Source organism: Pan troglodytes, chromosome 13, assembly GCF_028858775.2.
Source record: "Pan troglodytes isolate AG18354 chromosome 13, NHGRI_mPanTro3-v2.0_pri, whole genome shotgun sequence".
Classification (NCBI taxonomy): domain Eukaryota; kingdom Metazoa; phylum Chordata; class Mammalia; order Primates; family Hominidae; genus Pan; species Pan troglodytes.
In genome coordinates, this window is record NC_072411.2 from 133,148,822 (window position 1) to 133,219,758 (window position 70,937).

General features: G+C 48.6%; 1 protein-coding gene, 1 long non-coding RNA gene and 1 pseudogene across 12 annotated transcripts; 2 read left to right on the top strand and 1 right to left on the bottom strand.

Moving 5' to 3' along the window:
• Nucleotides 1-6,157: 6,157 nt before the first annotated feature.
• GPR55 (G protein-coupled receptor 55) lies at nt 6,158-60,307 on the bottom strand. 10 transcript variants are annotated; one of them, XM_063791774.1, is made up of 3 exons: nt 24,795-24,928; nt 23,927-24,111; nt 6,158-9,811 (listed from the first exon to the last, which is right to left on the bottom strand). In XM_063791774.1, the coding sequence occupies exon 3, from the start codon at nt 9,801-9,803 to the stop codon at nt 8,844-8,846; it is 960 nt and encodes a 319-aa protein (XP_063647844.1). In that variant the 5' UTR covers nt 9,804-9,811; nt 23,927-24,111; nt 24,795-24,928; the 3' UTR covers nt 6,158-8,843. The 10 variants fall into 10 exon arrangements, with proteins under 10 accessions (XP_063647844.1, XP_063647842.1, XP_063647843.1 ...); XM_063791772.1 differs by having other exon boundaries at nt 24,001-24,111; nt 24,795-24,917; XM_063791773.1 differs by having other exon boundaries at nt 6,158-9,937; nt 24,795-24,912.
• LOC134808074 (uncharacterized) lies at nt 43,715-57,146 on the top strand. 2 transcript variants are annotated; one of them, XR_010150253.1, is made up of 5 exons: nt 43,715-44,046; nt 51,016-51,136; nt 52,067-52,318; nt 56,003-56,167; nt 56,874-57,146. It is a non-coding gene; the product is annotated as an uncharacterized LOC134808074 (long non-coding RNA). The 2 variants fall into 2 exon arrangements; XR_010150254.1 differs by having other exon boundaries at nt 52,067-52,299.
• Nucleotides 56,489-56,914, top strand: LOC134808073 (cytochrome c oxidase assembly protein COX20, mitochondrial-like; annotated as a pseudogene).
• Nucleotides 60,308-70,937: the final 10,630 nt, after the last annotated feature.

Below are 70,937 nucleotides of genomic sequence, written 5' to 3' on the forward strand. Positions count from 1 at the left end.
ATGCACAGCAACCGGAAACACCCCCCAGCCCCATCCTGCCAAGGGAGTGCTCCTTCCCTTATGCCACCCACTCACCTGGTTTTGTTGGTTTCAGATGCAGTGCAGCCTTGGGAAGTCGGTGCTGGACCCCACCTGTGCAGCCTGTTTGCTGCAATTTCAGAGTCACTGGAGATACAGTATTTATAAAAGCATTTGTCTCTTGGTTTGAACTACAGCTTTGCTCCCAGTTTCAATGTATATAGTCCTTGGAGGAACAACCCTGGCCAAGAAGTTATACCAGAGGCAACTGACCCCTAAGAGCAGGTGATGAAGAGCAGGAGGAGAGAGATGGCTGCGAGCTGGAAGAAGGGTGGTAGTTTGCAATGGTGGGGACAGGGGATACCACAGGAGGGGATTAGGAATTGGGAAAAGGAATTCACAATCGTGTCAAAGGCAGAATCTGCTGGGAGTGGTTGGGCCTTGGAGATGCTTGATTGGGTGACAATTAGATGACCCCAAGTACTTTCATAAGAACTTTTATAACATAAGGTTAGGGAGCTGGGTGCAGTGGTTCACGCCCGTAGTCCCAGCATTTTGGGAGGCCAAGGTGGGAGGATCACTCAAGCCCAGGAGTTTGAGCCCAGCCTGGCCAACAGGGTGAAACTCCATCTCTATTAAAAATACAAAAAATTAGCCGGGCATGGTGGCAGGTGCCTGTAGTCCCAGCTATTCGGGAGGCTGAGGCAGGAGAATCACTTGAACCCGAGAGGCGGAGGTTGCCATGAGCTGAGATAGCACCACTGCTCTCCAACCTGGGCAACAGAGCAAGACTCTGTCTCAAAAACAAAACAAAAACAAAAACAAAACCATAAAGGTAGGTAAGGTCATCCTCTGATAGTGGAACTTACTACATAGATACATGCCAGGAGGCAGTAATAGTAATAAAATATCATATAAGACGATGATGGTGAAACTGGTATGACCTACTTCACCAACTTAGATTACAAAATGGTCAAATTTCTTTAATTGCTTAATTTATTTTTCCCTATGTGTCTTTTAGGCAGAAGACTTGCCCCCAAATTACTCAAAGACCCCAGGGACCTCCTTTGCTTCCACACCTGAGGGAGGAGAGCCAGGGTTCCATCAGCCCCTGCTGCTGTTTCTCCAAGCTGTCACAAGGTGTCACTGTTGCAGCTTGGTGTCTCAAGGAGGGACGCTGCTGCCCCAGACGCTGGGATGCCCTTGGTGGTTGAGGTTCAGGCTTAAGACTCTTCTTAGTTATCATGTCACACTCGGCCATCCCTTCCCAAAGCATAGCTCCTGGGGCAGGGCGGCTGGGTTTGAAGGGGTGTCCAGTATCAGCCACATTCCATGCTGGCCAGAACAGTGTTATCAGTTGAGATCCCCCTTAACACAAGGTGATTTATTTTGGGGGCCTCATTGCTTGCCCCTGCCACTGCTTCTTGGATTGCCCTACAACTCCTAGACAGGTATCCCTGACTTTGCATCTCTGAGATTGGGGACTGGGATATGGGTGTCTTTGCTTTCAGAGGGCCCTGGGGCTCTGCTTCCTATAGTGCGGCATACAAAGAGGGCCGGCCAGCTTCTCTAAGCCCCACAAACAAAGGTCCTGGGTCAGCCCAAACCCCAAGAGGAAGAGGATGGGACCCTGGGGGCTCACATTTGCATAACAAAGCGGGCACACAAATGATCCTTCACCAGAGGAAGAACACCTGTGCCCAGGTTCCTTATGTCTCTGCCTAACCCAGAAGTTCTCAACCTGGGGATCAGGAGTAGAATTCAGGGTTGTCATGAACTTGCTGGGGGAAAACATTACATGCTATTTTCACTAATCACTAACTGAAGGTAGCATTCCTTTCCATTACGCACGTAGACATCACACCACAGTACGATAGATGGTGTGGTTCCTGGGACTTGTCACCAATAGACATCACAGGTACTCTCATATCCCACTACAGTTGCTGCAGATAATTCAAAATAACTTCTCAGTTCATCATAAATTCAAAATTATGATAATCATTAAACCCATCACTAGATCTTGTTATCCAGTGCCTAAAGAAACGTATATATTGCTACGTTGGTGACTACATTTCCATATATCTGGTTTCCCCTCTAATTCCATGCATTTTTACTTGATGCATGTGAAACTGCCCTTCTGGGGAAGGTCCACAGGCTTCCTCCTGACTGCAGGAGGATCGATGGCACGAGATGAATTAAGACCCCATGGCCTGCTGGGCATTGTGGCTCACGCCTGTAATCCCAACATTTTGTGAGGCCAAGGCAGGTAGATTGCTTCAGCCCAGGAGTTCAAGACCAGCCCGGGCAACATGGCGAGACCCTGTCTTTACAAAAAATACAAAAATTAGCCAGGCATTGTGGTGTGCACCTACAGTCCCAGCTACTCAGGGGGTTGAAGCAGGAGGATCCTTTGAGCCCAGGAGGTTGAGGCTGCAGTGAGCTGTGATCATGCCACTGTACTCAGCCTGGGGGACAGGAGTGAGACTTTGTCTTAAAACGAAACAAACAAACGGAAAAACAAAACAAAAGACCTAGTGCCAGAGCTTTCATCATTCTCAGAGGCTGCCTAAAGCCCTACCTGAAAAGGATGCTAGGTTTGTGAGTCCAGAGGTCAGCCGGGGAAGGTGCAGGGCTATTGTGGTTCCCAAGAAGAGCCCAGACAAGCATTCTGCTGAAGGAGCCTCAGACATGAAGGTGCGAGAGCATTTAACGCGGAGGGCTTGGGGCCTGCAGGAGTGAGCTGCGTGCCCAAGTGTCATTCGGATGCCTCTGTTGAAAGGCCCAGTCCTCGATGGGCACCGTGGCTGTGACCAGTGTGGACTGAAACCCGGGGTTCTCTGCAAACAGTGCAGTCATCAAGGGATGCCCCAGCTAGGACCCGCGCAGGATCTTGGGGGCGGAAGGGATCCAGTGAAATGGAGCTGGAGCATCCTCCAGTAAACCTTGGTGAATTAGGGCAAGTTACGTTCAATTTGAAGAAATAAGAGAAGTGCGACTTCTACTCCAGGTTAGCGTAGAAGCCGTTTCTGTGAATTGAAGTGTCCCCCCCAAAATTCACATGCTGGAGCCCTAACCCCCAATGTAACAGTATTTGGAGACATGGCTTTTAGGTAAAATGAAGTAAGGGTGGGGCCTGATCCTGTAGGATTAATGTCCTTAGCAGAAGAGACACCAGAGAGTTTGTTTCCTCTCTCTCTGCCTCTTAGGACACAGTGAGGAGGTGGTCATCAGCAACCCAAGAAGAGTGGCCTCACCGGAAACTGACCCTGCCAGACCTCGATCTGAGACTTCCAGCCTCCAGAACTGTGGGACATAAATTCCTGTTGTTTGAGGTACTCAGTCTGCAGTATTTTATTATGGCAGCTCAGGTAGACTGACAACATACTTGCCATATATGGGTGTTTTTTGCAGTGTAAAGTCCCAGGGAAGAAATATCAATAGCTCACAGATCTCTTAACCATCAATTTCATCCCACTTTGTTCATATAATTGAAATAGTCCTGTCTTTGGGGTCATATACCCTTTAATAATACTCAGAGAATAATGACTTTGCTCCCCACACTCCATTGATATGGGAAGTCCTATTTTCTGTGGGTTCCCCCCTCCAGGCATCTCTGGGTCTCATGCTCTGCTGTAAAGCTCATACTGATTCCCCTTGGTGAAAGCTGTGCCCTGGCTGCGACTTGAAGTTGGTACTGAAGATTTAGGAAACTGAAGGAAATCCACAGCAAAGAGGCTGGTATCTACTGCCGAAGGGGGCCACACCCAGTGCCCAGTGCCCAGTGCCCAGCAACGCGTGGCCCATCTTGGGGAGGGAGAGGTCTCTCCACCTACCTAATGCTGTCTGGAGACCCATCCCCACAAACATGTCCCACCCTGAGCCGGTCCTCTGGAGCCCTCCTTAACCACTCCAGGCCCACTGGCCTCAAGGCTTCTCCACTGCCCTCAGGGAAACCCCTCCACCCACTCCCAGAACTGTGCTTTGGCTGGGGGCTCACACGGCGATCACTGGGTCATTGGACATCAGTTTTCCCCCAGTCAGGGTCATTCCGTCTGAAATGCACTAGGCACTGACTTGGGGAATCGGCTGTTTGGAAAATCTGGGTTTAGCCAGATCTAGTCAACTCTGGCACAACTTTCCTAAACTCTGTGTGGCCTCCACCGGCAAGCCGCTCCGAGACACCACTTGAACGAGAAACGCACACGTGTGTATGCATTCTCATCTGCACGACGCACAGCCCAAAGCCACCTACTGAGAAGAGAGGCTTTTTGGAGACATCTATCTGCACCCTAAGCAGCCTTTGCATAACTGTGCTGGCCCCGGTGGAGATGCAGGTCCCCCCTGCAGGCAGCGTCTTGGTTACACTCACTCAGGCGTGGGCCTCCGGAATAAAGCTGTCATCTGAAGCCTCAAAAGTGAACCAGTGCCGCGTCTGGCTTTGAAGTGACAGTGCTTCTGATCCTACCTCACGAGACTTCAAAGCACAAAGGGCCACGTTTCTGTCGTGACTCATGGTTGAGGCACCATGTGGCCTTTTCTGCAACAGCTTTGCAAGGAGGGCGTATCTTGCAGGCTCCTGGCCTGGGAGGGAGCGCTCAGGCCTGAAGTGGGGCAGAGGGACGTCTGTTTTGTCCTTCCACTTCAAGCTCCTGGAGTCCCTCTTGACCTGCTGTCCACACCCCCTCAAATGGCTGTTCGTGGCTCTGTGCCCTCGGCTCACTAGAGGAGCCAGCTCTGGGCGGAAGAAGCCAGTGGGGCCTGTGATGGTAGTTTCAGGGGAGTGCTCACCCAGAAAAGGCACCTATGGCATGTCTTTGAGTCCTCTGTCCCCCCGCAGTGGTAAGGTTGTCAAGTGGTCCCTGCCAGCCTTTATTTGGCCCTGGAAAGTCGCTGTCCACAGTACAACTGACCCTTGAGGACAGTTGAAGGGTGGTCTGGCGTGGGCATCACCACACAGCTCCTCCTGCTATGGGGATGTCCCCACCCCTGCCTCTTGACTGTTCTGCACGCCAGCCTCTCCTCACACCCACACAGTGGCTCTGCCCAATTTCTTTCCGCACTGGTCTATTAACTGAATCCTTTTTAACCTCTAGGAATCTCTACAACTGTTATCAGGCCTCAGTCATTTCAAGCACCTTTGCAATCTCCATCCCTTTGTGGTCACTTGCTACAAGGGTGTTATCTTACGCTTCCAGAGGTCTTTGGTATCCTGTGGCAATTACATAGTATTAGTATCATGACTTTCAGCTTCCGAGGGTCCCCAGAGAGGTAACTCAAGAGGAATATAGTTGACAAATGCACCTTGTGAACTGACATTCTCCAAGTCAAATCCTCCCTGGGGGCCAAGGGGAGGTGGTCACTATCCCTAGGGCACATGGCCTACATGGGGGGTGGCTCCTAGATTAGTAGGAGATGGTTAGATGGAGCAAAGATGTCCCCCTTTGCCCTCAGCACCCATGCCATGATCAGCTGCGCTCGGGATTGTGGGGAACTCAGTACAGAGAGTGGCCCAGGCCAGAGCCTAGCAGTGCACAGCTTCTGGGAGTTCTCCAAAGGCTAGCAAAATTCACTGTGAAGTGCGGAGAAGAACCTAGGAGAATCCACCCTTGGAAAGTCGGATTCCCACCACAGGAGGTCAGAGAAGGGAGGGAAGGGCCACCGAGGAGGACCTCTAGAGACTGGCCCTGTGTCTTCAGCCCCTCAGTTCTTCAGCCCCTCAGTCGGTCAGCAGGTTTCTCGTACTGGGCCCCCCACCCCTGTGTATGCGGAGGAGCCAGGGCCTGTAGAAGCAGCTGCAGTGTCACGGTGGCAGTGCAACAAGGTGGTGGTGGGACAAGGTGGCAAGGGCAGGGTGGGGTCGACTGCAGCCGAGTATGCGGGGTCTGTGCAGCCTGGCTGCTACCACAGAGAACCAAGCACCCGTGTGGATGTGGGGGAGCGGCAACTGGACCCCAAAGGGTCTGGCTCCTGGTCACCCGGACAAGCCCAGCTGTGCTCCTGAGCAGGGAGGGCCACTCCCTGCAGCCCCACACTTGGTGGCCAGGTGGCTGCTGAAGAGACCAAGATTGTTGGGTGACCTGGCAGGGGCCATGTGGGGCCTGCTCTTCTCCGGGGCCAGTAAGCTTAGTCTAAGACAGGGTCACAAGGCATCACATGAATCTATTTATTTGGCGAATCAGATTAATCAAGTCATTTTTTCCAGTGCTAACCGTCCACCCCTCCTGTGCTGCTGGGCCCCACTGCTGATTATGGGCCAGCTTGGGTTGCAGCTATGTGGGTCCAAACTCTCGGCCCTCCTGCCGAGCAGCCGTAGTGGCCTGCAGCATGGACCTGTGCCCGCTCCCGCAGACACGGGTCCCCACGGAGAAGAGGCCCTTCTTTCCACAGTGTTTTGGGATGGGTCAGGGGTCCCCAGGGCACACCCACAGGTCCATAGTTGTCACATCACACTGAGACTGCTGATACCCTCCAAGGACCTTCCTCTTACAGCCATGCAGCTCCTGGGTCCTGGCTCCCCTCCCCGTCCCTCCCTACATGATCAGTTCCTCTCAGCTGTCTAGAGCCCTTTCTGTCACCTGGAGAGAGTCATGCTGCACATAGATACGATTTTATGTTTGAACATCGCTGGGGATGATAGGTGGTTAGGTCCACCCACCCTTGTCTCTTAGGAAGCCCATCTGGCCTTGAGCACATTGGTAGACCCAAGTGCACATGACGGGCATCACTCAACTCCACCAGGCAGGCTCCCAACTCCTCGTGCAGAGAAAGAAGTGGGAGGAGGGTGGTCACTAAATCCACCACCCATGGACACTGAGCCGAACCAGCCCCAAATGCCCTGTTGCATGCGAAAGTCTGGCTTCCTCAGAGTATCACGGGTGGTGTCTCTGTCTAGGGTGGCCATTGGAGAGGGCAGCCTGCAGGCAAGGAGAGGAGTGTCTGGGGTTTGGGGCAGCCAGGCAGCCTTACCTCTGGGTCTGCAGAGCCTGACTCTGTGGCTGTGGTTCTTAGAGGCCCAGCTCAGGGGGCCTGAGCCTCCGATCCCTCTGGTCTGGTCTGGTCTGGTCTGGTCACTCCTCCACATCCACTTCCACCCCTTCATTGACGCTCTCTTCCTCACCCTTCCCTCCATCCACCTAGGAGGAGGTGTACAGGGTGCCACTTGAACACAGCAACAGCGGGAGCTACTCCTGAGAAGGCGACTCCTGTCCGTCCATGGCTCTTAGGCCAGCTGGGAAAGCTCTCAGGCAGGAAGCAGCTCAGCCAGGTTCCCCACCCACCCTGCACTCCCTGCAGGCTTCAAGCCTAGGGCCACTGCTCAGCTTCCCTTCCTTTTCCTCTTCCTCTTCCTCCTCCTCCTCCCCACAGGTCCAGGTTTATCCAAATGCTTCTCTTCTTCCCCTCAGGTCGCCACCCCTCCCAAGCCCTTCAGCCCCCACTGAGCCCAGATCCTACAAGTAGACCTCAGTTGCTTTTCCTCCTGAAGACCTTGCTCACATGAAGTCTCATCAGTTACTCCTCATCCCACTCGCTCTGTCATGCAAAACCACCCCACAATGGATCCTTCTCATCATTTCACTCTCCGGAGCAGCTGAGTCATTGGGAGGCTTCCGCTGTCACTTGCACTCCTCCTCCAGATCCGTTGAGAAGCCATCCAGGCGTGACTCAATTGTTTACAGTTTCCTGGGACCTGCAGGGACCCCCCTTGCCTTCTTTCTCAAGGCCACACCCTTGTGCCTAGCTGCCTCATCTCCCTCCCAGCTGCCAGGGAGGGACGGCTCCATGGGCAGTGCCACGGGTGCCAGCTGCCCAGCCAGGATGCAGGTGAGTAAGACAGCACCTCCTCCACCCTCCTATGGTGGAACCAAGGCAGGCCTGATTCTTTGCCATTGTTTTCAAGGAAGCTAGCTGTAATGAGCAACTTCCCAGTCTGTTTAAGATAGAAAGCAGGTCAGGGGTCTCCCCGCTCCCAGGCCGTCTCTCACTGTCTCTCTTCACCCTGGGCCAGCACCAACACTCCGTGCTGTGGACACCCTGATGGTGATGGGGGAGGGGCTGTGTGCTTCCAGCCCTGGGCCTGTCTTCTTCCTTCCCCAGGAGTGTCCTTTCCTCTCCCCCCTCATGGCTCTTGGATGTCATCAACACCCCACTCAGTCATTCTGCAGTCTTCTCACAGGCACGGAAAGGTGTGGCTGGCTTCCTTCACCTTTCTGAGGCTCACTGGAAACTTGGGGTGATCCATACTACTTGCCCAGCCCCAACACCACCCCTTCTTGCTGTCATCTCAGTGAGGCTTTTGGCAACACAGTTCCAGAAGGGACTGGAAAATGCAAGTCTGCTCTGTTCTGGGACACCCAAACTAAAAAGGGGCTTCACTCATCCCTACCACCCCACCTCTGCCCAAGACACTCTCCCCCATAACTGACTCTCTTGGCTCCCTCCTTTACCTCCTTTCTCTCTCTCTCTTTCTTTCCAGAACCTCCCAGTCGAACAGGAAAATGGGGAGAGTTGGAAACAGCCTTGTTGACATGGTCTCATTCTCTTTCTCAATTCTTCTGCTCTATAGTTTTTGGACTTAGAAATCAGTAATTCACCTGGTCTGTGGGTTCTTCAGAGATCCCTGGACACTGGGTGGTATAAGCTGTCTAGGCAGTGGAAAAAAGGTCTTTGGGGTATAATGAGCAAAACTGGCACTCAATGGGCATCAAAGGGAAGCACATCAGTGAAGATGGTGCGGATCATCCCACCACATCAAAACCCTGGAACGCGATGTCCGTTACCAGAATTCAGGGCCAGGGCTTTCTTCCCCTGAACAGGATGTCCTTCCGTTAGCCCCGGGAGATCGTGGTGTCCTGCAGGACCAGCTGGACCCTGGAAGGCCGGTGGGCCCTGATGTTCATGCGGAATTCTTTGATGACAAAGTAGTAGCAGAAAACATCCAGGCAGCAGTTGATGTTGGAGAAACACATGGACAATTGCAAGAAGAAGCTGATGCTCTGCTTGGCTCTGCACTCTACGATAAAGCCGTTTCTCACCAGGAACTGCAGGAAGAACCCCAGGTGGACTGGGAGGAAGGAGACCACGAAGACAGCCAGGCTGGCTGCGATGCTGTAGATGCAGGCTTTCTGCTGCACCCAGTCCTGGGTGTGGTCTCGGCGGCCCAGCAGGATGTGGATGCTCCTGGAGCAGCAGAAGCCCATGATGCCCATGGGAAGGAGGAAGCCAAACACCTCCAGCGGGAAGAAGACCTTGGCGCTCCAGGTATCATCAGACATGTTGTGGAAGCACATGTATTTTTCCACTTTCCCATGGAAACTATAGATAGGGATGCTCCCGGTCCACACCAGGACCCAGATGGTACAGCAGATCCCAAAGATCTTCCTGGGGGACCGGAGGTGGCTCACCAGGAGTGGGTACCGGATGGCCAAGAACCGGTCCATGCTGATGAAGCAGATGGTGAAGACGCTTCCGTACATGCTGACGAAGTAAAGGCACTCCACCAGGGTGCACAGTGACGGGAAGGGGGACTGTACCTGGGACAGGACCATCTTGAACGGGAGGGAGAGCACCAGCAGCAGGTCAAAGACCGCCAGGTTGATCATGTAGATGGAGGTGGCAGCATAATCGGGCCACCTGTTCTTAAGGAAGGTGCTGAAGCCATGGATGGCCAGCAGGTTGAGGAGCAGGCCCAGGACGAAGGTGGGGATGTGGACTGCAAACTGCAGGGTTTTCATCAGCTCGTTGACGCCGTCAAACAGGCAGTCCCCACTGGTGTTTTGCTGACTCATGTTTCTTCCTACAACACCAACAGATTAGACAGGGCTCCTTTCACTCTCTGGAAGTGATGGATTCAAATGACTTTGTCAAGAATCACAAACACCTCCCCAGCATCACACAGCAATTCATGCCCATTGAATCACAACTAGAACACAGAAAAGAAAAATTACCTTTAATCCTGCTGCCCAGATGCAACCACTGTTACTTTTTGTGTATATCATTCCAGACTCGCTTTCTCACTCTCTTTCTACCATACACACATTTTTCTTTGACAAATATAGAACCTGCTGTGCATGGACATCTGTCTTTTAAATCAGAACTCCTTTTGTTGAAAGAAGTAACAGCACATACCCAGACCCAAACAGGCTGAAGCAAAGAGACAGTTTCACATAATGGAAAACATGAAAACTAGGGTAGGGCTGACTTCAGGAGCAGCTGGATCAGGGATTCAAATGCTGTTTCCAGGACTCAGCTCCTTTTGTCTCCTTTGTCCTCCTCCCACCCACTTTCCTGATGGTTGGACACAGTCAACCTGCAACCAGGGATGATTGACACCAGAGCGTTGCATTCCCCTGGACACAGTAGCTGGTTAGTTCATTGGTTCAGGGACAGATATTTGACTCTCCAAGAAGCCATGATAATCAACACAACTTTTGCTTGGGTTTCCAGGCAGAGGGTTGGAGTCCCTTGTCAGGGATTCATAGTTGCCAAGATATAAGGTCTGCAGCTGCCGCAGCCTCTTGTACCCCAAAGAGAAAACCAGACAGAAAATGGAGAGATATGGGAGAAATGGCATTCCCAGAGGGAATGGAGCGGGGCCCTGAGGTCTCCACAGGGCAAGGAAAGGCCTTTTGTCAGGCAGAAAATTAGAAGTGGCCTCAGGGACGGGAGGACCAAGGCTGCAGGTGTGGTTGCACAGGGGTGTGGTCCGAGCCTGGTCAATTTGGGGTGAGGGGGTGAGTGCCATTGTGGGGTTCTGCATCAAAGTATGTAGCCCTGGAGCAGGACAAAACCAAGTGTTCAATCCAGGCATCCAGAACCAGGTTGCTAGAAGGGCTCAAATACGACCCAACTTCCACCCTCTCCCCACTTGCCCACCTCTGCCCACCTCCCTGCTCCCTCCTTTCTCACCCACTCTTCCCTCTCCCCACATGTGAGGCCATGCTGCTGGTGTGCTTGACTTGGACTGGCCTTAGACATGGAATGTGCCACATTCACTAGAGCACAGGGGCATGGCATGGAAAGGACATTTATGCCTGGCATCTTCCTTAACCACTTCGGCAGAAAGCAGCTGGGTGAGGAAGTGTGGCCAGGTCCTGCCGTGAGACCCACCTTCCTGTGCCTCTCCCACCTTCCATGACTTCCTGGCTAGCAGGTGCTGAGATCCCAAGATATCGATGTATCAGGGAGGAGACATCAGCATGGACTCCCACCAGAGAATCCCATACTAGTGACCACTGCAGCTATTTATTTTTATTTTTATTTTTATTGTTTTTGAGATGGAGTCTCACTCTGTCACCCAGGCTGGAGTGCAGTGGCACAATCTTGGCTCACTGCAACCTCTGCCTCCCCAGTTCAAGCGATTCTCCTGCCTCAGTCTCCTTCATAGCTGGGATTACAGGCATGCACCACCACGCTCACCACCCCTGGCTAATTTTTTGTATTTTTAGTAGAGATCAGGTTTCACCATGTTGACCAGGCTGGTCTTGAACTCCTGACCTCAGGTGATCCACCCACCTTGGCCTCCCAAAGTGCTGGGATTACAGGCGGGAGGCCCCGCACCTGTTCCTAAAACTTCTGTTATTAATTAAAGTTTCTGTTATTATTTTTCATAGCTTTTTATTAATTTTAAAAGTATTCCATGCACTCAATAAGATATTCGAACAGAACAAAAGAACAAGCGTAGGAAAAGTCAGCCTCCTAAGGCCTCAACTGTCCTTTTCAAAGGCAGCATGGCTTACAGCTTCTTGCATATTCCTCCCAGACATTTTCTAAGTAGATACATATATGCAAATATATGCATGCATACATATACATGTATGACTTCTTTAAAATTTGGAAATAATATACCTAGAGCCCCTGTCCCTTGCTTTTTCACTCATCAATGTTTCTTGGACATTGGTCTATATCAGCATATATGAATGGCTTGTTTGCCTCCCATTGTGTAGGTATACCAAAACTCATTTAGCCAGTAGCTTATTCATAAACATTTAGGTTTCCAGTATTTTACCAGGAAACAATGAATTCCACAATAAGCATTCCTATGACTTATTTCTTTGCTGCGCAGCTATTGCTAACAGAATTCTCATTCTGCTATTGTTTCTCATCACTATTGGGCGCCCGTGGGAGGAAAAAATTGGGGTGTTTTTTAAGATCTTATATGTAATACCATTCCCAAGCCCTCTCTGATCTCTAATGAAAAAGAAAATCGATATATATAGATAGATGTTTATAGGTTCATATATATATCATCCATTGAGCACTACGCACTAAACATTTAACATACATTACTTGATTTGGTGGCTTTCCAAAGATTCTATGGTTTCCAATGTGTTAACTTTTCTCACAGATTTATGTAATGAGAGATCTAGGAAAAAGTACTTCCTCTTATTCAAAGCCTTGGTGTCCTGTGGTCTGTGGGGATGGTGCCTCCTAGGGGTGTGTAGGAGTAACTGGTCCTACTCAGGATGCTCAGAATCTGCAAGGTGGGGTGGCCGCCTCCTCACTAAACATGCTGAAATGGCCACAGGCCTAGCTCAAAAAATTACTGGAATAGCTTGGAACTCACAAGGTAAATTTCAAAAATGATGAGAAAAGCAGGTCAAAGCCCAGTTCAAGTCTAAATGTAAAATGTTGCAACACCAAAGAGGAAGATGGAATTGGCTTGGAGAAGTTGCCTTCAAGACCAGAAACAGCAGAAAACCAAGAACCACAAAGATAAGAATGAATACAAGTTTATGTTTAAAGAGATCCAATAAGATTTTGAAAAGGGAACTGAGGACATCTGTCTTTGTCTGGGTCACACTAACCAATTAAGAAAAAGGAGCCACCAATGACAAAAGCTCAACACTCAGAGGCCCTTACTGTCAGCTGTTACCGGCCGACTGCATGGATGAATCCACCGTATTGCTGGTGGTTCAAAGTGGCCAAGAAAAAAATCGGTGATGCTCAAAGTCCAACCCAAACCCAGACACAATGTGTGGCTGAATTGGGGGAACAAACGAATAACAACGGGAGGAAAGTGATCTGACAGAAAGCACACAACCTCAGGTGGTGGGATGAGTCTCCATTGACAGTAGCAGGTATATTCATAGACACAATTTGGCCATCAGTATTCCCCAGTAGGATTATACTAAAGGTCACATTTGAATTACCGACAGACTTCAAATGGAAGCTTCTCAGAGGGTAGTCTTTGAAGCCAGAGAAGGCACTCTATGGGCTGGCAAGAAGAAATTAGGTTGAAAAAATACTGCCGGCTAATGGCAGAGTGAACAGAGAATCTGAAAAATTAATCTGAATTCCCTCTGAAAGTCCAAGGAAACCATCTTTTTAGAGTCTTTTTCAAAAAAATCGGAAGCTTCACTGTAGTAAGATAAAAAGGCATCAATGCACTCCAAATGGCAGCAAGAGATGAAACAGTCATCCTTCTCAAAGAAGTTTGCTAATAAAAACCAGTCTACTTGTGGGTGGGGGAGGGGAACGGGGCAGGGGGGCAGCAACTAGCACCATTTGCTACTTGTGGGGTGTGGGGCCATTCCATTAGCAGCTCCTGTTCTGGCCAACCCAGGAGTCCACCCCAATCAAGCAATGGTACTGTAGTTGGCTGGGTGGGAGGCTGAGTCCCCTCAGGTCCCCTGAGAAGCAGATGCTAAGACAGTGCTAGACAACTCAGAGATTAAACAGGGGAAGTTCCCATGAAGGATAGTTGGGAGAGGGAGCAGGAGGAGGTGGGGTGAGCCTTCAGACCACCTGCAGGTCTGACTCTGTGGAAGGAGAGAGGGAAGGAACGACAAGGTGGGAAGGACTTCAGACAGCAGTGCAGGTTTCAGCCCTTCTTGGCCAAGCCATGGGGCATCTCTGAGCAAAGGTTGCCTGTTGGAGGAGCCCCACATCCGCAGAAATCGCCCCAGGCTAGTGCCTCTGCCCAGTTCAGGCACTGGCTAGGAGTAGCCCAAAGAGAGTGGCATCAGCATCAACATCACCATGGACCTGAAGCAGTAGAGCTGCACTGACTGTGGTCAGGGACCCTGGGAGTGGGTTCTCTGGAATTCCGGGGAGATCTCAGCAGCACCCCTGCATAGCTGCCAAGGAGCCATCCCAGTGCTGCCATTAATGTTGGGATCTGTGTCACAGGCAGCAGTGGAGATGTTCTCAGTTTCCACCCCAGCAGCACCATCTGTGGAGTGCTGCCTTTCTACCATCTGCAGCAGGGATGGGTGGGCGCCTTCGCCTCCTAGGGGACTGGAGTGGGGCAGTCCCAGCCTCCTCCAGAAGGAAATAGCATTGAGTGGGCAAAGGTCATGGGTCAAGCAAATAGCATCTGTGCATGGAGTGAAAGGACCCAAAACCATTGTGAGTCAGCAGCAGCACGGTGGCTGAGAGGTGGGGCTGAATTGAACCGTGGAGTAAATGAGACAATACAGGAGATGAAGCGCCATGTTTCATGCAAAAGCTATGGAGAGAGCCACTCCCAGAGGCCCTGTTGACACCTCTGAATGTCCCGCTGACATGTTTAAATGTCACCAAGATATAGCCTCACAAACATCCATGAATAAACAAACCAAGTTCCTTGGAAACCTCTGAAAAAATAACTAACACCAGAAGAGGTTTGAGGGAGAAGATCTGGGTGCAAGAATTTCGTATCCAACCAGGCGTTCTTCTGTAAAGAGTGCAGAAAGCAAGTCTCAGGTGGATGTGGCCTGTAGAAAAACAACCGCCCCAAAACTTTAGACCTCCAAGAGATCATCACTAAGAAGAGTGCAAGGATGAAAACATCAAGGTAGAAAAGCTTGGAACTGAGCATTGAATTGAAAGCAGGAAACTATGGAAAGAGACTTAAGTTATGATGAATATAGTTACAGATTTAAAATTAAAAGAAAAAAAAAACAGAAGAGATTATCCGGCTGGACTAGTGGCTCACACCTGTAATCCCAGCATTTTGGGAGGCCAAGGTTGAAGGATCACTCGAGCCCAGGAGTTTGAGACCAGCCTGGGCAACATAGTGAAACCTCATCTCTCCAAAAAAGAAAAAAAATTTTTTTTAGATTAGTAGGGTGTGGTGGCTCGTGCCTGTAGTCCCCAACTATTTGGCAGGCTGTGTGGGAGGATCACTTGAGCCCAGGAGTTTGAGACCCGCCTAGACAACATAGTGAAACCCCATCTCTACCAAAAAAAAAAACTTAATTAGTAGGGCGTGGTGGCTCGTGCCTGTGGTCCCCAACTATCTGGGCGGCTGTGTGGGAGGATCGCTTGAGCCCAGGAGTTTGAGGCTGCAGTGAGCCATGATCGTGCCGCTGCACTCCAGCCTGTGTAACAGAGTGAGACCCTCTCTCTAAGAAAAAAAAAAAAGAGATAATCTGTGTCCCTAGAAAGAGACAAGTTTTAATATTGTGGATAAATTAATAAAGCAGGAAGAATGTTCTTGTGTTGTAGGGGGTGGGGACAATGGAGGGTAATAGTAAGTGCCTGGGGTGAAGCAAAAGGCTCTATTGCTAATATTTCTATTCTGTTTTTTTTCACTTCAATAATTACAGAAATGTGTGTCAGATTCTTGAAAACCTTAAAAGCAACCACTATTAAAAATATGATGTCTACCTTCAAAATTACTACAGAAGATGAAAAGAAATAAAACCAACTACATAGCAAAGGAGTGAATATAATAGGAAAAGAAACAGCATAGAAATTACAGCAATAAGTGTGAAAAAATTCAACTTTTACTAATATTCTCAATTCAAAAATAAAATATAACTGTTTGCTCTTATGAAGGGTGCACTTAAATGACACAGAAATGTTCCACATAAAAGTTCTGTGACGATAGAACAGACAAATATAAACAAAAGAAAGACAGGGAGGTAATATTCATAACTAGCCTTGTAGAATTGCAGAACAAAATTGCTCATCAGGATTAAGAAGCTTATTTTTATAGAATAAAATAAAAACTCAATTGCGAGGGCAAATGTAGTAATCTTATACACCGAATGGTGGAAAAGTACATCAGGTACAATTCTTAGAATTCCAGGAGCCATTGGCAAAAACAAACTGCAGTGTCAGACTTTCATATACTGTAGATTAGAACAAAACAAATAGGCAAAATATAAACTAGGACATAGAATTATATAAATAATATGATTAATACAGTTTAATTAATAGCCCTTGGGCTTGGTTTTAAACAAATAGGTAATCCATTTTTTTTCTCAAGCAGCCAAAAAACACTTGCCAAAAATGAATTATCTACCTTACAAGAACAAAACCATCCATTAAAAAAATTCAGAAATTATTTTGGCTATACTCTCTGACCACATACACAAAGACCTAGAAAATAAAAATACAGCCTGGCCGGGCGCAGTGGCTTATGCCTGTAATCCCAGCACTTTGGGAGGCAAAGGAGGGAGGATCATTTGAGCCCAGGAGTTTGAGATCAACCTCACAACATAGTGAAACTTCTGTCTCTACAAATTTTTTTTTTTTTAAATTAGCTGGATGTGGTGGCTTGTGCCTATAGTCCCAGCTACTCAGAGGCAGAGGTTAAGGAAAGAGGATGGCTTGAGTCCAGGAGGTCGAGGCTGCAGTGGCCTGTGATCATGCTACTACCCTCTAGCCTGGGCAACAAAGTAAGACCCTGTTTATATAAATTCTGTCTCAAAATAATAACAAAAATAATAATGACTATTTAAAAATAAAGTGAGAACTACAAAACTAAATACATGTGAAGAATAGCAAGAACTTTTTGGATTGGTTGTTTTAAAAAAAAAAAAATTCACAGGATACAGCCAAAACTATTCTCAGAGATAAATACATTGCCCTAACTGCTTTAATTTTCTTTAAGGACATTAAATAAATGAATTAAGCACTTAACTTGAGCATTTAGGGAAAAAATGTCTTAGGGAAATCAGGAAAAAAGTATAAAGATAAAAGTGGAAACAAAGGAATTAGAAAAGAGAAAATATCAGAATCAACACATTTAATAGGTGGTTCCTTCAGAACAGAAGCAATAAACGAAGCAATACCTATATCTCTAACAACTATGATCAAGAAGAAAGGACTCACATGGTCATAACTAGAAATAAGAAAGAAGACATTAAGCTGAGTTAGAGAGGAGAGCAAAAATAGCAAGAAACTGCATTGTTACGTGTGTGTTGATCTGTTGAAAAACCTTGATGTAGTTGTTGATTTGGGGGCAAAAAATAATTTACCACAATCTATACAAGGTTTGACACAAGAAGAAATAGAATTATTGACTAGACCAATAACCATAAAAGAAACAGAATATTATCAAAGAATTACTCTTAAAATAGGCTGTAGCTTATTTCAAATTTTCAAGCAACAGATAATCCCCGTGCCCTATAAAGTATTTCAGAACATAGTATTAATGAATTTCTATTAAACTAACTTATCCAAATATCGAAACTCAGCACAAAAGAGACAGACTTGCTCAAATACAATTATGAATATATATGCAAACATCCTAATTAAAATATTACCAGGTGGAATTCAGTACATTAACATTATAAATCATCATGATGAATCAGATTCACTATAGAAATGTAAGATAGTTTCAGTGTTAGGAAATCAATTAATGTTTTGTATCACATCATTAGAGCAAAAATAAAAAGTCATCCAATTGTATAAATAGTTTTTCGAGTTATTTAACTAATGGAACAGGAAAGTACTTCTTACAAAGAGTAAATTGCTCACACCAATGACAACTTTGTATTTAATGGTAAAATAATAGGGACATTCTTGTTGAAATCAGACATTTACTAACCCAAAAATCTCAGACTATGCACTAACACATTTAACAGAAGCAAGAATAAATGAGGCATTCCACAAAAATCAATAATACAAAGGGAAGGCTTAGTTAAGAAATTATGTTAAGAATTATGTTAAGACTGTCAGTTAACAATTTGGGAGTAAAAACCAACTTAGAGTCTCATCTTACACGGTATCTCAAAAGAAATTCCAAATTCATCAAGGAATTACATTTCAAAACAATCAAATCATAGAAAAACTAGATGAAAATTTAATAAACAACTTATAAAATCACTAAAGGGAAAAGCTCTTTGTCAACTTAGCATAACTGAAAATCAAAGAAACAGAAAATAAACAGGACAGGTTTGACTGCACAAAAAAAATTCTTTTTGCTAAAAAGTCTTAACATCAAATAATATACTCGAAGAAACAAAACACAATCAATGTTAGACAAATGACGTTCTTTCTCTGCGAAGAGAATATTAAAATGAATAACATCAAGAACAACAATAGATGAACAAGCCAATGACATAGGCAGTTCCCAGAAGAGGATTTACAGAGAGATAACATTTTTGCTTATCAAATTCAACAAAGAATTTGGCAACGGTTCTGTGAAACCAGTCACCAATATGCTGGTAAGTGTACAAATTAGCACACAATTTTTGGGATTTGATAATTTCTATTACAAGCCATGAAAATGGTATGTCTTTAATCCAGTGATTCTGAGAATTCACCTTAAGTAAATTATATGAAAGAAGAAAAATTGTGTACAAAAATATGTCCACCTTGGCATTTTTTCTTCTTATTCTTCTTTGCCTCAATGTATTACCACATTACTTTTTTTCTAATAGTAAAAAATACATACACACATGTAAATGCCAACAAGAGGTTAATTTCACTACGGTAAATTTACTCAATGGAAAATTTTTCTGTCTGCCTGTTATGTTTATGCTGACTATGTTGAGTAAAAACCCCACAAACTATAGAATTAGACATTCAGAATGATTTCAACTGTGATTAAAATTACAAAAACCCACGCATAGAGGGGAAAAAAAAAACCTAAAAAAAGATTTCTACATCCCAACCAGTGGTTGCATTCTAGCAGTTGGAAGGTGGGTGATTTTTAAAATCTTTTATCTTTATCTCTGTCTTTTGTGTGTGTGTGTGTGTGTGTGTGTGTGTGTGCTTTTCTAATTAATTAATGATACTATGAAAACCTGAGATTAAAAAATAGATATGTATATAATGCTTGGTGGGGAAAAAGGAGACCAGTAAGGATAGCTTTCCATTTTTTCCTTCTGTATCAGAGAAACAACTTGTGGTCTGGGTTTGTGTTTGAGGCATGGCAGGGCGCAAGGTTTACACAAAATTAAAAGTTATGCATTGAATTCACCAAAGCTCAGCTGATGAGGCATGACCTTTCAGGGTCAGAGATGAGCATTTCAAGATGGGGCTGGGAACGAAGCATGAAGTGAGAGAGAGATGTGGGAGTGTCAAGTGAGACAGCAATCCCACCCAAATGATGGGAGAACAGCAACAAGAACCTGATTCATGATTTTTTTTAAAAAAATTGAAAAATAAACAAGTTTCCTCTGTTCACAGGTCAGCCATCACATCATAAAAATGTGTATTACATAAGCAGTAAAAGACGACATAAAAGAGACAAAATGCCAGCTTCATAGTGAAGAGTAGGTGAGGGTAAGAAAAGAGATTTAAAATATAATTCCCCCAAAGCTTGGCAAGCTATCAATAGCATCAAGAAGTTAAGAACTTAAATATTTTCCAAATTGAATATTTAGGTTAAATTACCTTGTCTATCTTAACGGGACAAAAGGAAGAGAAGATTCACAGTAGAAACTGAAAATTAAAAAACTATAATATCACAATATAGAAAACAGAGGGGCAACCTCACAGAGGTTTATGCAAATATTATAAACAATTGTTAATACTCCCTATATTAATCTATTAAAACCAACCATCAATTTAAAAAAAACAAAATTCAATCATCTTTTGTCAAGGAAAAACACTAAGAAAATGAAAAGACACAGAGTAAAATGATAGCATAATCTTTGGTTTATCAGGCACATTTTGTGCTAGAAAGGAAGGGAATAGGACAAAGTAATTTTTTTTTTTAGTAAAAAGAATTGAGAAAGTAACATGGAGACTCCACACGAGTGAAAGTTACAATAAATAATGAAAACTTAAAACACTCAATTTCTGTTCCAATTAGCACAGCAAACAAGTACATAATGGGACCATGCAGGAAATGCAAAAGAAATTTTAAAAAATGGAAATATAATGTAGCTGGAGCCCTTAGTGCCCCTCCTGTAGAATACCCATGATCAAAATAGACAGAAATTAGAGCTCTGAACAACCCAACTAATAAGGTAGACTAGGAGATCAGGGAGAAGTACGTCATAAATCAAGGGTCTATGCTCTCTTTAGAAGAATAGAAGTGTCTTTCACAAAATTTATCCCATTCCCAAGCACAGGCAATGGCAATTTTACACTCCTCATTCTCGGACCACAAAGAAAATAGCTGTTTGTTGGTCCTGACCACTTAGCTGCAGTGCCATATTAAAAATACAGGCATTTCTATGCATTCTCTTACACAGGCTCTTCACGTGTGAGTCAGAGACAAAATCAGACGTACATTGCTGAAATATTGTAAAGAAACAATATTTATACACAAAACACAAACGCAGTCACCACTTTAAGGAAAGTGGGAATTCCTAAGTGTTCTTTTAAACATGAAAGGGAGAAACGAGGTGAGCCAAGGCTACACTCAGAGATCCTGGAAGTGGAATGGGAGTGACCATGGCCAATGCACAGCTCTGATCACCCTAGGACCCGAGGCTGTCTGTCTGCAGGGGCTGAACTCGGAGGGGCTAGGGAACCACAGCATGGGAGAAGATGCAGAAAGGCCTAGAGATGCTCCTAATCCCTAGAGGGAAAGGCACAAGGTCATCCATCCTCCAGTGATCGTGACGTGTTCCACCATAAGACTTCACAGGGTCAGAAAAGGAATGGGTTCCAGGTGCTGCAGAAAGCAAACCTATCTCGCAGCCAGAGTGTCTGAGAGTAGACAAAGCAAAGCAGCCTCGTCATGTGGAGGGCTCTCTGTCACCAGAGGTATGCAAGCAAAGGCAGGGCTATGTGCTTATCCAGGGTGCTGTAGAGGGAATTCATGCACACAGCCGTGTCTTACTGAAGGGTGTTTTTGTTTGTTGATTTTTAACCCTGAAGTAGAATCTCCTTTCAATATAAGGCTGTTTTCCAATGTTTGGTGAAAAGGAGAGAAAGTATGTGACGTGTGGAAAGGGACTGGGGTGGAGCACAGAGGCCTTGCTTCTCCTCCTGGCTCCCTCTGCTTGGGGGGTTCCGTCTCATTTCTTCCATCCTCAAGGCCCTGCTCAGCCCCGTGCCCGGAGCCCTGGCCTCAATGTGCTGATTTGTTTGTTTGTTTGTTTAAGTTAGCATCTTGCTTTGTCACCCAGGCTGGAGTGCAGTGGCACAATTGAGGTTCACTGCAACCTCAACTTCCCAGGCTCAAGCAATCCTCCCACCTCAGCCCTCCGAGTAGCTGGGACTACAGGTATGCATCACCATACCCAACTAATTTTTTATTTTTTGATTTTAAAATTTATTTTTATTTATTTATTTTTGAGATGGAGTTTCACTCTTGTTGCCCAGGCTGGGGTGCAATGGTGTGATCTCGGCTCACTGCAACCTCTGCCTCCCAGGTTCAAGCAATTCTCCTGCCTCAGGCTCCTGAGTAGATGGGATTACAGGCATGTGCCACCACGCCCGGCTAATTTTGTATTTTTAGTAGATACAGCGTTTCTCTATGTTGGTCAGGCTGGTCTCGAACTCCCGACCTCAGGTGATCCACCTGCCTCCCAAAGTGCTGGGATTACAGGTGTGAGCCATCGCGCCTGGCCTAATTTTTTATTTTTTGTAGAGATAAGGTCTTACTGTGTTGCCCAGGCTGGCCTCAAATTTCTGGGATCAAGCAATCCTCTTGCCTCTGCCTCCCAAACTGCTGGGATTACAGGCGTGAGCCCGAGCACCCGGCCTGTGCTGGTTCTTAATTGCTGACTCTACACATTCTGCAGCTGGGATTCCTGCAACTGCCAGTGGTCCATGGTACCCTCATCCGCCCACACCCTGAAGGATCCAGTGTCCCACTTGCGGCAGCCCTGTGGCTTTGCCTGCACAGCTGAGACCTCGAAACCCAGCTATGTGGCTCCACACCAGACCTACCTTTCTTCCCTCTGTGGCCTGGACTTTCCAGAGAACACAAGCAACAAGAAGATCACAACCCTAAGGAGGGTTGCAACTGAGAAGGTGGCCCTTCCTGCAGCTGCCAGGCTGTCATCTGCACAGAGCATTGCAGCGTGAGCCACCTCAGAGATGGCAGGGCCAGAGCCTAAAAAAGCAGCATTGGCACAGCCGCAGGGATGGATTTGAGGAGCCCTGGAATACTCCCCCAAAAATGCCACAGTTAGAATACACAGCGTATCCACCAGTAACACCATAGTGTGAATAAAGTCATCCGCCTGTGCCTGAGCTGGGCTTCTGGGGGCCACGATAGAAGAAGGAACAGGACACAGAGGGGACAGAGCACATGACCACAATCTCCCCAATGCCTGAATGTTGCTGGAGCTTGGGCTGGGGGGTTGGAGTGGGGCTGGGAGAGGGGAGGGGCCGGCTTGGGGACGTGAAAGGTGGCCAGCAGTGTACTCAGTGATCTACGATGGGAACTCAGGACACTCCTAGGAGATTGCCCTAATTATGCCCATTTTACAGATAAGGACAGTAAGGCTTAGAGATGTTAAAGATTCTACCCAAGGTCCAAAAGGCCGTGAGGGACCAGCTGGAACTCATGTTCTGAGTCTCTCCTCCTCGCTTACCCTGGCCCCCATCAGCATCACAAGCAAGAGCATCTGGGATCCAGGAGCTGCCAAGCCCCCTCCTCACTTCTTTGCATGCTCATGCTCCTCTTTCCCCTTGGACTCTCTCCTCCACTGCTAAAAATCCCACCTCTTCCTTGAAATGCCCACTTCCCAGGTTCACCCACGTCATCTGATGTGGTTTTCCCAGTGCAGTCCTGAGTGGGTGCCTTGAAAAGTCCTCTGTGTATCCCAGGGGGAGCGTGTCCCTGCTGTCCTCCAGCAACCCCAGGACCAGGACCATGTCCCCTTCACCTTTATCACCGAGCCTCACATACAGTTTGTCGTTGGGAAGGTCTTATTGCATGAAAGAGGGGGTGAAGAAATGACGGAACAAATGGCCAGGTCTGCTGCAGCTCCACAGTGACTGGTGCTCCCTTTACAGCTGGGACAGCCGCTCAGAATCAAAGGCAAACCTTGCCTTCCGCAGAGCTGTGGGCAGCACTTTGCCCTGCCCTGTCCTCTCATTCCCACTGCCTCGGGCAGCACAAAGCCCAGGTGAAGCCAGGCCAGCCAGACATGTCCTGACTTTGTGTTCTCACTCTCAGGGAAGAATCTAGAATGTTCAGGGTTCTAAGTGCTGCTGTGTCTTCCCGCCCAGCCTCTCCAAGACACACTTGGCTAGGGTTAGAGAACAATGCAGCTATAATGCAGGATAGCAACCAGGGCTTTCCTCCCCATCATTTACTGCCCTTGAGCGCCCCGTGAGGAAGAAACCGTGTATTGCCTCATGCCCCAGAGAGGTAAACGGAGGCTAGAGAAATTACGCAGCTGGTGAGTGGGTGAGCCTGGGCTCCCAGGCTCCTTCTGGTCCCCAGTAAGCACTTGCTCAGGGCTGCAGGATGATCCCTGAGAGTGTGTCATCTCGGGCGCTTGGTGGTTTCCCAACAAGATTCTGGGGAATGGGCGGCGGGCTTGGTGGAGGGCGGTGGCACGTGAGCTACATGCCCCGGGAAGGCTCCCAGGCTGCCTATGGGGAGGTTTCCCGACCCGACATGATGCTGCAACCCTGACTCAGATCAGGAGGAAGTTGAGGGTTCGTAGAAAAATGTCACTCGTAATCGGGGACAAACCGGGTCTGCCTGCCGCTGCTGCTGTCACGGAGGCTGCCTAGAGGCTGCCGCTGCCCTGACACCTGGGACTGCTCGCTGAGTCGGGACAGGTGTGCACAAAGCCCAGGCCCACACAAGCCCCACTGATCTTAGGAGAGTTACCTGCAGTCCACAAGAGCAAGGTCAGGCTAGAGGCTCCATGCCTTCGTTTCTCTAAATGGCCCAGAGGCTGTTACCTGTTGGTGGTCTGGTGCAGCTGAGAGGGCTGAGAGATGTCATTTCTCCTCCAGGCCTGGCTGTCAGCCTGTTCTGGGGAGAGTCACTTCCCCTCTCTGGGTCTCGACTTCCTTGTGAGTGAAATAAAGGGGTGGGACCAGATGCTCTTTGAGCCGCTCCAGTGTCACCCTGTCTGGCCTAGGGGCTCTTGCTCTGGGGTCTACAGAGAGGCTGCGTGGAACTAGAGTGTGGACATGGGGAGCGGTTTCCAGGAGGAGGGTCTACACTCTCCCGCCCTCTTGGAAGATCTGCACGCCCCCCTCCCGCAGCTCCAAAAAACAAAACAAAAACCAAAAAGCCAAAAATCACACTGCATGTGTCAAGGCCTGGGAAGCCTCTGGAGGAGGAAGCCTCCTACGCACCCCAGACACCCTAACAGGGGTACCACACAGGAGCAGCCATTCTCAGCACCTGCCAAAGGCCGTCGTGGCTTCCAGCACTTCGGGGGTTTAGGATTTGAAACTGCTGCCCACAGAAAGGAAAGGAAGGTGGTGCTATTTAGTACTTGCAGGTTAGGACTTGCGTGCCTAGCATCGGAGGAGACCTCAGCCACTGCATGTGTGTCTGCAAGAATGGTCAGTGGGGCCCCACAGGTTCCCCAGCCTCGGCTTCTCTGTCCCAGGCCTGCACAGAGATTTGAGGCAGCCTTGGGCCTGTGGCTTCCTAGGGCCCTGCAAGCAGAGATTTCCCTGGCATCTCCCACCTTCAGGGCTGGGAGGGCTGAGACTCACCCGTGGGCCTGGGTGGCTCTTACCTGGGAGCCCTCAGAGATTCCAGCCCATCAGGAAAGGCTGGGCTGAAACTACCCCGGCAGATGCAGCTCTCATGCCCTGGAGGTGCTGGGAGGCCCTGTCGGAGGACCAAACACAAGCAATTTTTAAAAGCTATGCGTGCTGGGACTTTCAGGTGTCTACAGGAATAGAAACTACTCCTGGGTTTTTTGGGTGATTCATCCAACACATGGGTCCCCTCTGTAAATAACACCTTGCAAGTCACTGCAGGGGAACCACCTGGCCCTCTGGAGCTGGGTCTTCCCACTGTCTGGTGAAGAGGTTGACGGAATCATGACAACTTTTAAGCTCTCACCTGGGCTTGTGTGATGGGCAGTGCCAAGTCCACTGCCTGCTCCAGGCCGTGGAGCCCCAAGCTGGCCTGCATGCCAAGACAGGGCACAGGGCAGTCCTGCCCCCAGCGAGGCCCCCCTACTGGGCCACCAGCCCAATCTAAGCCAAAGGCTGGCTACTGGGCAAGGGGGGGCAGCCAGGCCCGCACCCTGGGTGCGGGAGGAGGGCAGGAGCCTGCTGGGACAGCAGCAGGGAGGAAACACACCGGTGTCTGGCACCCACCTCCATACCCAGAGCCTGCAATGTGAGGCCCCAGGAAGGCATCCACACTGAGTGGCCTGCAGGGAGCAGTGTCTCTGCTCAGCCCCTCCTCAAAGGGAGCCTTGTCTACTCCCATTCTGGCTACCTTCTTTTTTTTTTTTTTTTTTGATACAGAGTCTCGCTCTGTTGCCCAGGCTGGAGTGCGGTGGCACTATCTTGGCTCACTGCAACCTCCACTTCCCGGGTTCAAGTGATTCTCCTGCCTCAGCCTCCTGAGTAGCTGGGATTACAGGCTTGTGCCACCATGCCCGACTAACTTTTTTTGTATTTTTAGTAGAGACGAGGTTTCACCATGTTGGTCAGGCTGGTCTTGAACTCCTGACCTCGTGATTCACCCACCTCGGCCTCCCAAAGTGTTAGGATTACAGATGTGAGCCACCGCTCCCGGCCCTGACTACCTTCTTTTAAGAAATGAATATTTCTACTTTATTGCTGTTGCAATATTAAAATTTTTAAATTTTTAAATTTTTGAAAACATGCACGATTCAAATACATATGTAAACACATATAGGAAAATATCTGTCCCACTCCTAAATCCAGCTCTCACCTACCCCCCAGGGCACCACTGTTAAGTTTCTTCCAGAGTTTCTGTACCCGCCCATGTACACCTGAGCTCTTATTTTCTCCCTTTTCTGACGCAGAAGCTAGAGACCACACGAGCTGCTCTGCAGTAGAAGGCATTGTCCACCTCCCTCTCCTGTGGGTATCCCTTGGATACCTTGGGGGATATCCAAGCTATATGGGGGATCCCTTGCCAAGATACGTCTCCAGAGAGACTCAAAGGTTTGAGCTCCTAAGAGCGAGGCTAGGCAGGGACTCGCCCAAGGCCCTGTCCTAAGGCTCAGTCCTGTCCCTCGGGCTTTTCGCCTCCCCTTGCCACAGCCCTGGGGAGTCATAAATAGGAAGACCTTTCTCAGAAAATTTCCCTTAAGCCTCCTGAAACTTCTCCCCCTAGTCCTGCCCACCCTCTCACCATCCAGAATAACTTGGAGGTTTTGGGAGCCTGGGCAGGTCCCTGCCTGTCTTCCAGGCTGGGAGCCCCGAGTTGGGGGGTTTGGGGGCACACACCTTCGACTTCACCAGTGGGGCAGCTTCGGAGCTTCAGGAACCAGCTTCTTCTAGGGCAAGGAACAAGTGAATCTGACTGTGTTTATCAAAGAGCGGGTCCAGGATAGCTGGGCGCTCACCACATCCTCCCCTGACGCTGGTGAAATTTGCTCCTTCAGCAGCCAGAGGCCTGGCCCTGCCCTCGTGGGGCATCCCTTCCCTCCAAGGGGGGAAACCTGCCCACCAGGGGCTTTGCAGGGTGACCAGTTGGCCCAGAGCTGTGCAAGAAGTGCTCCCAAGCCTGCCCCAGAGAGCTGGTCAGGGAACAGGGGCAGGGACAAGAGCTGAACCCTAAGAGACACGGGGAGGGAGGAGGATGCTGGAGGAGGGCAGCCCAGGTGCAGGCACGGGCAGGAGGCGCACGGTGTTGGTGAGGGCCCGGGCACCCTCTGCACCAGGGTAAGGGGGGAATGGCAGGAGCCGAGGCTGGAAGCTGGCCAGGCAGGAACCAGGGGCACGGGCCGCCCCAGGGTCCCAGGGAACACACGCTTGGCACAGGGGCAGCATGTGACAGACCCACTGGGGCAGCAGGGGTTGGGTTGGGATGAGGGCACCAGCAGCAACAAGAAGGAATGAGGGCAGGAGTGGGGGCGTCAGAGTGTCTGAAAGAAGGATCCAGGGCATCTGAGGCAGCCGGACTCTGAAGATAGCCTCAGCAGGTCTCCGGCCGCCACTCCCCACAAAGCAGCTCTGTCAGCTTGGGCTGGTTGCCTAACCTCTCTGAGCCCATTTCCCCAGCCGCAAATTGGAGTTACACATCCATTCAATCAAAAAATGTTTGTGGATCATCTCCTAGGGACCAGGCAGTGGTGGTGAAGACAGATGACAGTACCTGCCTCAGAAAACGTTGTTTTAGGAGTTGGCATGGTAACAGGGGTAAGCGTACCCAGGTAGTGCCTGGTACTCAAGCGGTGACTGAGGCCCCCATTCCTCGTTGATTTATGCCTGCCTTTGTCTCCCCTACTGGGTCTATTTGAAGGAAAAGAAAAAAAAAGGAGTAACATTGATAATGGGACCCTCATGATCCAAGGAAAAGGGGTCCTAAAAATCAGAGAGAGGAAGGCAGGGGAACTCAGGAAGAAGAGGCAAAGAGAGGAAGATGAGCAGCACCTGCCCCCACCCTCTGCTCCAATCCTCCAGGTGCGGCCTGGAGACAGACTCAAAGGGTTGAGCTCCAAGAGCTGGGCTAGGCAGGGACTTGCCCCAGGCCCCATCCTATGGCTCCCCATCTGGCCTCTCCCCTCCCATTCTGCCGGGAACACTTCTGTTCCCAAGCCCCACTTCTTTATTTTATTTTATTTTTTGTAAAAATAGAGATGGGGTTTCGCCATGTTGCCCAGGCTGGTCTCGGACTCCTGGACTCAAGCGATCCCCCACCTCGGCCTCCCAAAGTGCTGGGATTACTGGTGTGAACCACTGCATCCGGCCACCAAGCCCCACTTAAACATTGAGCCCGGATGACTCCCGCACGGTCAGCTGGGTGCTATACCACACGAAGCCCGTTCCTGGAGCCTTTGCCAAGTCCCTGAGGACTGACACCCTGCCCCCTAGGTGCTCACAAAGACAGGAAGGTGCGTGCCCCCAAGCCCCCCAACTCGGGGCCCTGATAATCCCTCTTAGCAATTGAAGATGTCTCCTTGAAAGTGGGCCCATGGTGGCTGAGGTCAGTGACGCTTAATGTCAAGGCAGGAGGGAGTAAAACACGCAAGGGGGCAGCAACTGTCCAGAATGCAGCCTTCCCCTCCCATGTCACCCCACGTGCCCCTCTGTCACTCACTGGAAATGTAACGTCAAGGTTACAGGAGAAGGTTGCAGATGCTCAGATATCTGTGCCTTCTGTTCTTGTCATGATCCAGCCAATTCTTTTAGAGCCACCAAGCTTCTCCCTGCAGTCATCCTGCCCATGGCTGTTGATGGCCCTGATGGGGCTTGGAGCCCCCAGAATGTGCAGAAGTTGGACAAAGGTGGTCTTCAAATGCAATGGTTGTCTTATCACTGAAAGCCCACGGCATCCAGAGGAGGCCCTTTACTACGAAGTTTACAGAGAGCACAGGTCTCTGTACGTCCCAAGTTTCCCCTGCTGCCAAATGCAGGGGAGGAGAGAATTCTGGAAGCCCACCCTGTCCCATGGCTCCCCTGGCACATGGAGCCACTGAATGTCTTGTGAACATTAAACAAATGCTTCCAAGTGAACACCTCTGGCTCTGTCTCATCCAGGTCCTCCTGAGGCCCTCCTGAGGTTTGGCGCTCAAGGGAGCAGAGTCCTGGGCTAAACCCTGGCAACAGCTTCCCAGCATTCCCTCCACTCCCGCCGGGCAGCCAGGACCCCCCCACCCCGCCTCCCACCTGGGCCTTGGGGCCAGGAGTCAAGGAATGAGGGGATTCTGCTCACCTCTGAGTACCCCCTCTGGCCTCCCAGCAGCTCCCTGTCCAGGCCACCAGGTCACAGCTACTGAGCTACACTTGTTTATTTCTCAGGGACACGGGGATAGGAGTGTGAGCAGATGGTGGACCCTTTTGAAATACTTATTTTCTTTTATGTTTCCTGTTGCATAAAGTGTACTATTTCCTTTGCCCACATGCCCATCAGGAGCCTAATATTCTGTTTTACACGTTAGCTATTGAATTCCTATTCTTCTTACGTGTTGAGCCTTTTCTCCCTACTTCATCCCTTCCCACCTCCCCTACACACAGACATTTCTATCTTTGGGTTTTTTTTGTTTTGTTTTTCTTTTCTTTTTTAGACAGAGTCTCACTTAGGCTGGGGTGCAGTGGCATGATCTCAGCTCACTGCAACCTTCGTTTCCTGGGCTAAAGTGATCCTCCCACCTCAGCCTCTCAACTTCCCAGGACTACAGACACGTGCCACCACGCCTGGCTAATTTTTGTACTTTTGGTACAAAATACAAAGGCATTGAGAGGTTTTGCCATGTTTCCCAGGCTGGTCTCCAAGTCCTGAGCTCAAGCAATCCACCCACCTCAGCCTCCCAAAATGTTGGAATTACAGGCGTAAGCCACTGCGCCTGGCTCAGTTTTATCTTTGTTTTGCGGCATGGAAATTGTTAATTGTGTCGTTCGTCTCCATGAATTATCTTGTAGCACTTTAATAATGAACCTATCTTCACCCTTCTGTAGTTTGAGTAACTAGGACATTCATTTCCTTCCTGAAAGTCTTTTATTTAATTCTGATTTTTAAAAAGTATATATTGGGGTGGAAGGTAAAAAATCTTCTCCAATACTGAGGGGCTGACAGGTGAAGGCTATGGGGAGGTCCCCACCTGCCCTACCTACCCGCCACTCCCCCAGGAACTGTGCCAGCACTCACACCCTATTCTCCTGCAAAACCCTTTGTCCTGAGACCCTTACCCCACATGCAGAGCTACCACCTCTGCTCTTTAATGCCATCAAATATCTTCCAGGGCACACCACACTCCAGTACCTGGCTCAGTCTTCATCTCCACCCCAAGTCCTCCCGACTCTTCAAGGAGACGTCATTGCCAATGGTGACAGCTCCCTCCAACACTGACCCTGCCTGTCCTGAGGACCACGCCGAGGGCAGTACACTTTACAAATTAAGTCTGTTCATTCTCCAAACACCCTGGGAGGTGCAAACGATCAACAGCCTTGTTGACAGAGGAAGAAATTGAAGCACAGAGGGCTGGAGCCCTGTGCCCAAATGTGCACCACGAGCTTGATGCAGAGCTGGGGTTGGGCCTAGGAGATGGCACCTAGAGAGGCCGATTTCTACCTGTCCCACCTTGCTGAACCCTCACCAACCCCATGAGGCAGGACCCACAGGCACCCCCACTTTACAGGGTGGAAATGGAGGCATTGAGAGGTTTTGGCAACTCGCCTGATAAGCCCACTTGTTAAGATGCTGAGCAGGAACACGGTGCACCTGCTGCTGCCACAGGCCCCGACCGCTGCACCCACGAGGGCCCCACTTCACAGTCTGGCCTCACGGTGCGACCTCCTGCTGCTCTCACCCCTGCCCATTAGCCCCATCCCCATGAGAGCATGTGGGGCCCCTCTGCTCCCCTTCCTTCCACACCCTGAGTGGTGCCCCACTCCACTGCCCGGGCCACCCCTGGCCCAGTCCATTCGCCTGCTTGCCCACTCCACCCCAGCCCCTTTAGCCCATGGACAATGCTCCTGGAACCAAAGGGAACCATCCAAATGGCAGTCTCAGGGCACAAGCACCCCTCACCCCTTCCCTGGTGCTAGGGCAGCCCCACCCCAGCCCGGTCCCGTCGAGGCCACTCCACACCTCAAGGCCCCACCTCCAGCTCCTCACCATCCCCAGACAGCCTGGCCTCCAACTTCACAGAAAAAAATCTCGGTTCTGAGGCGTGAAGCTCCAGCTCCTTGTCCTACAAACCAGCCGCGGTCTGCACCCAACCAAGTGACAAAGGTGTCTCTGCTGCTTCGAGAAACACCTCCACGCCACCAGCCCGCCGACCTTCTCTGGGCGCCTGCCCGTCAGGTGGTTGCAGCTGTTTGTGGGAGGCATCCAGAGGGCAGGAAACATGTTAGAGGAATTCACAAGATTAAAAACTCATTCCCTACATAATTGGTGCTGAAGGCAGAAAATTACCACCAGCTGGATGGATATTATTTCTATCATCTAAGGTGACTAGAAGTCTTAATTTGTGCATTATATCATTTTAAAATTACAGAGATTTCTGTAAAGGTCCATTGCATTCTGTTACATAATGCACATAACGTTACATGAAGGGGAAGCTACTGTGGAAGGCAAGTCTTCAGTGTTCATTACGATAGTTGGATCTACACCACTTCTAAATGAAGACAGCATGGGTGTGAATGTTTATATGATAAAGGTCCATAAAGCTCCGAACAGAAGGACATGTTCATTACAAGGACAGTCTCCACGTGGGGCTCGAAACTGGCCAGGCCCTGCCTCTTCCAGCTGCCCAGCTGTGTCTGCATGAGCCCCAATCCCTTGCTTCGTGTCTGGCCATCATCCTAAACCAGGCCTCTCTCCCACTCTTGCAACACCTCCTCGCCTCCTGTGACAAAGCACATCCTGTTCTAGCCCAAGCTCTGCCTGGGACTGCCTCCATCAGGGCCTCAGTCTCCACATCCCTGTAGCTGTGCTGCAGGCAGGACTGCTGCTCTCTCTCTCTCTTGCATGCGCTCGCTCTCTCTAATTCTCTACATGTGAGGTCACAAGGACAAATCCTAAGGGAACAGAAGCCGGACTGAACTCTGACTTCAGAGCCCCAGGATCGTGCTCTCACGCTGATCATTGGCAACGATGAAGGGAAAATGGGTCTGCTTTTACCTGGCTGCTTCCGGCCCACTCCTTTCCCTGCCCCTTCCTGCCTCTTCCCCCTTCCCTGCTACCCTCCATCACTGCCTTCTGGTCCTGGGCTCTGTCGCCGCCTGTGGGCCTAGCCAAGCTCCCATCTCTCACTGGCTGCCCATTGACTTTTTGGAACCTGGAAGGCCTGCCGCCTTGCAGGCCCCTGAAGTCCCCTGCCCCGCCCAGCTCCCCACTTCCCTCCGCCCTCTCTGCCTGGCCTGCCTCTCTGCTCTTCACTCTTCCTGTGCTCTTGACTTCCCTTCTGGCCTTTCTCTGGCCTCCAGCCACCTGGGCAGACTGCTCCACTGCCCCATCTCCCTCCCATCCGTCCACCGCATCCTCCACCTGCCCTCCGTTGGCCCTTCCTGCAAACCGTCTCCTGGGGCCCTGATGTCCCTGCTAGGGGAAGTCAGGAACCTACCGAACACACGGGGCAGCCCATGGTGTGCAGCTGCTGGGCAGCCTGGCAGGCCCTCCAGGAAGCCCCCATCTCCAAGGGAGCTCTCAGCCACCTGGGGACTGGCCTGTGGCAGTGGGTGGCTGTCCCTCCTCAGGTTGGTCCACAGGCCAAAGAAACTAGAGCAACCTCCTTTCATGTCCACCGTCAGTCCCCTCAGGCTTTCAGAGCGGCCATAGAGGTGGTGGCTGGACTCGGGGGACTCAGGGCCTCTCTCCTTACAGGGCTTGCCTCTTATCCAGGAGCAGCAGCCCCTGCACCGGCAGCATTCCCCACTCCTGGAAGTCAGCGTCTCCAGGAGGCAGGGCGGGGGCTCCCTTGGCAGGGCAAAGGCTGCCTGGGTGGGGGCAGTGACAGCAGCGGGATGAAGCTCTGCTGTGGGGGTGGGGGATGCAGGATGCAGGGGATGTGTCCGGTAGGAGAGGCATTACCAGGTCTTCCCCAAGAGCTCAGCCTCTGAAGTTCTTGACTTCAGTTTCTGAGGCCACATCTGCAGTCACCCCAAAGCTTCCGGTGACCACCCCAGAGGTGCTGGGTCAGGCTGTGGTCACTTCCTGCCTCCCTCTCCTCGCCTCTATTGTCACCTGGGCTCAGGGTGCTTTCCTTGCCCACCTTTTCAACCCTCCTTTCCAGTGCTAATAGACTGGACTGTCCCCCAGGGGCACTGGCCTCGGTATATGGGCCGCTTATTTGGAGAGACCCCTCCCTGCACTGGCTGTTTCTCCACCTGCCCCTACAACACAAAAGGCTGACAGAATATGGTGATTTCTAACCCAGCCCTGGCTCTGGAATCACAAAACCTAGGTCTGCATCAGGGCCAGCACCTCTCTGCACCTCTCTCACCAAAAGCTGTGGAACGAGCACCGAGTACCGATTCCAGGTTTCTGGTCCCCGGCCTCTCTCCGACCCCAGCACAGCTGCTCTTTCTGCCCCTCAGGGATGGGGGTTAGTTCCCGGGACCAAATGTGAGATGACCACCTCTGTGAACAGCACGAGTGTCCACTGAAAGCCCCAACCCTGAGCTCTTGGTCCCAGGGGAAGGAGGACACAGGTCAGAAGAAGCAGGGACAGCCAGCCTGACCCAGCCCGAGTGCTTAGCAAAATGCTTAGAGCCCGGCCGCCTCCCTCCCCGGGGCCCACTCCATGCTGACTCCTGGTAACCTCTGGGCAGGAGTCAGCCTCCCCTGGGGAAGATTAGCATCCGGACGCCTCGGGTGGCCCTGTTTGCTATCTGGGGTGGGGTGAGGATGACCATCTGTTCTGGTTTGCCCAGAATGGATGGGACTCCTGGGGGGACTCTGGACCTTCAGTGTTAAACCCAGATCGTCCCTAAGAGTGAAGAGCTGTCACTGCAGGTCGGCAAGGGAGCTTTGGGGATTGAGCCCTCTCTTCAGTCGGGGTTTCCCACCCTGACTCCACCCACCAAGGAAGGGCATTGTCCTGTTGGGTTGGGCTTCCCCTACCCCCACCCAGGACCCCTGCATTCTGCTGACTGTGCCCAGGGTGCCCAGAGCCTCTCTGGCTGCCAGGACACACATGGGTTACCTCCTTCCTACCACCTGGACAAGTGACACACAGGCCCCTTCATGCCAGAGACACACGGGTCTCAGAGGAAACGCCTGGGGTGGGGGGCACTTTTCCTCTCCCTCAGAGATGGTGGCAGGACCCGCAGCCTCAGCACCATCGTGACCACATTTCCAAGAGAAGGCTCCTGGCGCTGCGGTCAGACAAAGGGGCGGTGTTTTAGTTCAGGCTGCCTGGAACACATCAGAAAAGGGGCCTCAGATTACACAGAGGCAGGCACGTCTTAGGAACTAGAGTGTGTGGTCCCAGCCCGGCAGCCACTCCCAGCCCCAGAGCAGCCTCCTGTCTGGATGAGGGGCCCAGGAAGCGAAGGCTGACGGGCTCCATGGACCTGTTTATTACCAAGAAGTCTTTCCTTCTGAAGCTCCTAGGGGGCCTTGAGTGAGTGACTTGCTTTGGCTGTAAAAGGGGTTTTGCCCAATTGATTGAGTCCTAGGGTCTCGCACAATTGTGCTGTGTGTTGTGGTCTTCCCTCAGGCTTTCACAGGCTCACAGCCAGAACTGTGCGCACCCATCCAGATGTCAACACACACACACAACACACCCAGAGATTCACATGTGCATGCCCTAGATGGATCATGGGGCAATTCTAAAGGAAATGCAGCCCTGGGCTCTGGGATTGGGCTGGGAGGAGAGGGGTTCCATTTTGGACCGGAGGGTACGGAATACCGACACAGGGGAATGGAGATACAGGTTCAGTGTCCTTTGTCAGAAACGCTTGGAAAAAGAAGTGTTTTGGATTTTGGATTTTTTTAGAGTTGGGAATATTTGCATTATACTGGCTGAGCATCCTAAAACCAAAATCTGAAGTGCTCCAATGAGCATTTTCCTTGAGTGCATGTTGGCGCACAAAAAGTTTTAGATTTGCAGTATTTTAGATTTTGGACTTTTGGACTTTGGATGCCCAGCTTGTATATACTGAGGAGTCATCAGTATCGGCATGATGGAGGAAGCTTGTGAGTTTGTAGAAAATAACATGCAGTGTGAGAAAATAAAGAGCGAACTGTGGGGAAGAGAATATTAAAGAGGTTGGCAGAGAGACTGGAATGCACAAAGGTGGAAAGGAGTTAGTCAGGGGTAGGAGAATTGCAAAAGCCAAAGGAAGATTCCAGACAAAGGCTGGCCAGTATGTGAAGGAGCCTTGAAGGTAAGCCAGTGGCCAGTACTGAATTTTGGCAGAGGAAACTAAGAACACTGGTATGGTTTGGCTGTGTCCCCACCCAAATCTCATCTTGAATTGTAGTTCTCATAATCCTCACATGTCATAGGAGGAACCTGGTAGGAGGTAATTGAATCATGGGGGCGGTTACCCTCATCCTGTTCTCATGATAGTGAGTGAGTTCTCATGAGATCTGATGGTTTTATAAGGGGCTTTCCTCACTTTGCTTGGCACTTCTCTTATGACGCCAGGTGAAGAAGGACATGTTTGCTTCCCCTTCCACCTGACTATAAGTTTCCTTAGGCCTCCCCAGCCATGCTGAACTGTGAGTCAATTAAACCTGTTTTCTTTATAAATTACCCAGTCTTGGGTATGTGTTTATTAGCAGCATGAGAATGGACCGATACAAACATCCTGTTGGACAGCAGCAATGTCCATAGAGGTTCTGCCTGCAGGAGTGGCTCAAAGGGGACCAAGGAGAGCATCCAATGTGTGGATTTAGGCTCATGAAAGGTAGTTGTCTATAAAACTCTTGAGGCCAGGATGATCCCCAGAGATAAGTCTGATGACAGTTGTCTTAACACAAAAATGAATTATTAGAATTTCCCTTGAGGTATTACTCAAGTTGTCAAAAGCTGACTAAGTTGTTTGGCTGGAGGCTAAGGGGAAAGTAATTTATATTTATGATTCTTCTTTTTATGCTTGTATACAAAGGAATAGAAGTCAGGACTCTTGATCTAACCTGAGCCAGATTTCCTATGTCAAATCCTGTTTCCCTAGTTTTCCTCTTACCTCCCTAGTCTCCTAAGTTTATTAATAAACTTTAAAACACAATAGCCTTCCTTGAATAAAATGATTCTGATTTTCAGTTGGGCTGTACAACTGGAAACATTAAGTAAAAATGTATTCTAGGCCAGGCACAGTGGCTCACACCTGTAATCCCAACGTTTTGGGAGGCTGAGGTGGGAGGATTGCTTGAGGCCAGGAGTTTGAGACCTACCTGGTCAACAACATAGTAAGACCCCGCCTCTACAAAATTTTTTTTAATTAGCCAGGTGTGGTGGTGCACACTTGTGGTCCTAGCTACTTGGGAGGCTGAGATGGAAGGATCACTTGAGTCCAGGAGTTAGAGGCTCCCATGAGTCGTGATTGTGCCAGTGTGCTCCAGTCTGGGCAAGAGAGTGAGGCATTGTCACTCTCAGAGATGATAAATTCCTTTTCAAAAAGCTTTAGGTCCCTGTTCTTTGTTTCTTAAGACCAACTTCCTTGTACTTCCTTGTCTCCTAGCTACCTGTTCTGTAAACAACCCTCCCCGCCTTTGCCGCACCCAGACAACTCCAGGTACGCCTTCCCGCCCAGTAACGGGCAGCCTCTACCTTCCCGCCTAATTGACCCTATTCAATTTTAAACCCTAGCCAATTGGGCTAGCTTAGATTATGCAGTCCAACCCCAGCCAATGGGGAAAAAACACAGCAGTAAGAACTAATTGCGTTAGGGATAAAAACCCTGCCCTACCCCACTTGGTGTGCTCTTGTGATTGTGACTGGCGCAAGTTGCACCCTTCTGCAGAAGTAAATTGCCTTGCCGAGAGAGCTTTTTGCTGGAGTGCTGATTCTTCTTTGTGCCACTGAGCATTTATTTCCAACAGTCACCAAAAAAGGTTATTATATGATAAATTGTGATTATTTGTTTTGTAGATTTGGGGTAAAAATGTAAACCATAGAAAAAAGTCTTGCCCTGGCTCATTCAAAAAGACAAGTAGTAGAGACCTCATCTAGAAGAATGTTTATGCTAATTTCTGCAAACTACAAAACACAGATGCTGCCACAACCACCAAACAGAATAGAGAAAATTTACTCAGTAGAACAAGGTATTTAAATCTAAAATTTGGGGCACAGTGGCTCATGCTTGTAATCCTCACATTTTGGGAGGCGGAGGCAGGAGGATTACTTGAGCTCAGGAGTTTGAGACCAGCCTAGGCAATATATTGAGACCCTCATCTCTACCAAAAAAATAAAATAAAATTAGCTGGGCATGGTGGTGTGCACCTGTGGTCCCAGCTACTTGGGCGGATCACTTAAGTACAGGAGATTGAGGCTGCAGTGAGCCGTGATCGCACCACTGTACTCCAGCCTGGGAGACAGAACAAGACCCCATCTCAAAAAAAAAAAAAAAAAAAAAAAAGGTTACACTCATTCTCATACTAATAATTGGGGGTTTGTGTAAAACATCACATAAAAAGAAGCTGGCCAAGCAAGGGCCCCCTTAACTGCCATTTGAGGAAGTGAGGCCATCAGGGTGGGCTTTATATGGAATCAGTTACCTTTAAAAGACGATGTAATACCTTTCACTCCTTCTAAACTATGTAAGAAATACAATCAAAGTTCTCTTTCTGTAACCAGATGACCAAAAAAAAAAAAAAAAAACAAAGAAAGAAAATGATTGAGCCATTCCTACAGAACCTGGTCTTTTACCGTGTTTTTCTGTGAGATGGTTTTAACAAATATTTTATATTGCTTAGAAAAATATTGGTATTTCCTGATGTCTCTTCACTTGAAGGAAAGACTGGGGCAGTTTGACTGGGGCTGGGGATGCTGGGATCAGAGAGTAAATGAAGATCCCAGGTGCTCATTTGGCTTAACTTCACCAGCTCCGGAAAATCCGAGGCTGTCCTGGAGGCTGGAGCAGCGGGCAGGGCAAGGCTGGAGGAGGCTCAAGGAGCCGGGGCCTCTTGTCCAGCCACTGGCAGAGGCACTGGGGCAGCCATGTGGGCTCCGTGGCATCTCGGGACCTTGCCTGATATGAAGGATGTCATTTAGGGCAGGAGACAAAAAGCCTCTAAACCTAATTATTTGTTCATGAGAGCCTCGAATCTAGCTGCATCTCTTCTGGGTCTCGGTAAACAACTCCAGGAGGGCCTGGCCTTTTAAAGAGCTCATTAAACATCGCCCCCAAGTAGCACTTCAAGAAGAAAGTCAACTGCAGCATGGCTCCCACCTCGCCGCCTGGGGCATGGAAGCATCTAGCACAGAGGGCTCCTGCCGTGTGGCCAGTTCTCGAGATAGAGACTGAAGAGGCCGACTAGCCAACAATGGGCACTCGCCACAACCTACCCTAGACTTCTCCTTTGTCCCTGCAGCCCTGGGGCCTAGGCTGAGCACAGAGAACCGAGAGCTCAGCTTTGCCCCCGGTGGGCAGAAGGGCTGTGGAGTTCTGGGGGGGCAGGGCTCTTTCCGGTGGCTCCGAGGAGCTGTGCCATTGATCTCCTTACTGGGGTGGGCATGGCACAGCTCTGCCCGCAGTCAACCCTGTCTGAGATGCTGGTGCCTGGGGGAGCTGGGAGATGTCACAGGCCATAGAAAGAAGGGAGGGTCTTCAAGGGTGGGGCAGTTTGGAGCCAGGGAATGACAAGCCCTAGATGCTTCCCAGGGAAGTTTCCAAACCAGAAGGGGTGACAGTGGTCTGGGGGTGTTCTTCTCGGAAGTGGCCCATTTTGTTGCCCTGAGAAGTTGGCATCTCCTGGGCTGCCCAGCTCCCTGGGCTGCAAGAGCTGGAATCTCATACCACTGGCTCCCTAGACATGCATGGGGGGGTCTTCAAGAGCACCTGAGCAGGAGGCCAGAGGAGTCACAGCCCCTAAGGAAAGGTGTCTGTGGGTCTCTGGCAATAACAGGGCCGTGTCCATGTAACACTGGAGAAGGGGGAGAGCCTGGCGTGCAGGCCAGTGCTTGCTCTAAAGGGAACAAGGAGCCCGGGTAGAACCAGGTGAGGAGATAGTGCGGAAGTTGAACGGCCAGCCGGCATCCCCGGGCACGATGGGTGGAGGAAGTCCTTGTTTGGGGAGGAAGCCAGTGCCACCATCGCTCCCCACCCAGGGGCAAGCAGGCTGCAGCGGGGAGAGCCAGCCACAGGCTGAAGAGACATCACACCCCTGGGAGACAGGGGTGTGTTGGGAGGGGGGACAGCTAATCCTCCCACCCCAGGCATCTCCTTGGCCTGCCACTGCCACCCCCAGTAGGCCCAAAGTGTCCTGCCAGGCACCAGAAAGAGCCAGTCCTCCCATCCCTGAGCTATGTGGCCCCCCTGGAGTCCTGCGATGCTGGGACCTGAAGGGTGGATGCAAATGGCTTGGGGCAGCTACAGCCTCCCAGGAGCAGGCGGGAGGCCCTTCAGCCTGCACCTGGACCGGGGCCCAGCAGCCAGATGGAGAAAGCGAGGAAGGGGGCTAACCGCTCATGGGGTCTCAGTGGGGGTGGCGCTTACACAGCCACCTCCCTCCTGGCACCCACCCTTGGCATTAAAATTCAGAGCTCAAGGCTGGGGTTTCCTGACAGGCTGCGTTCTCTTCATAATCATCTGCAGATTCAAGGCCATCAGTGGGAGGGGTCCAGGCTCCCCAGGCCCAAAACTGCTGTGAATTCTGAAGCAGCCCCCTGAAGATAGTGGAAGGTGTCTCCAGAGCATGAACTCGTCCGGCAGGAAGGCGCTTATCAAGACTGAGAAGTCTGCAGGGGCCGAAGACAGCGTCATTCTGGACCCTGACACACACCAGGCTGTGCTTAGGGAGGAGCCAGTCCACACCGTGCCTCCTTAGAGTGGGCAGCACCCTGTGCCCTGTTTGTGAGCTCTCAGGGGTCACTGGGCCAGGATTCGCAGCACCTGCCTCCCTGGGGGCCCATGCTGCTGCTGGGTGGCCGCCTCGCCCCAGCTGGGCAGGTCGAAGAGTATGAAAGTGCTGCCTGCGTTTCTGGCCAGTCCAGGCTTTCCTTGCCTGCCCTGGGTGGGAAACGGGAGTATCCCTGGCTGCACCGGGGGCTGCACCGGGGCCTGCAGGGAGGAATTAAGAAGGGGTTGGAGGCCAGGCATGGTGGCTCATGCCTGTAATCGCAACAATTTGGGAGGCCAAGGCGGGTGGATTGCCTGAGCTCAGGAGTTCTAGACCAGCCTGGGCAATACGGTGAAACCCCATCTCTATTAAAATACAAAAAATTAGCCGGGCGTGGTGGCGTGCACTTGTAGTCCCAGCTACTCAGGAGTCTGAGGCAGGAGAATTGCTTGAACCCAGGAGGCAGAGGTTGCAGTGAGCCAAGATCGCGCCATTGCACTCCAGCCCGGGTGACAGAGCAAGACTCCATCTCCAGAAAAAAAAAAGGAAAGAAGGGGTTGGAGGGCCCGATGCCTGGGTGCCTCCAGGCTCAGAGAGAACCCTCTAGATGCTCTATCCAGCACCCCACAGGAGCCCACGGCCACTCCCAGGGAGGCTGCAGGAGTGCGGTGCTGACCTGGCTGGCTGCTGGTGGCCAGCGCAGCTGCCCTCTGAGTGCCCAGAGTCCACAGTGAGCAGGGCCCTTTGCTGGAAGAAAGACAAGCACCAGGAGTCCCCCAGACTGAGCATAGCATTTGAACCTGAACCCAGGGTAGTATCCTGGGGGGCCTGCCCCCTCTCCCAGACCCAGGACGCTCAACCTGGGCTCTCCCATGGCCACATGTGTTTCTGCCTCCTCTGCCATGGTGAGCTGTGTGCCCACCACTTCCCACACTCGGTCTCCTGGCCTTCCCTCCCTGGGACCACCACCTACCACCTCGTGACTTTCCTATTTGCGATGCTCTCACCAAGCAGAGCTGGACTGTGGCTGGAGGAAGCTCAGGGACAAATGAGGTCCCAGTCTCATCTCTGGCTCTGGGTCACATCCCCAGTGACTCCCTGTCCTTCAGGTCTCAGGTTGAATGTCACTCCCCCAGGGAGGCCTTCCCTGACCTCCAGCTCAACTCGGGGTCCCCTTTATCAGCTCATGTCATGCCTTCATCTTCCTCCAAAAGTTGTGCTTTTTAAATATCTTAAACATTAGAACATTTCAAGTATTTGTTTGATATCTATTTGCATCTTACATTGTAAGATCTAAGGGATCCTGTCTGCTCTCTTTAATAAATATTTGATGAGTTATTGACTGATCATTGAGAGATGGCCCTTTGTTCTCCAGCCCAGGGGTCCTGGACATTCTGGGATCCAGAGTACAGGGGAGCCTGATGCCCGGGGTAGTGGCCCCCTCTGAGCTACCCTCCCTGTGATGGGGGCTATACTGGGCCTTTTCTTTTCTGAGCAATTTCAGAAAACATTTTGAGATCAAAGTGAATGTGACACAGACCAGAAGGGGCAGGAAGGACACTGTCAGAACCAACAGAACAGCAAGAATATGTTCAGAGGGGCCACCCCCACACTCACACTTCGGGGCTGGGCAGACCCCTGAGAATACCAGAAGATCACAGAAAGGGGGCCCAGGACGGAGGCAAGGGCCTGCCTCCTTCTTCTGCCTCCTTCTCCTGCCTCAGCCGGGCCTCCTGGCCCTGCCTCCCTCAGGGAGTGTCCCCAGCAGAGCAGCTGAGAGAGAGAATTACTTAGTCCTCAGGGGCAGGAGTCCCAGACCAACCCCACAAGGGACCCAGCCACTGCCCTCCAGCCTCAATTCCCCACTCAGGCCCCCAGGACGGTTGGCAGGAAGGGCCAAGGGAGGGCGGGTGGAAGAGGCAGGTGCGGGGGTAGAGCGGCAGGGGGCAGTAGAGCATCTGCCCTGGTGGCTGGAGGCCAGAGAAAGGCCAAAAGGGAGGTCAATGGCACAGGAGGAGTGAAGAGCAGAGAGGGAGGCCAAGCCAAAAGAGCAGAGGGAGGGTGGGCCATGGGGGAAGGGACTTCAGGGGGCTGCAGGGTGGCAGGGTCCAAAGGCCAGGGGCAGCCAGTGAGAGATGGGAGCTTGGCTGTTTGAGAAGGGCCCGATGGGGAGGGTGGGCACCAGACCCAGAAGAAGGAACCCCCCACTCCCCACCCCCACCCCCAACCACAAGAATGGGGTAAGGGGGAAAATACATGGAAGGGGCAGGAGAAGGGGCAGGCTAGGGACAGCTGGGTGAAAGCAGACCCATTTTTCCTTCATCATTGCCAATGAACAGAGTGAGAGCACGACCCTGGGGCTCTGAAGTCAGAGTTCCATCCTGCTTCTGTTCCCCTAGGATTTGTCCTTTTGACCAGAAGAGAAGAGAAGAGACGAGAAGAGGAGAGGAGAGAGAAAAGAGAGAGAGAGGAGAGAAAGAGAGAGAGAGGAGAGAGAAAAGAGAGAGAGAGGAGAGAAAGAGAGAGAGAGGAGAGAGAGAGCGCTCTCTGTAGCACAACTGTGCCCATTGTAGAGAGGTGGAAAGTGAGGCCCCTCAGAGGCCGCCCCGGGCAGTGCTTGGACTAGAGCCAGGTCAAGGCCCATCTACATCCGGAGCCATCCCGTGTTAGCAGGACAGCATCCTGGCTGGCTCCCCGCCCCCAGACTGCCCGAGAGCTTGGCTGGCTATTGCCTTCCAGAGCAGCCCCTCCTTCCTGTGCACCTCCTCTCCTCTCCCACTAGCCAGCCCCTCCGTGGAGGGCCAAGAAGCCCAGCCAGCCCTGGGCATGGGTGCTAAGAGATGTCTGGGCTCAGGAATTTCCTGGCAGGAGCAGCAGTGCCCATGTTTGTCTCCGGGCATCCCCAGCCGGGGGGCCAAGCAAGAGAGGCAACAATGCCAGAGTAGGTCACAGAGCAAGAGCCTGGAGAGCTAAGAGTTATCCCCGTTCAGGGTCTGATGGAGTTTGGGTGTTGTCCCCTCTAAATCTCATGTTGAACTGTCATCCCCAGTGCTGGAGGCGGGGCCTGGTGGAGGGGGTTGGATCATGGGGGTAGATTTCCCATGAATGATCTTGCGCCCTCCCCTTGGTGCTGTCCTCTCAGCAGCGAGTTCCTTCTTGCGAGATCTGGCTGTTTGAAAGTGTGCGGCACCTCCCCACCCCTCCTCTGCTCCCACTCTGGCCATGTGAGATGCCGCTCCCTCTTCGCCTTCTGCCAAAATTGCAAGCAAGGTCTCATCAGAAGCAGGGCAGATGCCGGCACCACACTTCATATAAAGTCTACAGAACAGTGAGCCAATTAAACCTCTTTTCTTTATAAATTATCCAGCCTCAGGTATTTCTTTATAGCAACATAAGAATGGCCTAACACAGGGTCTGTCTTAGGCAGGGGCCCTCGGGGTGTCCCTCTTCTCCCTGGCCCTAGCCCAGGAGGAGGACCAGCAAGAGTAGTGAAGTGAGAAGCCTCTCCATGAAGATGCTTTCTGCCATTCATTACACACACAACAGCATCTTGGTCCCAGATGCTGGGTCCCAGAGAGGACCTCAAGGAGACTTCCCAGGAAATTACCCACCACTGGACATTGGACAGGGCAAAGCTGTGGTGTGGAAAGGGGCAAATCCACATCCCTCCAACGTGTGCCCACATGACTGTCCCCGGGGCTTCCATGAGCTTGATGACCCAGAAGCTATGGTCCTGCACACGTGAGTCTGTGACCTGACAGCTGTGCCTGCTTCACCAGCGTAGAGACTCGGATCCCCAGGCAAACCCCAGAAGTGTGGAAGGGAAGGGGAGAAAGCCTGTGGAGGGAGGTGGAGGAGCCGTGGTTTCCAGTAACCATCGCGGGTTAGTTCAGAGGGAAATGTCCACAACAGAGATGACTGTGACACCCGGCACAAGATTTAATTCTCAGAGTGAAAACGAGAATGCCGTGTCTCTGGGAGCCCCCGGAGAATGACTCAACAGTGACGTCCTACAGCATGATTTGCTTTAACTGCAGGTGAAGAGAATCTTTCAGGAGTGGAGAGAATATAACTGAATGCTGTGTCACAAATTTACTTTGATCTCATGTACCCCGTAAATACAGACACCTACTATGTACCAGAAAAATTAAAAATAAAAATAACAAATTCACATTCCGCTTGTTCATCCTGATTCTTCAGGCCTGGCCACTGTATCAAAGACAACAAGGAAGGCCCATTGCCTGCCCTCATGCTGGTTGTTCAGCCCTCCAAGAATCATTCTTGATGCCCTGCAAGTACCAGGCGCTGCGCTAGGCCCTGCAGATGCGACAACGAACGTAGATGCTGTCCCAGCCACCCATACTCGCTGCCGGGGGAAGAACCAGGTAAGGTTCCCGCACATCGCCCTCCATGAAGCAGGAGCAGGAGCCTCACTGTGGGGCTGGGAGCTGTCTTCCTTCCTCCCACCAGCCTCTAGGGGAAGGATTTGTGTCTGCTGGCCCTCCTCGGTAGTAACAAATTCTGGTGGTGGACAAAGCAGATAGAAGACTACAGAAGACAGACAAGCTAAGGTGATCTGCGCAAAAAGATGGCGGCGGGGGAGAGGAAAGGCAATTCACAGAATGAAGCGGGGACGTGGGTGGCGAGTGTGTGGTTGGGATTTGAGGTGGAAAGAGGCTGAGAGAGGACTGAGTTCCGGGAGGCAGCTGCCTCCTGCATGGAGGCCTTTCCAAGGGCAAGTGCTGGATAGAGGATTCCAATTATTTGCTGTGCATTGAGAATGCACTCCCAAACAATGACCCAGTTTTTCCAACAAATCAATGACATGAAAAGGAAAGGGGGAAAAAAAGGGGTGACTTGGAAAGAATGCAACCCGCGCCCTTATTTGAGCCCTGATTTGAACAAACCAGCCATAAAAAGACAGTTTTGACACAATGGAGGAATCTGAATATGGATTTCGTGGTGGACGATATTACAGATTCACTTTTTGTTGTTGTTGTTGTTTTTGAGACGGAGTCTCGCTCTGTCGCCCAGGCTGGAGTGCAGTGGCACTATCTCGGCTCACTGCAAGCTCCACCTCCCGGGTTCACGCCATTCTCCTTCCTCAGCCTCCCAAGTAGCTGGGACTACAGGCAGGTACCACCACACCTGGTTAATTTTTTGTATTTTTTGTAGAGACGGGGTTTCACCGTGTTAGCCAGGATGGTCTCGATCTCCTGACCTCGTGATCCGTCCGCCTCGCCTCCCAAAGTGCTGGGATTACAGGGGTGAGCCACCACGCCCGGTCTACAGATTGACTTTTAATTGTGTTAGCTAAGATAATGGCACGGTAGTTGCATTAAAAAGTGTCCTTTTTATTCACAATAACCAAGATAGGGAAAAAGCCTAAGTGTCCATCAGTGGATGAATGGATTAAAAACATATACACAATGAAATATTATTTAGCCATTAAAAAAGGGAGTCTTGTCATTTGTGACAACATAAATGAACCCAGAGGGCATCATGCTCAGTGAAATAAGCCAGACTCAGAAAGACACATACTGCATGACCTCACTTATATGTGGAATTTAAAGAAGTCAAAACTCACAGAAGCAGGAAATAGGATGGGGGTTGCCAGGGGCTGGAGGGCTAGGGAGGGTGTGGAAGGGGGAGATGTTGGTCAAAGGTGTTTCAGTTAAGAGGAATACGTTCTGGAGATCTATTGTATATAATAGCATGGTGACTGTAGTTAATAGTTCTGTATTGTAAACTTGGAAATTGCTACAAGAGTAAATTTGAAATGTTCTCACCACACACACAAAAAAGATAACTATGTGATTGATGGATGTGTTCATTAGCTTGATTTAATCATTTCCCAATGTATACGTATATCAAAATATCACACTGTTCATCATTCACATATCCAATTTTTGTCACGTGTACCTTAACAAAGCTGGGGACCGGAGAGTGTGGAGAAAAAAGTGTCCTCATCAGAAGAGATGCACCCTGTAGTATTAGGCCAAGATGCCACGAGGTCAGTGTAAGTGGTGGAGGGTAGAGATCAATGAACTAGAGATCAGTGAAATGACGCTGGCAGAAGCTGATGGTTGTGGAAGCAGGGTGTCCCAGTAGCATGGGACAAGTTCCCACTGCAGCCCACACCTGGACCAGGCCATAGCTGGGGCCAAGTTTCCACTCTGGCAGAGCTGGAAGAAAGCAGGCCCAGCCCATCAGACCTTTTAGGGACCTCCAGGGCCTAACCGGGGCAGGGGCCAGGGCAAGGCAGCTGTGGCTGGGGGTGCTCATGTGGTTCTTTAGGACTCCACTGGGGTTCTTTGAGACACACACCAAACTAGAGAGCAGAACATCTTAATCACATCATATTTTAGTGAACCCCGAAAAGTAAATAAGAATTGGCATAGGTTCATGCTGAACTAACCCTATTGCTCATTTCCTATGTTTGACTTCAGTGTATTCAACTTTCTGACAGCCCTGTCACATTGGCCACACCACAGACCCATGCCTTCCATTCCTTCATCATGCCCAAGCCAGAAAGAGCCATTAGCTGACAAATCGCTCCTTTCCACTATGGGTGTGGGAATCTGCCTGGCTGCCAACAACCCAGTTTGTGTATCAGTCTCCCCTTGGTCAGCACCACCAGAGTTTTGTTGGTTATGGGGCGATCTTACTGAGGTTGGTTAGGTGTGCTGCAGCAGCAAAGCTGGAGCCTGCCAGCTGCACCTTGGATGTGCACCAGCCAACTGGGCTCCAATGCAAAGGGCAAGAGCACGATGAAAGAGCACATTTGCAATCCTAGAAGATTGCATCTAAGTTGCAAGGTATAATTGGGACCCTGGTTACATTTTTAGCTCAGGGGAATAAAGCCCATCCCATACTCTCTACCCCAGTAGGGAGTGTCTGTTGGTCAACTTTATGACCTTTTTTTTTTTTTGAGACAGGGTCTCACTCTGTCTCTCAGGCTAGAGTGCAGTAGCCCAATCATAGCTTACTGCAGCCTTGACCTCCCAAGCTCAAGCAATCCTCGTGCCTCAGCCTCCCAAGTAGCTGGGACCACAGGGGCACACCACCATGCCAGGCTAATTTTTAACTTTTGTAGAGACTAGGTCTTACTATATTGCCCAGGATGGTCTCGAACTCCTGGGCTCAAGCAATCTTCCCACCTCAGCCTCCCAAAGTGCTGGGATTACAAGTGTCGACCACCACATCCAGCCTTTTAGTGCTATTTTTTAAAGTACCATTGTGTTCAACTTCAGCTGGTGCCCCCCCTCCAACTCCTAACATAGCCTGCACCCAGCTACAGCAAGGCTTCCTAAAATACAAATCTGGCCCTGTCCTACCTAAGCAGAAACTCTGCATCCTGCCTCACCAGGCCACGGTGGCTTTGGTGTCTGTCAAGCTCCCCATCAGTGGATGAAGCCTGCAGTGCCCGCCCGGCTCCTTTGTGACTTGGGTGTGGCCACTGACTTCAGTTCTCTCCAAGAGGTCTTGGGTGCTGCAGTTGCCACCGCCGCCCACCCCCTGGCCGCCCCCCCAGCTTCCTCCCTTGGTGAGGCAAAGCATAGCCCCTGTGCTTGGTCTGTGTCTCCCGCAGGCCTCTGACAACAGCTGCTTAGGAGAGCTTTCTCAGTCAGCACTGAAAGGGAACTTAGAACCAGCTGAGCTATCAGCCCCTCCAGGCCTGACTTCCCCACTCAGAGCCTCCCCCACTCCTTCCTTCCTCCCCATCTCCCCACCTCTGGGTCTGGGTGGCTGCTCTCCCCACACCTCCCAACCGCACTGACCTGGGGAAGCAAGACAAATTCGAGAGTCCTGATTTTTGTTTTCACTAATTGCAAAATAATAATAATAGTAATAAATAAATCAAAATAAACCAAAAAGAGAAGGAAAAATTCTCCCATAGTCCCTACCCTATATATGGAATAGAACCTACTTTCTCTCGTTGCCTTTGAGGCTTTGTTTCCAGGCAGAGCCAGCATGAGATTGGCAGGCATGGTGAAGAGTCAGTTATATAATTCGGATTTTTTCACTTAGAGCTGTAGATATTCCTTCCATGCTAGTGCAGAGTCTTCATCATTATCCTTTTAAACCACATACTATTCTATTAAATGTATATGCCAGCATTTATTTAACCATTCCCCAATTATAGGTCATTTAGGAAGTTTTTCCTTCCTTTGGGAATTACTGTTTTAAAATATATTCCCTGAGGGTTGGGCGAGGTGGCTGACGTCTGTAATCCCAGCACTTTGGGAGGCAGGGGCAGGAGGATTGCTTGAGCTCAGGAGTTTGAGACTAGCCTGGGAAACATTGGGAGACCCTATCTTTACAAAAAATAGCCCGGTTTGGTGGCATGCGCCTGTAATCCCAAGTCCTCGAGAGGCTGAGGTGGGAGGATAATCTGAGCCAGGGAGGTCAAGGCTGCAGTGAGCTGGGATGGTGCCACTGCACTCCAGCCTCGGCAACAGACTGAGACCCTGTCTCAAAAAATAAAATTAATAAATATAAAATATAGTCCCCAAAGAGGAATCACTACATCAACAGGCCCTAATGCTTTTATGGCTTTTGTTTTTTTGTTTGTTTGTTTGTTTGTTTGTTTTCTTTGAGACGGAGTTTTACTCATCCACCCAGGCTGGAGTGCAATGGCGCAATCTCAGCTCACTGCAACGTCTGTCTCCCGGGTTAAAGCGATTCTCTTGCCTCAGCCTCTCGAGTAGCTGGGATTACAGGCACCTGCCACCACACCCAGATAATTTTTGTATTTTTAGTAGAGACAGGGTTTCACCATGTTGACCAGGCTGGTTTCGAACTCCTGAACTTGCGATCTGCCCGCCTTGGCCTCCCAATGTGCTGGGATCACAGGCGTGAGCCACCGCGCCCATCCTGCTTTTAAAGTTCTTGATAGCTATTGTAAGATTGCCTTCCTGGGAAGAATGGGGTAGATTCCATCAATTCCCCGGCCTAGATCAGCACTTCTCAAAGTGTGGCTCAGGCACTCTGTGGGGAAGGGTGGTCTTGGGACACTTTCTGGGGATCCACAAGGTCAAAACTATTTTCATAATAATACTGAAATGTTGTTAGTATTTCCTTTTCCACTGTCTTCCTTTAGTGAGTGTACAGTGGAGTTTTCTGGAGGCTGTATGCTGTGTGATACCCCAATAGACTGAATAGAGATAGGAGAGGCCAACCATCTTTCATAAAGCCCAGCATCACAGAGATTTGTGGAAATGTAAAAATAATGCTTCTCTTCTCACTAAATTTATTTTTTTTTTTTTTTGAGACAAGAGTCTCGCTCTGTCACCCAGGCTGGAGTACAGTGGCGCAATCTCGGCTCACTACAACCTCCGCCTCCCGGGTTCAAGCAATTCTCTGCCTCAGCCTCCCAAATAGCTGGGATTACAGGCAACCACCACCACGCCTGGCTAATTTTTCTGTATTTTTAGTAGAGATGGGGTTTCACCATGCTGGCCAGGCTGAACGCCTGACATCGTGATCCACCCTCTCGGCCTCCCCAAGTGCTGGGATTACAGGCGTGAGCCATCACGCCCAGCCAGTTTCTTTGTTTTAATTTCTAACACAGGAAACACTGATAGATATCTACATAGATAAGAGTTTTTGAGATCCTTAACACTTTTTAAGAGTGTAAAGGGGTCCTGAAGCCACATGGTCTGGGAACCACTGGCCTGCACATGATGTGGCAGAATGCAGAGTGTGCTGGGCAGACCTTGTTCAGCCCATCGCCTACCTGCCTGTCTCCCAGGCATGGCACCCAAGACAAGATGCAGAGCAATTGACTTTTTTGTTTTTTTATCTCTTCTTGCCACTTTTATTTTCTTCTCATCTTCTCTTTCCCCTCTTTTTTGTTTTTCTCGTTTTGCTCTTCTTTCCCCCACTCCAGCCTCAGACCTCATAACGAGAGCTGCACAGATAAGGAAACCTTCTCTGCTTCATATAAGTCAAACATTTTTTCTCACATCTAAATAGAGATTCGCGACACTGGAAATAGGTTTTTCATTATTACTAATATCATTCACAAGAAGTGACATGTGTGGTGTTATGATAAGTACACACGTGTTGGCTTTTGTCCACAGTTTCTGGCTCGGAACCCCCATAGTCCTTGTTACAGTCTCGTGTTATGACAGTGGCTGTGTTAGGCCTCAGGAAACAGAATCTCTCTGGCCTTCTCCTGCTCTCCTTTCATCTGCCGCAAGGCAGGACTCGTATCTGTCCCCACCTTTCTGATTGTGGGTCTTAAGACTCTCCCCAGAGAGGGTTCTGTTCTACGCCCTGAGAGAACGAACGCTGACATCATGAAGCTTCCATAAAAACCCCAAGAGGACAGGGTTCAAAGAGCTTCCGGAGAGCTGAGCACAAGGAGGTTCCTGGAAGCTCCATGCCCCTTCCCCTATACCTTGCCCTGTGCATCTCTTCATCAGTGTCCTTTGTAATATCCTTTAGAATCAACTGGCTAATGTGTTTCCCTGAGTTCTGTGAGCCACTCCAGCAAATTGATCAAACCCAAAGAGGGCGTTGTGGGAACCCCAACTTGAAGTTGGTCGGTCAGAAGTTCCGAAGGGCCAGACTGGTCGGGGATAGTCTTGGGACTGAGCCCTCAACCTGTGGGCTGTAAGACTATCTCCAGGTAGACAGTGTTGGAATTGAACTGGAGGACACCCCACTGTTGTCCACGGCTTAGTGGGACAACCCCCCATACATCTGGTCCCAGAATTCTCCTTCTGTGTTGATGATTGTTGTCGTGGTGGTGTGAGAACAGAGGAAAAACATGGTTTGGGAGTGTTTCCCTGAAACAATATGCATATTTTTAAAATATACACACGTAATCAAAGAACAAAAAATGAAAATGAGGTTTTTTCATACCAACTTGGCAGAGATTTATTAGATGGCAATGCTTAGTGCTGGCAGATGTCTAGGGAAGAGGGCAGCCTATGTGGTTTCTAGAAGGAAACTTGGCAACACATACCAGGGGCCTTAAAAATAGCCTACCCTTTGACCCAGAGGAGTTCAAAAGCCTGACAGCTCCGCTTTGTACCATTCACAACTTGGAGTTGGCTGGGATCTTGACAACTGAGGGTAAGCAGGGATTTTTTTACCTTTCATTAGGCCCAGAGAAGGTACATTTGTGGGTTTTTTGTTGTTATTGGGTTTTTGTGTGTGTGTGTGTGTGTGAGACAGGGTCTTGCTCTGTTGCCCAAGCTTGAGGGCAATGGCACAATCATGGCTCACTGCAACCTTAACATCCTGGGCTCAGATGATCCTCTTACCTCAGCCTCCTGAGCAGCTGGGACTACAGGTACATACCACCAGGCCCGGCTAATTTTTTTTTTTTAATTTTTTTGCAGAGACGGGGGTCTCGCTATGTTGCCCAGGCTGGTCTCAAACTCCTGACTCAAACCATCCTCCTGCCTCAAACTCCCAAGTGCTGGGATTACAGGTGTGAGCCACCACATCCGGCAAGAGAAGGTACATTTGGAGAGGGAGGGGGGGTTACTAGACCTCAAAGATAGAGACGACATGGTCACCTGAGCTCTCATCAGGACATGTGGGCAAACCCTCCTGCAGGCAGCAGGCCAAGGCCTATAGGGACAGGGAAAGCCTGAGGGCGGGCACAGCTTGTGTGCCAGGAGCCACAATCCTGGTGAGCACTTTGGAATGCTCCCTCTATGCTAAAGTGCTCTCTTCTTATGCCCAAGCCTTCAGTAATAATATTGGATTAAAAGGTACTACCTGGTCTTAGCAGGTGTGATCCAGAAGTCAGCTGGAGCCTGGCCGTGCCTTGAACTCTACATGAGGTTGGCTCATTGTGAGCCCAGAGGGCTAAGGAAGGCCACAGCCCTCCGTGGGATGTCCTGTTGTGTGGTCTGGGGATGGCCAATGCCCTCCCAAGTTTTCTGCACATTCCCAGGGCAGGGCTGCTGACACCTCTACAGCCTCTGCTTTTCCCATGGTGCCACTTGTCAGTTACTTGTCTCCTCTTCCAGGAGTCCTATAGAGACCCCCTGCCCACAAGGTGTCATGGGCGTTTCTGAAGCTCAGGGACTGCAGAGAGACAGGGAGATTTCACATCACAGAAACACAAGCTTCCATCGGGCATCTGCACAGCTGAAATGGCCCACGGCCACCCTGTCCCCGGAGAACATCCTCAGGCCAGCCCCCACAGGAGCCAGCCTCTTGCAGGCAGGCTTCTCTCACCTTCTGCCTTCCTGGCCCTTCTTTCTCCCCTTCCTCTTTCCTTCCTTCCAGCAGCTGAAGCCTCTGCATGATGGCCCAGGTGCTGGCCGATGTCTGCGTCCTCTGCTCCGCCATTTGCCCTAACAGTTGCCAAGGTGTTTCCCCAGCTATCAGGACCTCTGCTGCCAGTTGTCACAGTGATAATGTTTTCCTCTGTTTCAGCTGGGCCTTGGGGAATCAGAGTGATGCTTGGGTCCATCCTTGGGTGCAGTGGCTCAGGAAGCATGCGCACCCCAGAAAAGCTAGTTCCCAGGTGGCCAGAAGGAAGGAAGGAGAGGTGGCTGGCTAAAGTGACCAGCAGCAACCAGGTGGAGGCGGTGGTTGTGTGGATCCTGGAGCATTGTTCGGGGCTTCTGAGGTGGGCAGAATAATCTCCCCCGTCCCAGTATGTCCAGGTACAAATCTCAAGAACTGGTGAGTATGTTAAATTACATGGCAAATTAAGGTTGTCAATGGAATTAAGGTTGCCAATTGTCCTGGATTATCCTGATAGGCCCAATGTAATCACAAGAGCTCTTGAAGGTAGAGAGTAGGGCAGAAGAGACAGAGGGATAGGATGTGAGAAGGACTCAACCCACTGTTACTGGGTTTGAAGATGGAAGAAGGGGCCATGAGCCAAGGGCTGCAGGAAGAACTGGCTCTGGAAGCTGGAAAGGCAGAGAAACAGGTTCTCCTCTAGAGCCTCCAGGAGGACACAGTCCTGCCAGCACCCTGATTTTAGCCCAGTGAGACTTGTGTTGGGCTTCTAACCTACAGAACTGTAAGATAATAAATTTGTGTTATTTTAAGCCACTTAATATATGGCAATGTGTTACAGCAGGAAGGGGAAATAAACACATCTTCCCAGACACTATCAGGGGACAAGAACCTGGTAAAACCCTGTACATCCTGTGTCCCTCAGCTGACTATAAGGAGGGCATTAAAGAGCAGGATCTCCTAGGAAACTGGAGAGGCTGGAAGCATCCAGGATACACATCTGTCCAGTGTGGATCTTCTTAAAAACCAGGAGCATGAGTAGGTGTGAGTCTGCACACGGCCAGGAGATGAAGGCTGGCAGTCCCCTCCACCTCCCCGGTCTCCTGGAACCACCTTCCTGGTGGGGGATTCCCAAGGCGAGTCCTCAGCCTGAGAGGCTCCAAGGTCTGATGAGCAGGCCTGTGGAGCAAGCTTATGTTAGCTGAGCTCATTCTGGAAACCACAGCTTCCCACTGGCTTCTGATCAACGGACCTTGTCTTGCCCAGGAAGCCAAATCATAACAGAGGGCTTCTGAGCAAGTTCCGAGATGCAAAGGTTTCACAGCCCTGGCTATGCAGCCCCGTAATCGTGCCCACAACAGCTGCCCCTGGCATCAGGTGGACCACGTGCATCCTTGCACCTGGTCTCCTTGCCCCTTCCCCTGACACAGTGTAGATGGCACTGCCAACACCCCATCCAAGCCAGAACTTTCTCTGTGTTTCCACAGTGACAGAGCCAAGCCCCTGCTCTGGGCTGGCTATCATTCTGTGTCCTGAAGAGGACTCGGCTTAACTCTCTTCTAGTTCATTTTCTGTTGGATTTAAAGCTTGGCTTTCAGACTTCAGTCTTAGTTCCCTCCTTTCCATGCCACTGGCCGAAGCCTCCCGGCCTTAAACTTTTTATTTTTAATTTTTGTGGGTAATAGTAGATGTATATATTTAAGGGGTACATGAGATTTTGATATAGGCATACAATGTGTAATAATCACATCAGGGTAAATGAGGTATCCATCAACTAAAGCATTCATCCTTTGTGTTACAAATAGTCCAGTTATACTCTTTTAGTTATTTTCAAATGTACAATTAAATTATTATTGATTATAGTCACCCTGTTGTGCTATCAAATACTAGATCTTATTTATTCTTTCTGTTTTTTTGTACCCACTAACCAAGGCCAATGATCATTACTTTAATAAATGCTTTCTTGAAGGTGTTAGTGTTTTTTAAGCATTCAATTTAGTTTGTGTTTGGAATTCAAAGTTAGCAAATATGGCTTCCATGCCACTTGCACTCTTTCAAAAAAGTCATGACAGACATCACTAATCAATTACTGTACTCTTTCTCCCTGAGCCTGGAGTGTCCCAGGAATCCTTAATATAGTCTTCTAAGCAATCCTCATCCAACAATTGGAATTGGCAAGTGAAAAGAAACTAACATGTCATCCCTTGATGCAATTACAGTTAGGGACAGAGTCATCTTTTGAATTCCTCCCACTATGTTTATCCCTTTACTATGTGACAGTAATCTGTCACCAAGAGCTAGCATCCCAACTCATATACCATTTCTGTGAAATTATGATCTCCATCTACTTTGAGTGGCAAAGAAAAGAATAATTCACAATCCACTGTTGAAATTTTGTCAGATAATACAAACAACAAATGTTGTTAGCTGTCTAATTATTTTGTGTTATTTCCTTAAGGAAATTTCTCCTCATTTTTACCCAGTAGAAAGGTCTTGACTTCCTATTTTCCATGTCTCCTTGATGTGACAGCATATCTGAGTCCTTGTTATGGGAACACGTGACAGTGTATCAGATGCTCTCAGGAAAGAAAGTGGCTTTCACACAGATTCCTTGCTCACCTTAACATAACTGTACAGAATTCCCACAACACAGACACAGGCTTTTCTCACCTTACATTCTCTCCAGCCTGTTAAGACAGTTCCAGTGACTAAATCTGGTAGCACATTAGCAGTATCACTACTCAAGGGCCTATTAAACATCAGCTCAATGGAAACTTCTTAGAATTGTAAAGCAAACCAAATACAATTCAAATGTAGAGAAGGATTACACTTAAATGGTAGACCGTAAAGGAGACTCATATGGGAAAACACAGCCAGAAAAGATTATGCCAGTGTCTTTTTGTTTTGTTTTGTTTTGTTTTGTTTTGTTTGAGACGGGGTCTCGTTCCATTGCCCAGGCTGGAGTGTGCCTGCAGTGGTGTGATCACGGCTCACTGCAGCCTTGACCTCCCGGGCTCAAGCAATCCTCCCACCTCAGTCCCCTGAGTAGCTGGGACTACAGGCGTGTGCCACCACATCTGGCTGATTTTAAATTGTTTTGTAGAGTCAGGGTCTCACTATATTGCCCAGGTTGGTCTCAAGCTCCTGGCCTCAAGTGATCCTCCCTCCTCAGCCTCCCAAAGTGCTGAGATTATAGGCATGAGCCACCATGCCCAACTACACCAGTGTCTTTAAACTAGAGGATTCCTAATTCTCCTTAGGAGAATCCCAATAGCTAGGACAGTGGGAGGTCTTGTTCTAACATTTACCTGAAAGCAGGATTTTATTCCCAAATTTATTTTATTTACTTTATTTATTTATTTATTTATTTGAGATAGAGTCTCACTCTGTTGCCCAGGCTGGAGTGCAGTGGTGAAATCTTAGCTCACTGCGACCTCTGCCTCCTGGGTTCAAGCAATTTTCCTGCCCCAGCCTCCCGAGTACCTGGGACTACAGACATGCACCACCACACCCAGCTAATTTTTTGTATTTTTAGTAGAGTTGGCAGTTTCACCATGTTGGCCAGGCTGGTCTCAAACTCCTGACCTCAAGTGATCCACCCGCCTCCAGCCTCCCAAAGTGCTGGGATTATAGGCATGAGCCACCACTCCTGGCCATCTTTTAATTTTTTTAAATATCAAACTTGCAGAAAAGTTGAAAATCAGTTAAACAAACACCCAATTACCCTTCACTAAATATATATACATTTTTGCTGAAGCGTTTGGAGTAAGTTGCAGACATATGCTCACTTCACCCCTAAATACTTCACCTGCAGTTCCTAAAAGAACATTCCTTACATAACCCAATACCATGATCACAATGAAGAAATTTAACATTTAACATGGATACAATAATATTATCTCATAATCTGTATTTTTAAAAAATCTTTATCTTGCATTTAATCAGGGTTCATGCATTGTATTTGACTGTTTAATACCTTTTCATCTAGAGCTGTCTCCCTACCTTTTTTCGTCTTTCATGACGTTGACATTCTTGGAGAGCCTAACGGACTATTCTGGAATCTCTATTTGCCTAATTACCGCCTCATGATGTAATTCAGATTAACCTTTTTTTTTTTTTCAGTTCTAAGATCCCCCTGTGGATGCCTGAAACTGCAGAGAGTACCAAGCCTGACTGCCGCCAATCAGAAGAAGTTTCTGTTCAGGTCTTCCACCCACGAATGTAATGCCTTTTTCGTCTTAACTAAGCACTTATCACGCACTGTGGTCATCACTTTTGCAGTTTGAGGTACAACAGCAAAACCAGCACACATTCTTTTTCTTTCTTTACAATTTCAGAATTAGAAATTTTATTCTGACCATAGATTTTTGGCAATCTCAGCAAACGATTTTGTTTCTTGAGAACTTTTGCCTTTTCGCTTAAAGGAAGCACTTGAGGTCTTCTCTTTGGCATATCCGAATTGCTGGCATCACTACGCTTGTGCTTTGGGGACATTATTTAGTAAAATAAGGGTTCCTTGAACACCGGCACTGCGATACCAGCCGGTGGTGTCTCCAGCATGGATACGCGGGACAGAGGGATGATTCGCCTCCTGAGCAGGATGGAGTGGGACAGCGAGAGATTTCACTGCGCTGCTCAGAACAGCGCGTGATTTAAAACTTGTGAATTTGCGGGGGACGGGGAGGGGCGCGGCTGGCCGGTCTTCCTTCTCCCGCGGCGCCGGCGGTGCTGGGCGGGTGGAGGCGGGGAGTCGTCCCCATGGCCGCCGCTCCGGAGCCCGGCGAGCCCGCGAAGGGGAAGCTCTTTAAGCTCCTAGGCATTTCAGGTGTTGAAAATATTCCCTGTGCCCGGGATTCAATATTGTATGGTTCATTAGGATCTGTTGTGGCTGGCTTTGGACTTTTTTTTTGTTAACTAGTAGAATTAGAAAATCATGTGATGTTGGAGTAGGAGGATTTATCTTGGTGACTTTGGGATGCTGGTTTCATTGTAGGTATAATTATGCAAAGCAAAGAATCCAGGAAAGAATTGCCAGAGAAGGAATTAAAAATAAGATATTATGTGAAAGTACCCATCTTGATCCTGAAAGAAAAGAAACCAAGGGCAACAGCAGCAATTGAACAATCTTGAGCATAGACAATCAGACTCCCTGAAGTCAGTGTGAACAAAGCTAAGCTCAACCACATAAAACATTCTATGTACAATAGGCTCTCAATCAAGTAAATAAAGTTTAAGTTGTAATAAATAAAGAAAGAAAGGAAGAAAATTTTTGAATTGTGTATTTGTGGAGTTTTAAATTTAACATTTTCAGGCTGTGGCTAAAACTCAGGATAGTGAAACCACACATAAGAGAGTACTACCGTTATCACATCAGCAGGCATATAATGTTAGTCTCATTATTTGTAAACCTAACTTTAAAAAAATTTTTTTAAATGTTTATGGGTACAATGTAGGTGTATATATTTATGGGATATATGAGATGTTTTGATACAGACATGCAATTGTAAAATCATGGAGAATGGGGTATCCATCCCCCTCAAGCATTTATCCTCTGTGTTACAAACATTCCAATTATACTCTTTTAGTTATTGTTAAATGTTCATTTCAGTTATTATTGACTATAGTCACCCTGTTGTGCTATCAAATAGTAGGTCTTATTCATTCTTTCTCTTTTTTGTACCCATTAACCATTCCTACCTCCCTCTGACAGTGCCCCCACCCCTGCAACCACCACCACTCCCCTTCCCACACTCTGGTAACCATCCTAACTGTCTACCTCCATGAGTTCAATTGTTTCCATTTTTAGATCCTACAAGTAAGTGAGAACATGCAATGTTTGTCTTTTATTTTATAAACCTAATTTCGATCATTTAGTTAAGGTGATGTCCAAAAGATCTCTCCACTGTAATTAACACATAATCTGCAAAATGGTAGTTTGGTAATGTGTAAATATCCCATACCCAAGGACCTCTCACCCTATGGCCTTAGCACCCATTGACCATATTTTCTGAATCAGTTATAACGAGGGTCTTTACGAAATAGTGATGATCTATTTCTATCATTCTTTCTGTCTTTATTAGCCGGCATTCTTCCATGAAGACAAGCTGAAATCTTGGTTTATAACTGTCATAAATCACATTTCAAGCAGCAGGAACTCTCCCACTGGAAATACAATGAGAAGCACAGTGTGCTGTGTGAGGTCACAGCAGTTCCAAAAATGGAAATCAGCGTAGCTTTGGTTCCTACTTTTCTTCCTCCTCCTCACGCTTTTTCTCCTCCAACTGCTCCATTTATCGAATACTTTGTTGCCAGTGTTGTGGTTTAAGGGCTTCAAACAGGCCAGGCACCTAGCTCATGCCTGTAATCCCAGCACTTTGGGAGGCCAAGGTGGGCGGATCACTTAAGCCCAGGAGTTGGAGACCAGCCTGGGCAACATGGTGAAACCCCGTCTTTAGAAGAAAAATTTAAAAATTAGCTGGGTGTAGTGGTGCATGCCTATAGTCCCAGCTACTCAGGAGGCTGAGACAAGAGGATCACCTGAGCCCAGGGAGGTCAAGGCTGCAGGGAGCTGTGATTGCACCACTGCACTCCAGCCTGGGCAACAGAGTGAAACCCTGTCTCAAAAAAAAAAAAGTTGCTTTACATACATAAAATCATTTAGTTATTCCCAGCAACCCTATGAGGTAGGTGATAGCAGGCCCATTTTTCAGATGAGGAAATTGAAGCACAGAGAAGCAGCTTGCCCAAGGACGTCCAGTGAGTGACAGACTTGGGGTTTGAACTCAGATGCATTTGACTTCAAAAGTCATGTTCCTGCCCAGCCACATTCCTAAAGCACTGCATTATTTTTTTTTTTGTATGCACAGAAAACAATCACAGCAACAGTAATTCTTGATTTTTGTTGATTGCTAAACAACCCTTCATCCTTCTCTCTGAGTATTAGCAATGCAAAAGGCCAGAAGAATTGCATCAAAATAGTGACTATGGTTTTATAGATCATTTTCATTTTTGTCTTTATACACTTACCTGTATTTCCCAAGTTATCTACAATGCACATGCATTGGTTTTGTGAGACAGATATATGAAGTGTTTTTAAAGAGAAATAGGGGTTTGGACATATATTTGACATAGATGTCAGACTCAGGAAAGCTCTCCCTGGGGGTTGCCCATCCCTATCAGAGCCTGGATCATAGAGCAGACCCACCAGTACATGCCTGGGCTTAGGTGCTGGCAAGAGGCAATTTAGAAATATATTTGACTTATTCTACACCAAACCAACTGGACTGGAAGAAAGAATATAATTCAACTGATGACCCGTTGTCCCAGAGCCTTAATCACAAACTGGCTTTGCACAAGACTCCGGGAAGCTGTCAAGGTCAGGGAAGGCTGAGCCTTGGACCTCAAGTTGCTTACAAAGTGAGCTCAAGACAAAGAAACATACAGGAAACAACTTTTTAGACTGACAAGATAAGAAATGTGCAGTACCAGTATAAGAGGACTGACCATCAGCCAGGAAGGTAAGATACAGAAGTTACTGAGGCTTCCAGTAATTTCTAAAAGGGAAGGCAGAATCATAGACCTGAAAGCCAGTACTCTGAGTTTTTATGATTCTGGGCCTCTGTAACTTTCCTGTGTCTTACTTTTGTTACTCAGATGTTTTCCTATAGTCTTTAGCAAGGAAAAAAAAAATACCTTGGGAAGGAGAAAAAGAGTTAGTAGGGAGATAAAATGCCAGTATAAAACCACGAATACTTCTGAAAGACAACAACAAAAAAAAATCACCATAAGACAGCTCTGACAGTAAAGAGCCTGGACGTCATTACTTCCATTTTTACAAGCAAAAAAGCTGAACAAACTGAAAAGCAATAACTTTTCTTAGATTGTGCAGAGAATGGTAGTCACAGGCAAAGCACCCACCCTAAAAATAGAAGAGACAGAGGAATACAGAGAACCACGACTTACCTTCCAGAAGCAGAAGCCACCCAGGAGCCGGCAACTTGTAGGAGCACTGACATGGTACCTGACGAATTGCTGGAGGCTGAGTGTTTGGGCTAGCTTAAGTGTCATAAACTCCTGGGGTCCCTGTAGTAGGGAAGCCCCACATTTTCCTGGGGTTACCTCCAGGAAGGTCGCCAGTTTCTCACTGTGAAGACAGGAGAAAAATCCCCAGGCTTCAGGCAACAGGAGAGGAAATGTAACCATTTAAAACCATGCCCAGCGGAAAAGTAACCATTTTGAAAGCCCAGAGCATTCTGTTCTCCTTAAGTGTTCTCATCAAAGGACACTGCCTTACCAGGGCCTTATCTGCCCTAGGGGAAGGGCAATGAGATAACTTCAGCCCCTCTCTAGCCTTCTAGTCTCCATCAGGGGAGAAAAAGAGAAAGGCCACAGCAGGGACTTGGCCCACTGAGATTTAATTGTAAGATTACACAATGCCTCTCCTCCCCAGTACCTTATGGTATTAGTTTGCTAGGGCTGCCATAAAATACCACACACTGGGTGGCTGAACCAACAAAGATGTATTGTCTCACAGTTCTGGAGCCTGGAAGTTGTCAGGGCTATGTCCCCTCTGAAGGTGCTGGGAAGGAGCCTTCCTTGCCTCCTAGTTTCTTGTGATTGCTGGCAATTCTCCGCATTCTTTGGCTTGGAGCTGCTTCATTCCAACCTCTGCCTCTACCATCACATGGCCTTCTCTCTGGAGGAGAGACAAAATTTGACCTCTACCTTACTAGGGCTTTCAGTAGGGCCTGAGAATTAAACAGATGTAGACAGATGAACAGGAGAAGTATACAAATGTATTTAATATAAGCTTTATGTGTCATGGGAGCCTTCATAAGAAAATTGTCTTAGTCCATTTTGTGCTGTTATAACAGAATACCACAGACCAGGTAATTTATAAAGAATAGAAATTTATTTCTCACAGTTCTGGCGCTTGGGAAGTTCAAGATCATGGCACCGGCAGGTTCGTTGTCTGGTAAGGGTCCAGACTCTGAGTTCAAGAGGGTGCTTTGAGTGGTGCGTCTTCCCGAGGGGATGAATGCTGGGTCCTCATGCGGTAGAAAAGCAGAGTAGGTGCTTTTTATAGCATCATTAATTCATTCACGAGAGTGGAGTTCTCATGACCTAAACACCTCCCAACACTGTTGCACTGGGAATTATGTTTCCGATATATGATTTTTGGGGACAACAGACATGAAGACCTTTCAAAAAAAGTAATCAGAGTTAAACATTTATATGCTGAGTTGGGCACAGAATAGTAAAACTGTGAAAATATGATAAGGCAAAGGGGCTTGTACTAGGGTGGTTAATTGGGTAGAAAAGTGACTAGGAAGATAAGGGTCAGGTTAACAAAGTTTGTTTGTGTAGATTTATCTCAGCTTCAACTTTTTGTTCTTGATGATAAGAACCTTACTTTCCTCCTGGTATAGGGAAGACATCTTCCATACTGAAGGTTTTATCTTCCTTCCAGGAGGATTTTACCTACCAGGAGGGTTTTGCCTTCCAAGAGGGTTTTATCTCCTGCTTTTAGGAAAAAAAATAGGGAGGGCCAGAGTAACTTCTTAAACCTGCTAGTTAAGTGCCTTTAGTGCAAAATAATCCTTGCATCAGAGTGACACATTTTGGGGTAAAATGTTCTGAATTCCTTCACCTCTGTGTCTTTGTCTCCATGCATCCTCCCCTCTTTTTATAAGACCATGTCATTGGATTTAAGGACCTCTCCAATCCAGCAAGACCTCATCTTAATTTAACTACTTCCATCTGCAAAGACCCTATTTCCAAATAAACTCATATTCTGAGTTTCCAGGTGAACAGGAATTTGGGGGGGACACCCACCCCACATCAACAGGCTCCAGCATAATAAAAGTAGACTATAACTGAAAGAGTTATTTAAGATATTTAAGTTATTTAAGAGTTCTTGGCTGGGCACAATGGCTCACACCTGTAATCCCAGCACTTTGGGAGGCTTAGGTGGGTGATCACTTGAGGTCAGGCACTCAAGACCAGCCTGTCCAACATGGTGAAACTCTGTCTCTACTAAAAATACAATAGTTATCTGGATATGTTTGTGGGCGCCTGTAATCCCAGCTACTCAGGAAAAGCAGAACTGCTTGACCCTGCGAGGCGGAAGTTCCAGTGAGCCAAGATGGCGCCACTGCCCTCCAGCCTGTGCAACAAGAGCAAAACTCCATCTCAAAAAAAATAAATAAGAGTTCTCAGGGAAAGCCAAAACAGAAGAGAAAAAAAACCACCTGAAACTAGAGGAAACTAAAGTTTCCGGCACCTACAGCTATAGGAAACATTAAACATGGCACAGCTACTAGTCAGATTAACATAAAACCTCACACAATAAAGCGGATTTACTTCAGGTCCTACTATCATATACATCATGCCCAGCTTTCAACCAAAATTTACAAGGCATACTAAAAGGCAGTTAAAAACTGTCAACCTAAATAACAGAGAGGCTCTCTAAAAGAAAAAGATATTTATTCAGGAATAGAGCATTGCAACGGGAATGTGTGTGCCACAGTAAACTGCATATTCAAGGAGGAAGAATGAGGATTATATTGTGCCCAGAATTGGTGGGTTCTTGGTCTCACTGACTTCAAGAATGAAGCCGGTGACCCTTGCAGTGAGGCATGTCCAGAGTTTGTTCCTTCCTTCTGATGTTCGGACGTGTTTGGAGTTTCTTCCTTCTGGTGGGTTCAGGGTCTCACTGGCCTCGGGAGTGAAGCTACAGACTCTAACAGTGAGTGTTACAGCTCATAAAGGCAGTACGGACCCAAAGACTGAGCAGCAACAAGATTTATTGCAAAGAGCAAAAGAACAAAGTTACCACAGTAGAGAGAGACACCCCACTGGTTACCACTGCTGGCTTGGGCAGCCTGCTTTTATTCCATTATCTGGCCCCACCCACATCCTGCTGATAGGTCCATTTTACAGAGAGCTGATTGGTCTGTTTTACAGAGAGCTGATTGGTCCGTTTTGACAGCGTGCTGATTGGTGCATTTATAATCCCTGAGTTAGACACAAAAGTTCTCCAAGTCCCCACTAGATTAGCTAGACACAGAGCACTGATTGGTGCATTTACAAACCTTGAGCTAGACACAGGATGCTGATTGGTGTATTTACAATCCCTTAGCTAGACATAAAGGTCCTCACTAGATTAGCTAAATACAGAACGCTGATGGGTGCATTTACAAACCCTGAGCTAGACACAGGGTGCTGATTGGTGTGTTTACAAACCTTGAGCTAGATACAGAGTGCTGATTGGTGTATTTACAATCCCTTAGCTAGACATAAAGGTTCTCCAAGTCCCCACTAAACCCAGGAGCCCAGCTGGCTTCACCTAGTGGATCCTGCATCAGGGCCGCAGGCGGAGTTGCCTGCCAGTCCTGCCGTGCACCCACACTCCTCAGCACCTTGGGCGGTGATGGGACCCGGAGCCACAGAGGCTTGGGCGGAGCAGGAGCCCACGGATGTGGGGAGGCTCGGGCACGGCAGGCTGCAGGTCCTGAGTCCTGCCCTGCGGGGAGGCAGCTGAGGACCCGCGAGAATTCGAGTGCAACGTGGGCGGGCCGGCACTGCTGGGGGACCCAGCGCACTCTCTGCGGCTAGTGGCCCAGGTGCTAAGCTCCTCACTGCCCAGGGCCAGCGGTGGCAGCAGGCCGCTCAGAGTGCAGGGCTGCCTAGCCCACGCCCACCCTGAACTCGTGCTGGTCTGCGAGCCCCCCGCGCAGCCCCGGTTCCCACCCGCGCCTCTCCCTCCACACCTCCCTGCAAGCAGAGGGAGCCGACTCTGGCCTCAGCCAGCCCAGAGAGGGACTCCCACACAGTGCAGCGGCAGGCTGTAAGGCAGTTCCATTGTGTGAACATTGTAGGGTTCCTACGATGGCGTAGCCTACTGCACACCTGGGCTATACGGGTTAGCCTGTTGCTCCTAGGCCACAAGCCTGTGCAGCATGTTTCTGTACTGAATACTGTAGGCAATCGCAACACAATGGTGTATCTAAACATAGAAAAATATCGTTCAAAATATGGTAGGAAAGATAAAAATATGGTACACTTGTGTAAGGCGCTTACCATGAATGGAGCTTGCAGGACTGGAGGTTGCTCTGGGTGAGTCAGTGAGTGGTTGGTGAGGGAATGGGAAGGCCTGGGACATTACCGACCACTGCTGTACACTTTGTAAACACTGTACATTTAGGGTACACCACATTTATGAAAAATTTGTTCTTTCCTCAAGAATAACGTAACCTTAGCTTACTGTACTTTTTTTCTTATTTTACAAACTTTTCAATTTTTAAAAACATTCGGACTTTTTTATAATAATACTTAGCATAGAACTCCAACATATAGAGCTGCACAAAATATTTTCTTTGTACCCTTATTCTATGAGCTTTTTTTTTTCTTTTTTTCTTCTTTTTTTTGAGATGGAGTCTCCTCTTGTCGCCCAGGCTGGAGGGCAATGGTGTGTCTCAGCTCACTGCAACCTCTGCCTCCTGGGTTCAAGCCATTCTCCTGCCTCAGCCCCCCAAGTAGCTGAGATTACAGGTATGCGCCACCACGCCCAGCTAATTTTTGTATTTTTAGTAGAGACGGGGTTTCACCATGTTGGCCAGGCTGGTCTCAAACTCCTGACCTCAGGTGATCTGCCCGCCTCGCCCTCCCAAAGTGCTGGGATTACAGGCGTGAGCCACTGCGCCTGGCCAAAAATAAAGTCTTTCTGTAAAGCCACCACAAGCAGTCAAAAGATAAATGCCAAACTGAAAGAAAAAAAAAACTTCTCACCACTTATATACAAGCAAATCAGTGAGAAAATGCTAACAACCCAATAGAAAGGGGGAAAGGAGGAGATGAACAGACAGACGGTTCACAAAAAAGGAAATACAGTGATTTTTAAACAATAGAAAATTGCTCAACCAATGTCACTCTTTCTTTTTCTTTTTTTCTTTCTTTCTTTTTCTTTCTTTCTTTCTTTCTGTCTTTCTCTTTCTTTCTCCTTCCTTCCTTCCTTTCTTTCTTTCTCTCTCTTTCTTTCGGCAGGGTCTTGATCTGTTGCCCAAGCTGAAGTGCTGTGGTGCCATCACAACTCACTGCAGCCTCTACTTCTTGAGAGGCTCAGGTGATCCTCCCGCCTCAGCCTCCTGAGTTGCTGGGACTAAAAGTGAGTGCCCCCATGCCCGGCTAATTTTTGTGTGTTTTGCAGAGACAGGGTTTCACCATGTTGCCCAGGCTGATCTCAAACTCCTGAGCTCAAGAAATCTGCCTGCCGTGGCCTTCCAAAGTGTTAGGATTACAGGCGTGAGCCACCATGCCCAGCCTCAGTGTCACTCTTAATAAGAAACATGCAGGATTAAAAGTACACTGAGGTACCAGTTTCATCTTATCAGATTGGCACCCATTCAAAAGCTTGACAGCACATGATGTGAGTAAAGTGGGAAATGGCACTCTCAAGCATCATTGGTGGAAATGTAAATGGGTACAATCCTAGTGGGGGAAATTTTGGTAATATTAATCAAGATTATAGCTGTGCAGGCCCTTTGACCCTACAGTTCTACACGAAGAATGCATCCTGGAGATATACTCACGTGTGGAATGACAAATCCACAGTTATTTACTGCAACATTGTTGATTACAAAAAGAGCAGAAACCACTCAATTGTCCATCATTAAGAGATTGGTTAAAAAACGATGGGACAGCCACGTAAAGGAATACCATGCAGCTGCAAGGAAGAAAAAGGAAATGCTTTATGACCAAATGTAGGACAAGCTCCAAAATATATTGTGGAAAGAAAGCACAGAGAAATGTGTATGGTACACTACTGTTTATGTAAAGAAAGAAAGAAACCAAGGCCTTATTTATCCTAATTTGCTTGTAGAGGTACTGTACGGACAATCTCTAAAAAAAAATCTTTGCAAGGACACATAAGAAGCTGGAAGCCCGGTTGCCTTCAGGGAAAAAGAAAACAGGAACCCTGAGGACAGAATGGGAGGGATACCTATTTTGAATGGTATACCTTTTTCAGGTCTTTTGGATTTTGTACTGTTGGGTCTGTGGTAGTTCTTTTGTTTGTTTTTGGGGCATTTCAGCAGTCTCCCAGGCTGGAGTGCCATGATGCAATTATGGCTCACTGTAGCCTCAACCTCCCAGGCTCAAGCAATCCTCCCACCTCAGCCTCCCAAGTAGCTGAGACTACAGGCCCATGCCACCCATCCTGGCTTTTTTTTTTTTTTTTTTTTTTAGAGACGGGGTCTCACTATGTTGCCCAGGCTGGTCTCAAACTCCTGGACTCAAGGGATCTGCCTGCCTCAGCCTCCCAAAGTGCTGAGGTTACGGGCGTGAGCCGCTGTGCCTGGCCTATGTTGGCTCTTTTCTCCTCTGCAATCTGGGGACGCAGGCCAGACCCTGAATGAGGCTGCAGCTGCTGCAGCGCTCTGACAAAAAGAGAAATCCTCACGGATGATGATGGTGGCCTTAGGGCACCTGTCAGCACAAAAGTGCTTTTCATAAGCACTAGTCATCTTCTCTGGTTTATAAGACAGGGAGTCGCAAGAGGGAGAAGATGGCTCCCATGGTGTGGGAGAGAGAAACTAAGTCAAATAGGCCCGCGGGCCCACCCACGCCCACTCACGTCCTGGAGAGCCTGCAGTGGCCCATGCTCTACCACCCAAGGGGTAAAGCTCAAACGCCTCTGCCCGGCATCCTGAGACCCAGCTCCCAAGCAGCTTTCTGGTGCTCCCTTCCTCTGTTCTTCAGGTGGGCTGCACGGAGCCTACACCACTTTTCAACTTAGCCTCAGCATTCAGGGAAGTCTGCTTTTCAGCTCCACCTTCTGCCTTGGGAAGGCCCGAGAGCCGACTGGCCACTTTGAGGCAGGAGACTAGGGTCTGGAGGCAGGAAACCTAAGGCTGATTCACGCTGACTTCCTAGAACCAAATTGAAAGGAAAACCCCAACTTTCCATACCTAAGTAGCAAAAGGACCAGGGACGACTCCCTTTGAAAAGCACCCACCCGTTTCTGCTGGAAAACTGAAAGTACCTCTGATTGGTTGCTTTCTGCAACCGATCAGATATTTGCATAGGAGTGTAACTTTGTAACTTCACTTCAGTCTCTGATGAGTTGCTTTCTGCAACCAATCAGATTGATTTCGGGCCACTACTTTATTTGCATGGGGTGAACACCATGTGGTCAATGGGAAACCTCTAGAGGGTATTCGGACCCCAGAAGATTCTGCAACTGGGCTCTTGAGTCCCTATGCTCGGGGCGCTCCCACCCTATGGAGTGTGCTTTCATTTTCAATAAATCTCTGCTTTTGTTGCTTCATTCTTTCCTTGCTTTGTTTGTGGGTTTTGTCCAACTCTTTGTTCAAAATGCCAAGAACCTGGACACCCTCCACTGGTAACAGCTTCACTGCCTTGAAGTCCATCAGGGACCAGGTGGCCACAGAAATAATCATGATATGGAGACTGCATATCATCTGGAGTTACTCCAGCAAGGCAGGCCGTTCCAATTCGGTGGTAAGGCTGCATATTCACTTTGAATTATAGTTGAGCATGTGAGATGTAACAAGGAGTGAGAAAATATTATGTGCTTTAGGTTTTGAAGTTCTATCAGTCCATTGAAGTATAAATGCACCATTATTATTGCTGGAGCAAAATGTGCCAATAATTAGTGATGATTGTGAAAGGTATTTATTTTATGTACCAAAACAGTTATTAAGAGCGTCTCAACAGATAAATAGGGAAGTAGATTGACGGTTAAGATAATGTGTTAACTAGATAACTTTAAGAAGAACAATAGCACCTCTAGTACCAGCTACTCAGGAGACTGAGGTGGGAGGTTTTCGTGAGCCCAGGAAGTCAAGGCTGCAGTGAGCCAAGGTTGCGCCACTGCACTCCAGCCTGGATGACAGAGAAAGTCCCTGTCTCGCAAAAAAAAAAAAAAAAGAAAAAAAAGAGCAATGTATCACCTATGATGCAACACAATATAAAGATTTAAATGAGACTGTTAAGTATGATGACAGACATTAGACTTTATGACATCTAATCCTTATAAAAATTATTTGGTGTACTTGCATTTGTAATATTAAGCTAAATAAACTTTAGGATGGCTATTTAATTCTTAGTTACACAATTCAGTTATATATTTGGACCATAAGTCATTCCAGTAAGAGCCCAGTTTGGGAATTATTTTGTCGTTGTTGTTGTTGTTTTTGCTTTTGTTGTTGTTTGAGACAGGGTCTTGCTCTGTCACCCAGGCTGCAGTGCAATGGCATGATCATGGCTCACTGCAGCTTTGACTTCCTGGGCTCAAGCGATCCTCCCATCTCAGCGTCCTGAGTAGCTGGGACTACAGGTGCACACCACCATGACTGGCTAATTTTAAAATTTTTTGTAGAGATGAGATCTCACTATGTTGCCCAGGCTGGTCTTGAACTCCTGGGCTCAAGCAATCCTCCCATCTCGGCCTTCCAAAATGTTGGGATTACAGTCATGAGCCACCATGCCCAGCCTGGGAATTCTTTATATCTCAAACTTTTACAAGGAAGAAAAGTTTCAAAATCATGTAAAAAAAATCCGTGATTATATCTGATAAGGAATTAATATCCGGAACATATACAGAACTCCTAAAACTTAAAAACAACAACAAAACAAACAACACAATACAAAAATGAACAAAGAACTTGAATAGATATGTCTCTAGAGAAGAATGGCTGGCCAGGCATGGTGGCTCATGCCTGTAGTCCTAACACTTTGAGAGGCCAAGGTGGGAGGATCACTTGCAGCCAGGAGTTCGAGACCAGCCTGAACAACATGGTGAAACCCCATCTCTATAAACAATTTGAAAATTTAAAAAATTAGCCCGGTGTGGTGGCACATACCTATACTTCCAGCTACTCAGGAGACTAGGCAGGAGGATCACTTGAGGCCAAGATTTTGAGGCTGCAGTGAGCTATGATGGCGCCATGCACTTCAGCACATCACTAATTAGAGAAATTCAGATCAAAACCACAATGAGATGCCACTTCATACCCACTAGAATGGCTATTATAAGAAAGAAAGAGAGGATATTGAAGAATTGGAATCCTTGTACTGATAGGAATGTAAAGTGGTGCTGCCACTACTGGAAACAGAATGGCATTTTCTCAAAAAATTCAAAATAGAGGCCAGGCGCGGTGGCTCACACCTGTAATCCCAGCACTCTGAGAGGCCGAGGTGTGTAGATCACGAGGTCAGGAGTTCAAGACCTGCCTGGCCAAGATGGTGAAACCCTAAAAATAAAATAATTATTTTTTATTAATTATTTAGTTAATTAATTAACTAAAAATACAAAAATTAGCTGGGCGCAGTGGCAGGCACCTATAATCCCAGCCACTCGGAAGGCTGAGGCAGGAGAATCGCTTAAACCTGGGAAACGGAGGTTGCAGTGAGCCAAGATCGCACCACTGCACTCCAGCCTGGGCAACAGAGTGAGACTCCATCTCAAAAATGATAATAATAAATAAAATAAAATAAAAAAAGAATTACCATATGATCCAGGCATTCCACTTTTGGGTGTACACTGGAAAGGACTGAAAGCAAAGCCACACACAGCTTTCTGTACACCCATGTTCATAGCAGCATTATTCACAATAGCCAAAAGGTAGGGGCAGCCCAAGTGCTGCTTCCATCAATGGATGAATGGATAACACATTGTGTTTATCCACTGATAAACTGCTGATATAGTTTTGGATCTGTGTCCCACTCAAATCTCCTGTCTAGTTATAACCCCCAGTGTTGGAGGCGGGACCTGGTGGGAGGTGATTGGATCATGAAGGCATAGTTCTCATAAATGGTTTAGCACCATCCCTTCTTGGTACTGTGTAATGAGTGAGTTCTCACAAGATCTGGTTGTTTAAAAAGTGTGTCGCACCTCCCCCCTCTCTCTCTTGCTCCTACTCCGGCCACATGATAAGTGCTGGCTTCCACTTTGTCTTCTGCAATGATTGTAAGTTTCCTGAGGCCTCCTGGAAGCCAAGCAGAAGGCCAGCATCATGTTTCCTGTACAGCCTGTGGAATCGAGAGCCAATGAAACCTCTTTTCTTTATAAATTACCCAGTCTCAGGTATTTCTTTTTTTATTCTTTTTTCCTTTTTTTGAGACAGGGTCTTGCTCTCTTGTCCAGGCTACAGAACAGTGGCATGACACAGCTCACTGCAGCCTCGACCTCTCAGGCTCAATCGATCCACCCACCTCAGCCACCTCAGTAGTTGGGACTACAGGTATGGGCCGCTTTGCCCAGCTAATTTTTTTTTTTTCTTTTTGAGACGGAGTGCGCTCTGTCGCCCAGGCTGGAGTGCAGTGGCGCAATCTGGGCTTGCTGCAATCTCCGCATCCCGGGTTCACGCCATTCTGCTGCCTCAGCCTTCCGAGTAACTGGGACTACAGGCGCCCACCACCACGCCCAGCTAATTTTTTGTATTTTTAGTAGAGACGGGGTTTCACCATGTTAGCCAGGATGGTCTCAATCCTCTGACCTCGTGACCCACCTGCCTTGGCCTCCCAAAGTGCTAGGACTACAGGCATGAGCCACTGCGCCCGGCCTATGCCCAGCTAATTTTTGTATTTTTTGTAGAGATGGGGTTTCACCATGTTGCACAGGCTGGTCTTGAGCTCCTGGACTTAAGTGATCCTCTCACCTTGGCCTCCCAAAGTGCTGTAATTACAGGCATGCACCATCATGACTGGCCCAGTATCAGGTATTTCTTTATAGCAATGCAAGAACAGACGAATACACACGCAGTGGAGTATTACTCAACATTACAAAGGAAGGAGATTCTGACCCATGCTCTCATATGGATGAAACTTGGAGACATTATACTAAGTCAAATAAGTCAATCACAAAAAGAAAAATACCGTATGATTCCACTTAAAGAGGTACCTAGGGTAGTCAAATGCATAGACATAGAAATTAGGATTATGGTTGGTTGCCGGGAGCTGGGGGAAGGCGGGGATGGGGAGTTGGTGGTGGTTGTACTAGGTGAACATAACTTAATTCCACTGAACTCAACACTTA

What these genes read in the sequence shown, in the direction of transcription:
- GPR55 (XM_063791772.1), bottom strand. Translation starts at nt 24,043, where the DNA reads ATGACATCTCTCAGCCCTCTCAGCTGCACCAGACCACCAACAG. An exon ending in CTGCACCAGACCACCAACAG is followed by an intron (nt 9,812 to 24,000) that starts GTAACAGCCTCT and finishes TTGGTGTTGTAG; the next exon opens with GAAGAAACATGAGTCAGCAA.